The 72089-nt window shown below is 36.9% G+C and overlaps 5 protein-coding genes and 4 non-coding genes across 9 annotated transcripts in view; 3 read left to right on the top strand and 6 right to left on the bottom strand.

The window, feature by feature from the left end:
• Positions 1–19948, top strand: part of LOC114359082 (peptide transporter family 1) — a 22613-nt gene extending 2665 nt beyond the window's left edge. Inside the window, exons 2-14 of the mRNA XM_028313332.1 lie at positions 386–467; positions 2405–2546; positions 4426–4512; positions 4955–5229; positions 6120–6202; positions 7765–7938; positions 8684–8809; positions 11294–11416; positions 11902–12221; positions 15303–15513; positions 16275–16361; positions 17629–17778; positions 19752–19948. Coding sequence (XP_028169133.1) covers positions 386–467; positions 2405–2546; positions 4426–4512; positions 4955–5229; positions 6120–6202; positions 7765–7938; positions 8684–8809; positions 11294–11416; positions 11902–12221; positions 15303–15513; positions 16275–16361; positions 17629–17778; positions 19752–19928 — 2037 coding nt within the window. The 3' untranslated portion in view covers positions 19929–19948. The remainder of the gene's footprint in view (positions 1–385; positions 468–2404; positions 2547–4425; positions 4513–4954; positions 5230–6119; positions 6203–7764; positions 7939–8683; positions 8810–11293; positions 11417–11901; positions 12222–15302; positions 15514–16274; positions 16362–17628; positions 17779–19751) is intronic.
• A 2673-nt stretch (positions 19949–22621) lies between these two features.
• Positions 22622–24155, top strand: LOC114359075 (uncharacterized). The gene is made up of 2 exons (XM_028313324.1): positions 22622–23328; positions 23887–24155. The coding sequence occupies exon 1, from the start codon at positions 22886–22888 to the stop codon at positions 23273–23275; it is 390 nt and encodes a 129-aa protein (XP_028169125.1). The 5' UTR covers positions 22622–22885; the 3' UTR covers positions 23276–23328; positions 23887–24155.
• Positions 24156–44848: 20693 nt separating this feature from the next.
• On the bottom strand, positions 44849–47616 carry LOC114359077 (carboxypeptidase B-like). The gene is made up of 6 exons (XM_028313327.1): positions 47485–47616; positions 47154–47363; positions 46817–46925; positions 46378–46500; positions 45891–46079; positions 44849–45468 (listed from the first exon to the last, which is right to left on the bottom strand). The coding sequence occupies exons 1-6, from the start codon at positions 47562–47564 to the stop codon at positions 44866–44868; spliced, it is 1314 nt and encodes a 437-aa protein (XP_028169128.1). The 5' UTR covers positions 47565–47616; the 3' UTR covers positions 44849–44865.
• Positions 47617–48455: 839 nt separating this feature from the next.
• Positions 48456–53254, bottom strand: LOC114359076 (carboxypeptidase B-like). The gene is made up of 6 exons (XM_028313325.1): positions 53152–53254; positions 50709–50918; positions 50363–50471; positions 49867–49989; positions 49370–49558; positions 48456–49084 (listed from the first exon to the last, which is right to left on the bottom strand). The coding sequence occupies exons 1-6, from the start codon at positions 53229–53231 to the stop codon at positions 48479–48481; spliced, it is 1317 nt and encodes a 438-aa protein (XP_028169126.1). The 5' UTR covers positions 53232–53254; the 3' UTR covers positions 48456–48478.
• Positions 53255–54722: 1468 nt separating this feature from the next.
• Positions 54723–56816, bottom strand: LOC114359074 (carboxypeptidase B-like). Its single transcript, XM_028313323.1, has 6 exons — positions 56702–56816; positions 56232–56441; positions 55892–56003; positions 55679–55801; positions 55405–55593; positions 54723–55325 (listed from the first exon to the last, which is right to left on the bottom strand). Exons 1-6 carry the CDS (start codon positions 56779–56781, stop codon positions 54723–54725), a joined length of 1317 nt encoding a protein of 438 aa, XP_028169124.1. The 5' UTR covers positions 56782–56816.
• Positions 56817–66293: 9477 nt separating this feature from the next.
• On the bottom strand, positions 66294–66365 carry TRNAE-UUC (transfer RNA glutamic acid (anticodon UUC)). The gene has a single exon. It is a non-coding gene; the product is annotated as a tRNA-Glu (tRNA).
• A 1097-nt stretch (positions 66366–67462) lies between these two features.
• On the bottom strand, positions 67463–67534 carry TRNAE-UUC (transfer RNA glutamic acid (anticodon UUC)). The gene has a single exon. It is a non-coding gene; the product is annotated as a tRNA-Glu (tRNA).
• Positions 67535–69394: 1860 nt separating this feature from the next.
• TRNAE-UUC (transfer RNA glutamic acid (anticodon UUC)) lies at positions 69395–69466 on the bottom strand. Its single transcript has one exon. It is a non-coding gene; the product is annotated as a tRNA-Glu (tRNA).
• Positions 69467–70646: 1180 nt separating this feature from the next.
• TRNAE-UUC (transfer RNA glutamic acid (anticodon UUC)) lies at positions 70647–70718 on the top strand. Its single transcript has one exon. It is a non-coding gene; the product is annotated as a tRNA-Glu (tRNA).
• Positions 70719–72089: the final 1371 nt, after the last annotated feature.

Raw genomic sequence — 72089 nt, 5'->3', positions numbered from 1 at the left:
TCTTACGGACTTATTACAGATTTCCAATTAACTTTTCGCGATAGCTGACAGTTCATTAAAGTTTCAATTAGCCTTCAGTATAAAGCTCAATAGCACTCTTATCAACCCGGAAAGGGCTTAATACAGTGTCGCCTTTCGCCGCGAGGCGGGGTGTTTACGTTACGGTGCGGATACTAAAACGCGGTCTCCAGCGCGTGTTTTGCCCTACACAATCAACATTCAACAAAATTTCCTACAAAAAATATTGAATGTTGACAAGTTTTTGTTGATTGTGTAGGGAAAAACACGTGTTCATTTAAAGAACACTGACCGGCTCGAATTGAAACGGTTACGATCCGTTTCCGGGTCGCTAAGTGTAAGTCCTTTAATCAGGCCTTTGTTTCAGCGCAAGGATCGGTTCCCGACTATAGTGGCCTTCATAATATTGGCGGAGTTTTGTGAAAGGTTCTCGTACTCGGGCATGCGAGGTAAGTTGTCGGAAAACAGATGAAAGTTTCCAACTTGTAAAGTGTAATGAACCGTTTATGTAGTTAGTTACAAAGAAAGGTTTCACACTGCGTAAAAATGGTTAAAGTTTGAAAATGGAAAGCGTTTTTCATGATGGGAAAACAAGACGTTTCACATTGGGCGCCACGTCAATTAGTAGTTATCTCTGTAGAATAACGTAACTTTTTTTCATTAGTTGAATGTAAAATTAAAAAAATTATAATAAAAATAAACTTAGTTATTTAATTTTTTTAGCGTTAAGAGTCGCTGGCCGTAACAGCGTATTACACTTGAAAATTTCGACGGGTTCATCCAGTGTCTAAGTAGCTCAGTTGGAAGAGCAGTCGCCCGGCAAGCGGAAGGTCGTGGGTTCAATTCCCGCCTTAGGCAGTTCGATTTTTTCAAGTTATTTATAAATTTCAAAAAAAAAAAAATAAACTTTTTAAAAACAAGCTTTTATTCTGAATCTCGAAAGTTTGTATCGCGCATGGAATTTATTCCTCTTTTTCTCTGTTTGCGCTACAAGCTTTCGAGATTCAGAATAAAAGCTTGTTTTTAAAAAGTTTATTTTTATTATAATTTTATTTTACACTTTTTAGTTATATCTTAATCTCAGGACCCTGGACATTATCTTACACTAAAGTGCTCGAAAAGACAAATCCAACGAACCCAAATTCGATGAGTTTCCGCCGTTTTGTTTAGGAGTTCCTATGGCCACCTCCCGACTCCATCATCAGACCAGCTCAATGGTACCATAATATTGCATTGTCATCGTACTTACATAAGTATACCAAATTTCAGCTCAATCGGTTGAGGAGAACTGGTCTTAAATTCAGTTGCAAGATTTGTCCCACACATACTAACAAGTGAAGTCAATATAAAGCTTGTAATAATAATAAATAATAGTAAAGGTTCAGAATAATTCAGAAATTTTAACAAAATTTTGAGCGTGCGCGTTTCATAAGCCGTATCTACAACATTTTTTAAAGCCACTGATAAACTTTAGAATCAAATTAAGTACCTTGTGTGTAATCATGCAAAATGAACTGGAACGTTATATCAAAAATGTAACACAAAGGTACATATTCCCATAGCACAGGGTTGCTTTCACATTGCGTTCACCCTTATCTTTCGGAGCGGGTGGTTATTTTTTCGCCACACCGACTTAATCAAGGAAAACAACAGCGAATTCTTTGAAGCTATACCGTTTTGGAAAAATAATATCGTTGTCCGGGTTATTCATGTGTATTTTGTATTCGAGTCTTTTTATACACCATACAAAGTAAACAATTTTAAAGCGATCGTATGTGGAGCAACACAATTTAGGAGCTCTATCGCTAGAAGCCATCTCCTTTAGATGGTTCTGTTTTATAAATGTAGTTGCAATAGAATTTTATTTCTTGGTACGTTATTTAAGGAGTCTTGCTTCGTAAGTTTGAGATGTTTTTGCTTAACTGCAGATCAGGAGGAAATGTTTCTGATTTGGCATAAGGTTTGCACTAGCAGCTATAAGTACATCATAATAAAAGTTTGCATTATCAGCCAAGTTTTGGCTCTCGTTTCACTAAAATTGACTCTACTTCAGAAGCAGTACCTACTGTTAAACACAATAATTTTCATTCTTCGTTATTTTAGTTAAACATTCATCTTATTTGGTTTTGTCAGTCTCTATAATATTGTGTCCACACCTTGACAAAACAGCATTTTGCTCGTAGTACAAAAATACAAATGTAGTTTTGGGACCATAGAGGCGATTGCTAAACTACTCACTACTATGACTATTGCAATCTTAAGGTATCCAAACGGAGATGACTGGTATTCCAAATGCAGACCTTATGTTTGCGTCCATAGAGTCGATACTCTACTTTTAACATTGCCAATTTTCGAGTGAGCTATAGTTTTTATAATTAATTTTCAGCTTTCCTCACACTGTACCTGCGCAGCAAGCTCGGTTACACAGACGATGGAGCTACAGAAACGTATCATATTTTCAGCACATTAGTGTACGTTTTTCCTTTCGTGGGTGGGATTGTGGCCGACAACTATTTGGGAAAATACAGGTAGATACCTCTTTGAATTATGAGAATGTTTTATTAACTTACACGGGTTGGTTAAAAAAAAGGGTTAGTAGTTGTTTCATATCAAATTCGTTCGCACGAGTGTGCGTATTATTATTAAAAGGGGACGTTAGCACGTTCGTGCGAAACGACTACTAACCCAAAAAAAAAAACAGTTTTAACCCTAATATTTGGTGGTGGGTTTGTCGTTGCTACCATATTTTGAAGTTAATTAGCTGTTATAGTGTGCCATTTTATGTATTTTTATAAGCATCCAAAGTAAAAATAAGAAGAATGTCCCAAAAATAGAACGTCACACTGACAATAATTGAGGTAGTTGGACCTAAGAGACATCGAACAAGCCTAATTTATGTCCTTAGAAAAGTTTCATGAGTTTTGAGAAAGTTAGATTGTCTTTTTTAAAAATGGACTTTAATAGACTTGTTTGATACGTCTAAGGCCCAGAACAGACGGTGGAACGCAACTGCAACTTTCTGATGATTTTGATGAATGAAATTGAAACTGAAAGTTTCAAACTGGTCGCGTCATGTGTGGTCTCTCAACGGACGCTATGGCAGAAACTTAGATGCAACTCAAAAGTAACTAGCAGTTGCAGTTTCGTTGCAGTTGCGTTTCACCGTCTGTTCTGGGCCTTAGGCTTACCTACTCAGGTACATGTTAGTGTGACGTGCTAATTTTGGACATCCTGTATAGTCTGTTAATTTGTCTTTCCATTATCTACTATGTTTTGAAACTATACAACTTGCAACTGAAATATTGGACACTGAGTTATAACTCCGTTGGATATAACAAAAAATATTCGCTTCTGAAAAATGCTATATTTCTTCCTTACTAACACCGATAGCAATCACGTGGATTTATGACTGTACATTTTTACGCAACAATATTTGACTATTCTAACAAACTGCTATGTGCCTAACGAATACCACTTTTGTTTTGTTATTATAAAGTTTGTTTACATTTCAAATGTTTCATCTAATGGATAAGTTGTTTGGTCTCAGTTGTACAAAGTTTGAAACTATTATGAGTCAAAGTTTTCAAGGTTAATTACTAGTCCTCAGAACATTCTAGAACCTTTTGGAACTTTTGCCATATTAAGGTTTCCAAAGTTCCAACGTGGGAATAAACTACAGGAGTAGGTAATAACATTTTAGGCTGGGTTTCACAATCTTACTTTAACATTGATAAACGTCAAAAATCTGTCTAAACTCCATACAAAAAACGCCGGTTATCGTTATAGTTACGGTCAAAGTAAGGTGATGCAACTCAGCCTTACTGTTAGAGTTTTCATTTAGGTTATACCAGGCCTGTTCATTTCCGCGAGTTTACATCGAAAACAAAACACGCACGATGGCCCACCTACAGGATACTATTCGACAAGGCCTCACATACGAGCGAACATTGACTCACGCACGCGTATTCTTGTGTATGATGGAAGAAAATAAAGAAAATGGTGTACTGAATACTAAATAAATAATAATAAAAACACAGAATGTACTTTTTTAAGTTGCCTCAAGACACTGAGAGGTAAATAAGTAGTTAATATTATTCATGATAATTCATGCTAAATCATGTACTTCCTCCGCCATTTTCCGCAGTTTGGCACCTCACGTCACATCGTTTTACCGAAGTCAGCCCTATAGCTTCGGCGCAGTGCCGATCACTGACGTTTGTTAACAAAATGGTGCTTGACTCTTGAGACAGGCTAAATTACACCATATTGTTAGTGACATTGAGCATAATATTTTTTAATTACCTTCGCGAAGTAAAACTTCTGTACGTAGTACTTATTATTATTCTGTGGTTATACCTACCTATACGATGTGTGATTTAGCCGGTAACTCTACCATATTGGTTTCAGGACAATTTTATACATGATGTTTGTGTACGCGGCAGGCAATGCCCTTGTTGCTATCACCGCTATACCCCAGCTGGGACTGCCTGCAAGGTAAGAACTATTTATTTTAATAAATCTTTCAGATTTATTTTTTCATTGTTACTAGGCGATGCCTCCGTAATCGTCTGTCGTAACCAACTTTAGCTAGGTTCGAATCCCGTATAGGAAATTCATATCGATTGATTTATTTGGGTAAATGTTCCCGGTTTGGTTAGGTCATTACATTTAGTGGAATTATATAGTATATATTAAGTTGCTAGTTCGACAGCATATCAAGATGCTATCGCCCGCATTCACAAACAATGCTTGCTTAAGTGAAGCAGCAAATCGAACGCGCAGCGTTGAATAGAGCTCTGTGATTGGTTCGTGTGTCACCTTGTTCGTCCATGCGTGAGACCTCATAGTAATGTTTGTGTATACGCCCGTATGGAACCTTTGAAAGTCATGATTTAGGTGACGTACCACTACTAATAAGACTTCTATCTTCTTTCAGACTGTGCACCCTGCTAGGTCTTTTCATGATCACAGTTGGCACTGGGGGCATAAAACCCTGCGTCACTGCCTTCGGAGGTGACCAGTTCAAACTGCCAGAACAAGAGAACCACCTGGCCTTGTACTTCAGTATATTATACTTTAATTTGTGTATGGGCAGCTTGATAGCGAAGACAATATCACCTATATTGAGGTCTGAAGTTCACTGCTTTGGGGAGAAAGACTGTTATTCCTTGGCGTTTGGTGCTCCGGGGCTGATCGTTCTGGTGTCTGTTGGTAAGATTTATTTTTATACTCCAACAATCTTTTTTGGTAAACGGATTTGATCGGACATCTTAGGCTGAGTTGCACCATCTTACTTTAACCACAGAATAATAATAAGTACTACGTACAGAAGTTTTACTTCGCGAAGGTATTTAAAAAAATGTATGCTCAATGTCATTAACAATATGGTGTAATTTAGCCTGTCTCAAGAGTCAAGCACCATTTTGTTGACAAACGTCAGTGATCGGCACTGCGCCGAAGCTATAGGGCTGACTTCGGTAAAATGATGTGACGTGAGGTGCCAAACTGCGGAAAATGGCGGAGGAAATACATGATTTAGCATGAATTATCATGAATAATGTTAACTACTTATTTACCTCTCAGTGTCTTGAGGCAACTTAAAAAAGTACATTCTGTGTTTTTATTATTATTTAGGCAGTTAAATACTGCACAGTATTTAGTACACCATTTTCTTTATTTTCTTCCATCATACACAAGAATACGCGTGCGTGAGTCAATGTTCGCTCGTATGTGAGGGAGGCCTTGTCGAATAGTATCCTGTAGGTGGGCCATCGTGCGTGTTTTGTTTTCGATGTAAACTCGCGGAGATGAACAGGCCTGCTTTAACTTTGACAAACATCAAAAATCTGTCAAACTATGTTTGTACAACAAGACCGTTTGTTACGGTCAAAGTTAAGATTGTGCAACTCAGCCTTAGTTGTAATAAAATTCTGTAATGATTTAGGTAATGATGCAATTTTTTTAAGCTTACTTTTTTTAAGTTTTTGTAAAATACAAGAAATTTTCAGTTTAAAATTAGTAAGTAACTGAAGTAAAAAATACGAGGAAAACTTTTCACGTAGCATTTCAATTGGAAAATGTACGTTTGCTCTCGCTTACAGTAATTTTCGTGAGTGCCAAAAGTCGATACGTGCTGAAAAAGCCTGAGGGAAACGTCGTATTGGATTTTACGAGCTGTGTAGCCGTAAGTTATTTTCATAATATTTGCGTTTAGATTGCTCTCACACTATGTCAAGTTTATTTTAGACACAGGATAGCTTGCAAAAGCAAAGAGTGCAGATTATGTAGAGGGTTGTAGAATAGGTAGCAAGGTGTAAACGTGTTTGTTTCAATGACTGTTAAATTCGATGTCGACGTTGTCATGTAATCGATTCGCTCGATTTGATTTATTTCTTGATTATAAAGGGAAGACATCTCCAGAGATGTAGAAGAATTGGAAGCCAATAAAACTGATAAACTCGTATTATAATACTAAAATTTACATCAATACCGGCTTAATTATTATACTATACTCGACATTAGCAGAAATGAATAAGTTAGAGATTGGGTTGCCATCACCAAAAAAAGAGGATTAATCTAACAATACAGTGTGAGTCACGTTAAAGTGTACATATGAAAATAGATGAAACTAAACCTATTTTTATCGACAAAAAAGAGGTCAAAAAATTTTTGAGATATTTTTTTAATTTTTTATCGAAATTTTTTTCTTCCAATTACTTATTGTAAAGAAAACGTAATAACTTTTAAACTAAGCGGTATATCCTGATAAAATAAAAACAGTAATAATGCTTAATAACAGGCAATACTAAAAAATTACATAAAATACACAAAAAAGGCCCACAAATAATAAAAAATGATACTTTTTGAAAAACATCTGCTTAAAAATTCGTGTTTTTTTTGGTATTTGATAAATTTCTCCAAAAAATGCCCCTATAACCGGTGGTTTTTATTACTTTGTATTATTTTCTATCGTATCACCTTCGTAAAACCAAAAATCGCTTGTCTCTATCCCTATCACAACGTTTGCAATGATTGTTTGAACTAAGCCTCTCTGGGCGCGCCATTCAACGCTTCGTTAACAACGAAACTGAAAATGGCTCTAGATTTGTAATTTTCATAAAGATTTTGAAGTAAAATAAGCATTTAAGTTAAAATTAAAATTGTCTCTACCTGTAGCGGAGAATAATCTTGTGGCAGGCCTTTGTTCAAACGATCATAGCAAATGTGATAGGGATAGAGACATGCGATTTTTGGTTTTACAAAGATAATACGATAGATAATAATACAAAGTAATAAAAACCACCTGTTATAGTGGCATTTTTTTGAGAAATTTATCAAATAACCAAAAAAATACGAATTTTTAAGCAGATTTTTTTCAAAAAGTCACATTTTTTATTATTTGTTGGCATTTTCTGGGTATTTTATGTATTTTTTCAGTATTGCCTGTTATTTAGCATTATTACCGTTTTTATTTTATTAGGATATACCGCTTAGTTTAAAAGTTATTGAGTTTTCTTTACAATAAGTAATTGGAAGAAAAAAAAATTCTATAAAAAATTAAAAAAAAATCTCAAAAAATTTTTGACCATTTTTTTGTCGATAAAAATAGGTCTAGTTTTTATCTATTTTCATATGTACACTTTAACGTGACTCACACTGTATAACTATCTTTCTTTTCTTTTTTTCTTTCTGTAATAAACGTATCTTTTCTTTCTTTCTAATCGAACGCTTAGTTATTCGTTTCAGCTCGGTATCAGGAACACTCTGATCGGAAGCAGCAAGAGAGAGAAGGGTAGTCATTGGTTAGACACCACAGAGCACAAGTATGACACGCGGTTCATCAAGGACATCAAGAAGACGTTGTCTATTCTCACGCTGTTCTCGGTGTTGCCAGTGTTCTGGGCTTTGTTGGATCAAATGGTGAGTTATTAAAGGTAACTAATTTTAACCAATGACAGTCCAAGCGGATCAAGCTAATCTGCAAGCTGAAGTGGCAATGGACAGGGCGCATAGTACGCAGAACTGACTGCCGATGGGACAGCAAGGTGGAGTGGAGGTTAGTAGTAGTTTCGCACGAAATTTGTTCGCACGAATGTGCGTAACGTCCTGTTTTAATTAAAATATTTTTTTAGAAGTCGGTTCGCACGGATGTATTAAAATCTCGTGCGAATCGATTCTACCGAGAACTAGTAGTATGAGATTACTAGTTCTCGAAGGAGTCGATTCGCACGCGATTTACTTTTAATAAATCCGGGCGAAACCCTTACTAAAATTTTTTTTTATTGAAAGTGGGACGTTACGCACATTCGTGCGAACAAATTTCGTGCGAAACTACTACTAACCCGGAGTGGAGCCCACGTACCGGAAAATTCAGCGTTAGACATCCACCCACAAGGTGGACTGACGACCTCATAAAGGTAGAGGAAGGCGCGGGACTCAGACCGCTACTAACCGTACGATGTGGAAGTCATTGGGGGAGGCCTATGTTTATGGCCTATTGTCCTGTGGCTGAAATGATGATGATGGATGACAGTCGACTGCTGTATTTAAGGTAATTTGTGCAAGTAAAATGTGATATTTCAGATTTTATAACCTTTAGGTAAATATAAATGCTAACGGCCACCACGTTTATAGTTCCACAGGTAGTAAAAAGCTGTTATTCTAGGGCTCGCGGTGGACGCTGCAGGCTGCCAAGATGGACGGCCGCCTCGGGTACATAACGATCAAGCCAGACCAGATGCAAGTGCTCAACCCTATAGGCATACTGATACTCATCCCTTTGGCGCAAAAGGTAAGAACTAAGAAGTGACAGTTATACAGTTGTATAGATATTAGATAACAACGGACCTGCGGTAATCCGAGAAACGGTGCGGTGTTGGATTATCGGTTTTGTCGGACTATAAGACCACCTAAAATCGGGAATTATTTTACAAACTTGCGGGCGGCCGCCCGCGACTTCGTACGCGTGGATCCCGTTTTACCCCTTCATCTATCTTACGCGGCCTAGATTTTTTTATACAAATGTTTTTCCCGCTAACTCCCGTTCCCGTGGGAATTTTGCAATATCATGTTGTAACTAAGCTTTAAGTTTACTAAGGTACCTGCATGCCAAATTTCAAGCGTCTAACTTAAGCGGTTTAAATTTTTCATACAAAAGGATTTTCCCGCTAATTCCCGTTCCCGTGGGAATTCCTAAGTATACTATAACCTGCCCAGGAGTATGAAGAATAATTGTACTAAGTTTTGTTAAAATCCGTCAAGTAGTTTTTGTTTCTATAAGGAACATACAGACAGACAGACAAAAATTTTACTGATTGCATTTTTGGCATCAGTATCGATCACTAATCACTCCCTGATAGTTATTTTGAAAATATATTTCATGTACAGAATTGACCTCTCTACAGATTTATTATAAGTACCTATAGATTACAAAAAATACATAATATCGGATTACAGGGGGCGCCGGATTAGCCAGTCCACTGTAACTTTCAGTTATTTGGACGACATACATAATCTCATGCAATTCGAAGTTACGAGTCATTATCATTTCAGCCACCGTTGTTTGAATTCTACATCGCCCGGTTGGTAGTGGTCTGCATTCAGCGCCTTTATGAGGTCGTCGGTCCACCTAAGTGCTGGTGCTAAGTTAGGTTGTGGCGTTTGTTTCGACCAAATGACGTCCACTGCTAGACCAATGATTCACACAACGAGCGGTCCTGCGCTGTCCGCAACCAGGTGCTTTTAGCTTCCTACTTGTGTGTATAGATATTACCTATAATTTCTCTGGTACATAATGAAGTGTCGATTTCACAGCAGTTAAATTACACAGAACAATATTCTGGTAAAATAGGTTAAACAATAGTCATTGACTGTTTCAATACGAGTAGGTACCTATTAGAAGTTACAATATTATATTATCGTGTTAGATAGAATAAGAGCACGATTAACGAATAAATAAAGGCCCTTATGATATACTCGTAATATCAGCCTACATTTCCTCATTCGCGAACGTTAACCGTCATAATATATTAATTTGGTCAATACTAGAAGCAATCAATCAGCCTGTAATAACGACTTATTGATGTTAATATATGAGTAATACTCTGTTACTAACATTGCACGGGAAGCTCACAGGAGGAGAGTGGGGATTTATTTAAACTTTAATGCCAAAATAAATTTGTACATAAGGCGAACTTAATTACTTAATTTACGAGTATTTTTAATGATGGCAACTAACGAGTAATTATTTTCAAAATAACTTGAAAAAAAAAATCGAACTGTAATTGTTATTAGTAAGCGGATTAATGGTATAGTTTATGACAAAGGGACTCTTCGTGAAAACCAAGCCTATTTTCCTATAGACAATCTTAATCATTATTTCGGACTTACGTCAAGAAATTATTTCCGTATTTTCGACTCTACTTCACTCACTCATTATCACAACCCATAGAGAGAGAACGAGACAGATAAAATCCAAATCACCGATATTGGTTGTATAGGCTCTGGAATTCACGTGTACCACATAGAACAATAGGTAATCCTGCGTTTGTTATTTCAGTACGTTGTGCTGTAAGCTGCTTAGAGGGTTACGTACGGCCATTCCTCGTGAAAAAACAAATCCTCTATGATATGGCGATTGCTTATTTAAAATAAAATAAAAAGTTATATAATTATTCATTTTACTACTGAAGATTAGCCGGGATTATTCATTAGATTGCATGTTTTTATTATTATCTGTACGATGGCTCTATATTTTTCTTTAAAAATACCACTTCATTTTTTTTGTGATAAAAGTATATGTCTATTTAAATAAATAATGAAGATGGTAATTTAGATAGTTGTACTATATTCATTATTCTTCTATTGTCAAATTCAGTTCGTGATAAATCTTAGTCATACACTATTGAATTTTTGCTCAAAAATCCCTCCCGTTGATGTTTCTGACCAGTCAAGTTTCCACGAGGGTTTCCCACCGTGTTTTTATTCTACTACGCAAACATTGTATCTATTACACATCACGTTTTTCTTCCGACGATAGGCAAAAAAGCTTTTACCAACAATCTGTAACTATTTTCACTTTCATATTAACGTTACAAATCGAGAATTGATACATTTTTGAATAAAATATGGGTTTAAAAATTCGAGGATTTATATGACGCGTTTGTGACCGCGACGCGAACAAAAAGTGTAATTAATATGAAAGAATTATGAGCTTTGTAGGCAATTAATTTCAGAACGTCGATTTATTGTTTATGTATTTTGTTTATTGTTGCAGTATATTTATCCGTACTTAGAAAAAAGAAATATCCTGAAGAATCCCCTCCATAAGTTGACACTGGGCGGAGTGTTGGCTGGCTTGGCATTTATTGCCTCTGGTGTAGTTGAAATATATCTTAGGGTAAGTACGTGTTAAAATATTCATGACAAGTCTAGACTCTATACCATATGTTTTGCTCTGTAATAAATTAGCATCCCCTAGAGGTACATAAACTTAGAATGGTGTTATATCTATGAAAATTCAGTTAGCCTAGGCGCAGACCACCGACTTTTAGTTGGCCGATAGTTGGGTCGGGCTGTAAATGACTATGGAGATGTATGAAAGTGCGCACATTACACCGATTTGATATTGGCCGATTCTTCATACAAATTAGAATCGGTGGTCTGCGCCAAGGCTTACAATAACTTTTGAAGTATGTATTTATTTGCAGTAAGAATAAAATACACTAAAGCTGAGTTGCACCACCTTATTTTAACCGCAACAATAACCGGTGCTTTTAATTTTTGTCGTTTGTTAATGTAAGATGGTGAAAATAGACAATTTTGGGTCAAATATGATTTCCCTAGTAATTTCCAAAATTATCAATTAAATTATTTTCCTTGCAGACCACTTACCCCCACCTTCCCCACCAAGGCTACTCCCAACTACGGATCTTGAACGGCAACAATTGTTCAGTCTCCCTTCACAGCGTCCCATACAATATTACATACACTCTACCCCCGCTATCTCAATTCACAAAACGGGACATCAAAATAAACAACACAGAATACATTAGCATAGAACTGGGAGGTAGTTGCATAGAGCCTAAGAAGGAGATGTTCCTTCTAGAAGAGAATAAAGCTGTATCGTTCTTTTTGGATGGAAACTCTGTGCACAGATTTGAGGACAACGTTGATAAAAGTAGATCCGGACTGCCTGTGGTTCGGTAAGTTGATTTAGCTAAGTTTTCTTTACCTGTGAGTTTCATTGTTCTTGTATTATACTTTTCAGTGAAAATTAGTATTGTAGATTTTGAATGTAAGTTATTTGGAGAACTGATTAGAACTATGTTTGTTAAGGCCATTGACTTTAATAATACGTAGGCGGTAGGTTGTGTAGTTATTCATACAAATAATGAAACATACTGATCTTCTTATAACATAGTTTTCTAGGTATCCAATGCTCAAATGTTTTGTTTATTATAAAACGTATTTCATAGAAAATTGGTTTACAGAATTTCTTTAGTATTAAGTATTTGCGTAGAAATTGAAACTTTCTCTATCATTAAAAAAATAACCAGGTCTTCGCGATTTAATCAACTTTAACAAACAGTCGACAGAGTTTGTGAAATTCAAAGAACACTTTCAAGTCTTTTCGAGTCAATTGTATAACAAGTGTGTACATAATCTACGGAGGCTCGAAACTTACTCTAAATGCTAAACGATTAAATTATTTTCTTATTAAAAAAAAATCCTGGTGTAAAAAAGTTCCAAGCACATTCGAAGAAATCGACCTTATTTTCAGCCTTATAGGGCCGCCACGGCCCCATTCCGACAATGTGGAACTTAACGAGTCAGTGGGGCTATGTAAACTTATTTTATTATATGGATAACTTACTAAATACATAATAAAACCCCAGTCAAACAACCCTAGTAAATTATCTCTCGCAAATATCTCAATCAGCATCACCTAGAAACGGATGAGGGTAAATATAGGGTAGAATTTGGAGTTACTTAATTGATTGTTATAGAAACTTTCTATGTGCATAGGTGAGATTAATCTAACGAGAATTAGAGCACTTTCACATTAGGGCGTTAGTAGCGCGACAGCAGCGCGGCAGCGGCGTTTTTATAATGTGAAGGCATGCATCCGCTGTCACATAGTATGAAATTTTCGGTAGCGCGTCTGTCGCGCGTTTGTCGCGCTGCTAAATCGCCTTAAATGTGAAAGCGCTCTTAAGGTACTAAACCAAGTTCAACTGGACGAATTAAAATCCGTAACAGATTCAAATTACTTAGTTACCTAATGAGTTATGTTATAGCTACTTCGTTACGTGAAGCAATTACTTATAACTCAAACGGTTACGAAACCATTTAACCGACAGACAAAACGACCGCATTTAGTTTCACTCCCGTATTCACAAACATTACTATGTGGTCTCACAGTGCGCATGGACGCACAGGGTGACACTGACACTGTGCGTTCGATTTGCAGCTTCACATAAGCAAGTATCGTTTATGAATACGGGTGTTAGATTTACAGTTTTTTGACTATTCCCACCTCTCGTTCCCACCACTGCAACTCCTGTGTAGCCAGGATCACAGCTTGACCGCCATAAAAACCCAGCAAATGAAGGTCAAGTTTGTCCCGGGGGAAAGTTAAACTGTCATTGGATCCGCAACGAAATTAATCAGAAGAACATAGCAGGAGTTCGAAATTAAAAATTCCTGTTTACCTGTAGTAGTTTTACTCTCTTAGCCTGTAGCAACTCTCGTAAAGTCGCAAAGATATCGACTGGAATTAAACTGTTAAGCTGATCTGAGCTTCCAAACCTTGACTGCCACTGTCCATCAGCCTTCGTTGGTGCGATGGGGCGGAAAACGCCGCCGTACCAAAAAGGCGCTGCTCGACCGATCGGATTTGGTTTAATCCTCTTCGACAAAATTCTACCCATGTATTCCGTTAGGAATTTGCACAATTTTCTGCTCTAATTTTCTTTTTGGAATTGTCACGGAACACGATTATATTGCTGAAAATTCCTTTAAGTATTCATTTGAAAGAAAGAGAAAAAAGACATTTATTTGGTACCAAAAAATTCAACATATTTAATGCATATTGAAAATTTACTGTAATATGTGATTATTAAAATGATAGCCCTTTAATGAAGATTTATCCGATAATAGTGATGAAGCCACAAAAGTGTATTCAAATGGAAATCTATCTATTATATAAAAGAAAGTCGTGTTAGTTACTCCACTTATAACTCAAGAACGGCTGAACTGATTTAGCTGAAAATTGTCAGGGAGGTAGTTTAGAGCCAGGAGAAGGACATAGGATACTTTTTATCCCGTTATTTATTGCCATTAAGGCGGAACAAAGTTCGCCGGGTCAGCTAGTATATATATAAAAGAAAGTCGTGTTAGTTACTTCGCTTATAACTCAAGGACGGCTGAACCGATTTAGCTGAAAATTGTCAGGGAGGTAGTTTAGAGCCAGGAGAAGGACATAGGATACTTTTTATCCCGTTCGAAATTAAAAAAAAAGTCTGCTTATTTATTGCCATTAAGGCGGAACAAAGTTCGCCGGGTCAGCTAGTAAATAATACATACGAGTGTAAAAGTTACCTAGGTACCTTATAAAAAACTGTTTTGGTTGTAAAAGAAATTAAGATTAGTAATTGAATGAAAAAGTCCTGATTAATTTTTCAATTCCAAATTGAAGCAGCGTAATTTAATTACATCACAATTCCAACTCTACCAACAATATGGTAATTTTCTGCCAAAATATTTATTAGAATTTGCTTCCAATTCCAAGAAATAAATTTCCTTGAAGTGAAAAACACTTGACAAACAAATTACTGTAGTTATTACGACTGGGTTCTAGGTTATATCTTAAGTCCTTTGTCTATTATACGAGTACTATTTTTCTTCGCAGAAAAGGCTAGATGACTAAATTTCAATTATTTGTCCGTCAGACAGATAATTAGAAAATATTGGTCTCATATTTTTTATTTTCATTCATAATTAAACAATTTACAGTGCTACATCGATATGAAATGGCGCGTTAAGTCACTATTGAGTAAGAATTTTTACTCAAAAGTGACGTCACGCGACATTTCAACTCAATATAATACTGTAATTATTCGATTATGGAAAAAAATCAAAAATATGAGTGTAATATTTTATAATTATCTGTCTAACGGACTAAATAGAATTTCGATTTCATTGCCCAGTCATCATCCCTATTATGTTATTTTTTGCAATGTGGGCTATCGTATTATTATTATTTTCATAATACTTTTCTGCAGGTTTCTCCTAACAAGCCGGGTCCTACAAAACGTGACGCTGATCAAAGGGAATATGGTAGAGTCCCACATTAGTGGGAGAGTGTCCTCACAAATGGAGGTTTTCTCGGGAAAATATGACTTATTCGCGGGCAACGACTTCGTGGACAGTGGGATTGAAATGCTCAGCGGTGGGGTATACACCATATTGGTCGATAAGGGGCGGAGTCAATACGTGAGTGGTTTATTTAGAAGTTGATTATTGATTGGCGCGAGTTGACTTGTTATTCAGAGAGTGTAGCCAATTTTCAGTGAAAAATATTACGTGGTATATTAGTGGATATTGGAACTTGTGAGTGATGTATGCAAACATATTAGGTAACGAATATTCATATAGCTCAGGGGTATTCGTGACAGTTTTAATTTTGAAATCGATTCACAATCACAAAGCGAAGTAATTTTAAAGGTACGAAAAAGCGTCACAGTCAAAGATTTTGGAATTACAACTGTCATCCTAACTTTGTGCATAGCCTGCTGTGTGTGTGTTTATTTGGGATCGCGCTGTAAAAGGCCTGAAAAATACAGTGGACTTAGACAAAAAGGCAACATATTGGCTAGCTTGAAATAACTGACATGTCAGGAAATTCATATCTTTGAATCTCAATTTAATACGTGTACTGTTCAATGTTCATATTACCTATTAATATTTATTGTGAGATTATCATGATAACAATAAAGTCGTAAAGCCACTGCCACCTGCCGACTTGGCATAAATAAATTGTGAAAATGATATTATTATGTGGCAGTATGAGACTGAGAGATGATTTAGGACCTTTTCGTAGCTGCTACGATTTGTGTAGATCGCGTAGCTGCTACGATGTGTGTAGATCTCGTAGCAAGACTTCGTCGTAGTAACTACGAATTATTCGTTCGTTTTTGTATGCTGAATAGTTATAAATATAGGAAAATAAAAGAATAATTTAAACTTTGTTACAGAAATCATCATTTTTAGTGCTGACCGAAGCAAACTCAATATCTATGGCCTTTCTGTTGCCACAATTCCTGATCATGTCTACAGCTGAGGTAAGAACAATAATCGGCTACATTATTGTCGCAAAATCGTATCTATTACTTCTATTTAAGATTCTATATTGAGCAGCTTGATGTGTTGTCTGATGTCTGGGGTAAAACCTATGTTAAAACAGTAGTAGGGATTTATATTAACGTCGAGTAAAATACTTTTTGAAAGCCAACCTACTGAATTTCAATGAATTATACATATATGTCAACGTGAAATTATGAACTCTGTCAGTTTATATTATAACGCGTTAGATTGTAAACTAACAGTGGGTTAGGTTAGGTTAGATTGTAATTTAACTACGTCAGATTGTAATCTGACGGAATTCACAATTTTACGGTGACATATATAAACCATTTTTTTTAATTTAACTAGATTATTAGTAATTTGTATTGCACAAATTATTAATAGTCCCCTCGTGGTAAGCTAAATATGCTTGTGTTACGAGTGGGCTCACCACAATAGTCGAGCGGCGTTGGAATTTCCGCGTTCCTCGGATCTCGAGTTGGCCCGTCCGATCCCTTCACCGTTCGGCTATCGTGGCTTCTCTTGTTAATATTAAAATTTATGCTCTTTAAATTGGGACATGCATGCATAATAGCATTCCTTGCTCTATTTTGGTTAATTTAGTCCCAAGATAGTTTAGGTTTCCTCCGGGACCACCCAACCTTGACTGATTGGGTCTGATTGGCGGTCAAACGGTCGATAGGGTTTAGAAAACGGCCCTCAAAACTTCGTAATGAGATGCTATTAAACAACTTTCAGTGAAAGTAACTATGAAATAGCGAAATAAATTGTAGCTTTCCAAACGAATTAATTTATTTACCTCCAAAAATAACCGACGCGAAAGTAAACTCTGTTAGTTTGTTTATTGTTTATTTTTAGCGGTTTGGGAAAATCGCTGTATATTTTTTAGGGTAGACTATGATTTGTAGTAAAATACTAATTCGGATGAGGGAAAATTTGGCGAAGGAAAGGCTACCATTTGTCGCAAAAATACTTACTAGAATGAGGGTGAAATAGGACATCAGAAATTGTATGGAGAGTCTTCCATCATGTGTTGAATTCTTTGTATTGGTCAATGAAATATTTTTCAAAATATTTTTTCTGTGTTCATGAGCCTACTCCATATTACGTCCCAAGAAATAGCTGTGTCACATAGTTTCAATACATTTCTTTTACTCTAAAAAAGTCATAAATTAAACTTATAACTAACATATTCAATGTATCGCTGTTGGTTTCTATAAATAAATAAATAAATTAATATTTTAGGTGTTGTTCGCGGTAACGGGCAATGAATTCGCGTTCAAAGAGGCACCAGACAGCATGAAAGCAGTGATGTCAGCTGTATGGATGCTGACCAACGCCGTCGGCAACGTCATCATCATCGGCGTCACAAGGATGCTGGCTGGTTACCGACAGGTAATGTGACCAACAGAAGTAGTTCGTAGTTTGCGTTCCAAGAGGCACCAGACAGCATGAAGGCAGTGATGTCAGCTGTATGGATGCTGACCAACGCAGTCGGGAACGTCATCATCATCGCCGTCACAAGGATGCTGGCTGGCTACCGACAGGTTTGTGACTGGCAGAAGTAGCATTAGGTTAAAGAGGCTTTTGGTATCATAAGGTGGTGATGTCAGCGGTGTGGATGCTTTTTTTTTATGTGACAGGAGGCAAACGAGCAGACGGATCACCTGTTTTTAAGTGATTACCGTCGCCCATAGACACCCGCAGACCCAGGGGCGTTACAGGTGCGTTGCCGGCCTTTAAGGTGAAGATACGCTCTCCTCTTGAAAGCTTGCAAGTCGTATCCGTCCGGAAACACCGCAGACGACAGTCCATTCCACAGTTTGGTTGTACGGGGCAGGAAGTTTCTAGAGAAACGTACTGTTGTGGACTGCCAACCATCTAAGTGATCGCGGTCGGCAACATGATCATCATCGCCGTCACCTGACTGACAGAGGCATATGTAGTTCGTAGTTTGCGTTCAAAGAGGCTCCTGACAGCATAATGTGGTGATTTACAGCATTGTGATTGCTGACCAAGTGATGATCATCTTCCTATTAATGTACCAAATTTAACCTTGCCCATCAATGGTTAAGATTTTTAGCTGCCAATAGTAGATCTTTGCTATAGGCTGGAGGTGGGAATAGTGCCGTAACCTAACGTTTAAAACATGAAAATTACTATGTTACTACATAAGCAACTTTGTTCAGTTCAGTATTCTGAAAATCTTGTTTTATACTTTTTCAGCGTCGTTTTTTGTCGTAGTTGGGTTTTAGTTTTTTTTACTTTTTATTATTTGTACTATATTGGTGTTAAAGTGTATTTGTGGCTTATAATATTAATAAAAGTTAAATTGATGAAATAATGAGTAGGTAGTAAAGAAGCTATGAACGAAAAGATGTGAATTATAACAATCAGCCCATGAATACAGGTAAAGTCACAAGCAAATGCTACTAATATATACATATATATATTCAAAATGTACAAGTAAAACGCTTTCAAATGATGATATTTTTTTTACTCTGTATGCTTTGTCCGCTAAAGGGCGCCACATTAGATTTTGTGAAACCCCTTATAACCTATAATCAGCGGACAATTATTATTATGACGCTTCTAATGTCATTTGTCGAATTCTGATAAATAGTTTAGAAGTTACGAGGGAACAGATGAACATACATACATACATACAGTCCTATCAACTTAAGCTGAGAATTGCATTTGTGTGAGTGATCGCCACAAAAGTACAGTTAGTAAAACACATACAAATAAAATTAATGTTTTATTAAAAGGAAGTCCATAAAACACAATGTGACCAACTGTCCAATTCTCGACCTCATAATGACTGAATCTTATAACTCTTCTACTCCGCTCATTGCATCTTCATCTTCACTCTCGTCTGATGACTCATCAGAGTCAGAGCCTGTGTTAATAATTATTCAATTTGCATAAAATGTCTTTCACTTGGATGCTTAATGGTTTTCGTACAGGAAATTCACTTACAATAGGAGCCATTTCACTAATATTTCGAACACAATGACATAAAATTACACGTCTATCTGCTACCAGTACCGGGGGTGAAGTGAAGTATGTGAGCGGCAGGGAAGTGACGCGTGGCGGACGCGCCGCGCCTCAGGCCGCTTGCTATAAACTAGTAGGTATAAACCGGTTTAATCCATGCGCGGGACGCGCCGCGCCTCAAGCCGAATGCCACTCTACACTATCGGTGTGCACTCACACAAATGCAATTCTCAGCTTAAGTTGAGAGAACTGTAACATAGCCTGTCAAAATTATAACCCTCCTTTTGCTTTGCCGTAGTCGGGTAAAAATAGGTAAGTACCGTAAACGTTTCACGCTAGCGTTTTTTATATCTCTCAAACTTCTCTTCCAGGACAGCCAATTCTTCTTCTACACGGGGCTGATGTTCGTATCGATATCGGTCTTCCACTGGATGTCTCGAGGGTACAAGTTCAGGCACGAAGACGAGCCTGCAAGGAAGGAACGTAGGAGTAACAGTGAGATTCTGTATCTGCAGGTCAAGCAAGCTGAAGACTGTTTAGATCATTAGTATTAATGAAACTGGACATTTATGGTTAAACTGATCAGTTAACCTCAAAAATCTAAAAACTTTTTTTAACCCTAGTTAGGGATAAAATCCCAGTTGGGAAGCTCTTGGCATGTGTCTCACCTGATAGTAAGTGATGATCAGGCCGAAGGTGGAAGCGAGCTTCACCCGGAATCCTCAACCATAGAGGAACTGGCTATCTTACCTCTAATTGACTAAATTAAATTTTAAGTTAAGATTTCAGACATGCGGTCAGCTTTTTAATGTACGCCAGTTCAATTGATCATGAATGTCCAACTTAAGTGTAGGTTGTGTCTCTACTACACGTTGTTTGTAAATAAGTAAGTTAAATGCTTTATCGGATATAATGTAATCTTACTAGGCTTGGCTAGGTAAAAAAATGTTTCGAACACTTGTACGGAAAAATTTAATATGTATAACTTTCTATGCAATTTAAAAAGGGTGTCATACTTGCTATCGAACGTTGAAGTATCTATTGTCTAGATATCGACAACTATGCATCAACGGGTCGCTACATCTACGGTACTCCATATTAAAAGTCATGAAATCAACGGGTCGCTACATCTACGGTACTCCATATTAAAAGTCATGAAATCAATCGGTTGTTTAATCAGTGTCATGACATCAAAAGTCGCGGTGGGTAAATAACGAACTTCTCATGGTGGGGAAGTAATATTTTCCTACCAAATTTTGTACTAAAAGGTAAAGTATTAAGAAAAAACATTTTTTTAATCATACATAATTGTGTATTTAAATAATGAAATAAAGTAATTAATTAGTACATGTTTAAAGTGTTACAGATATATTAAAGATGATCCCATATTGCTGTCAACGGAACGGGGCAACAACGACTAGGCGCTGCGGAGACATTTGAGTACATACGCGTGCGTGTGTGTGACGAAGTCTGTTTAACGGTGAGGCAATGCCACCCTCTCACTACGGGAGGGTTAAACATGGTCCTTCGAGCCGGATGCTAGTGAGGAAGTACTAGCGTCCGAAGGAGTGGACTCCTCCTCCACGAGCAGTGGACTGCTGCTGTGGGGCACCCCAGAGGTCCGCAGGAGGACTTCAGACGGCGCTGAGCGTAGCCAGCGTACGTTAGGATCGGTGCCATCGGAGGACGGAGGAGGGTCCTCGGGCAGCCCTCAGAGGCTGCAACGGGAGTACCCCACGTTCAACTCAGAGGCCCAGAAGAGGACCTCAGACGGCGCTTGCTGCTCGGCGCGCGTCAGGATCCAGTAACGTGGGAGGACAGAGGGGAGTTCTGCAGCCCTGTCCTTGCGAGCAAATTCNCGGCGCTTGACTTGCTGCTCGGCGCGAGTCAGGATCCAGTAACGTGGGAGGACAGAGGGGAGTTCTGCAGCCCTACCACAGAGGCTGCAGCTGGAGGAGGAAGACGGTCACGTCAGATGTCGTGAGGACCTCAGACAGCGCAACAAGTCGGCGCGTCAGGTTTGGTGACCAGAGGACGGAGGAACGCCCTCAGAGCAGCCCTCCTGCCAGAGGGAGAAGGAGGTTCGTCATCTCTAAGTAGTGATAACGGCTAGGAGTGCTCAGGGTGAGGGAATTCCACCCTCTCACTACGGGAGGGTTAAGCAATTATTTTCATTCCTTTTACTATTTTATGTAAAGTCAGCATTATTGATATTTTCTATATCTAAAGTTCGATAGTAAACATGCTTACATTTGATGACAATTATTTTTTTGGCACCATCATCATCACTCATCAGAAGAGTCATCGAACCGTTTAGATAACCATAAAAATGATCCAAATCCTGAAGCAATTCATAGAATGAGTCATCCATGTACTTACATGTACCTAGTAAACCCTAATCTCCTATACATCTATACATAATGGAGCGACATAGCAGTAGGCTTCCTTTGAAGTAAATAATCCCAACTAATCCCAACTATATCCTAACTAATATTATAAATGCGAAAGTAACTCTGTCTGTCTGTCTGTCTGTCTGTCTGTCTGTCTGTCTGTCTGTCTGTCTGTCTGTCTGTTGCTTTCCCGCTTAAACCTCGCAACCGATTTTGATGAAATTTGGCATAGAGATAGTTTGAGTCCCGGGAAAGAACATAGGATAGTTTTTATCCCGGTTTTTGAAACAGGGACGCGCGCGATAAAGTTTTTCTGTGACAGACAAAATTCCACGCGGGCGAAGCCGCGGGCGGAAAGCTAGTCTATTATAAGTCGCGAAAAACCCTTTCATCTTTTCAGCAGTGAAAAAAAATGTGGGTACCCCAAGAGGAGGTTAAAATGTGCCAGCCATAAATACACAAATATGTCTTAGTCCGCTGACATACCTTGGTATTTTCGTCAAAGCACGCAATCATGTTATTTTTTTTAATTAGGTAGATTCCACAATATATCTGGGAATTACACAAATATTTTTTCAATTGTGTAATCTATAAAGGAATCTTACCATTGTTTGTAAGTTCTTTATGGGAACAATAAATTATTGAGTAGCTAATTGAGTGAAACTTAGGCACAAAATAATTCAGAAAAACATCCATAGAATAGCTGTCTGAGTCATAATATTATTAATAGCACCAAGTCCATTAAAAATGTCCCTACTGCTTACATTTCTACTATGTATACCTACCGCTACACGATTTCACAACGTGGTGTAAACAGCGTCCATATAAATAGTCAACGCTAGAAAATCGATTCAGTATAATTCAGCTCTTCAAGGGTTAACCGTCTACAGAACAAAGTCTTCAATAGTAACGGTCAACGTCCAGTACTAAGTATTAAAAAATAGTAACAGTCTACGTCCAGTACTAAGTATTGAAATTAAGTATGAGGGGTCATTTCGAAAGGCACTGCTTCGAGTTTGGTTGTGGTGAAGGGCCGGGACCTCACCGAAAAATGCACGGACCGTGTCACGGTCCTGGACATCACGGGCCCCCTGGATTTGGACCTTGGGGTCACCATGGACATCATGGACATCATGGACATCATGGACACCATGGGCATCACGGTCACCACGGTCACGGACCATGGGGTCGGAAGCATCACGGACACGGAGGACCTTTCAGCCACCACGGGCACGGACCTTTCGGCCATCACGGACCGTTCCCCTGGTCTCATCACGGATTTGGACCGAAACCCCCACATCACGGTCACGGCCATCACGGCCCAGGCCCACACGGTCCCCACGACAAATTCGAGCGTCACGGTCTTTTCAACTTCATGTGGTCAAAACCTGGAAAAGACTGCAGTGACAGATGCACCCGTGGAAGGAACCCTCCCAGCCCTGCAGAGGAAACCAGACCTTGCTGCTCAAAGGATAAGAACCAACCTGAAGCTACGATATTTGTGAGAAAGATTGTGTTGGACAAAGAACCGAGATGTTATTCTGTTTGAAGTGATGACGTATGTATTTAACGCTTTATGTATTTTATCTCTTGTTTACTCGCATTTATTTATCTTATCTTGCACCATTCATGCGAAATCGATAGGGTTAGATAATTATTTTGTTTATCAGTTCTTGGATAACAAAGTATGTTTTTTTTTATGCTAACTAGATCATTATAAAGAGTAGTATTTGTTAGATATTCATTCATCATATTAAGAGAATGAGATGTGTACTTTATTCTTATTAAACTTTAGTGTACTCTTGACTGCACATTAAGAACAGTTGCATTGCAAAAGTCGCTCATATTTCGCATGAAATAAGGGCGATATCTTGTTCAACATGTTATTGATGTGTTGAGGATTAGGATATTGATTTAAAAAATTATGAATTAGGATTAAAATAGCAATAATCGAATAAAATACAAAAACAAATATAAAATGTTATTATAGTTGCTTAGTTTTATGATAAAATAGTGGTAGGAAATGTATTCGTATTTATCTAGGAATTTTCATACATTTTTTATCTTTTCTTTTTATTATCTTGCACCCATTTATAATACTTCTCCTCATTTTTAGTGACAGAATCACTTTGAATCAGTATAATTTATCGAGGTTTAAAACCAAATAAAAAGGAAATATACACGCATCAGGATACGAAGAATCATAGTTCTTGGCCATAGCCAAGGCCATGGGGCTAATGGAGAAGAATTTGAAGAATAAAGAAGAACCAGTCACAAGGATAGATATTAGAAGATGTATCTACAAATAAAGGATGCAAAGGATAAAAGTGAAGAAAATGGAGTTCATTGAGCATTTAACCAGTAAATAAATAAAATTAAAAATTATTTGATTGTTTCATTTTCAATAATGCTCGTATAATATAGTTATAAGTAGGCAGGCGATAAGACATAAAATAAACGGTAGGAAAAACTAAATAAAAATATTCTTATAAGTATAACAAAGTCAATCAATAACTGACACCTTTAGTCACATTGAAAAACATTTCAAGTACATAATAGTGTAGGCAGGCGATAACACTTAAATAAATATAAACTAACGATAGGAAAAAGTAAGTTGTTTTTTTCATAAATGACAACATTGTTCCTTAAACAACAACACAGTTAAAACACCTATGCACACTAATAGGAAATATTTCAAGTAGAAAATAGTCCTTTTGATCAAACTATACTCGTATTGATCGTTAAATACAAACAATGGACCGTAATTTGACAGCACTCAAAACCTAGCAATTGCTTCAAGGTTGTTATTGTTTGATAACCTGTAGACAAATCACAGGCTTGAATCATAATTCTCAAGTGTCATTTCCTCAGATCATAGAAGGGAATAGATGTGAAACGGGGGCGTGGCGCGTGTCTCCGCGATATGCCCAGAAACGAACATCGCCCGCGACGCCAGGTTAGTCGCGATTCAGTCGTACTGAGGAAATGTTCTCCGATATTGTTGGATAATGCGTCGTAACGTGCAATAACATAAGTGAAACGAAGAACTACAGGAACAATGAAGTCATTTACCACATGTAAGTATTGCAAATCCATTGGTATTTTGCTTATAAATAAAAAAAACTAAACATTTTTACGAACGAATTCAGTGCCGTGACATTTACTGCGATATCGAAATTAGTGGTGATAAAAATTCAAACACGTTGTACATTGACGATTTAGTTAGCAACCACTTTATGTCATGCGTAACTACTGCGCAATGTATTTTATTTCTTCCGATATCCACTGACGCGTGAAAATACACAGTACGGCCGCATGTGCCGGTCGTAACATAGTGATAACGTATAATAATAAAAAGGTTTTCATACAAGCATTTTTTAAACCAATTTCGAGCCTTGCCCCCAGGATTTAAAGTATCGATATCTTATCGACTCCATTTTATCTTTCTTCTCTCTAATTGCTTTTTTCAAAGTGTGCGTCACGTCACGCGGCCATTGATTGGCCATAAGGCACGCCTTCTGGCCAATCACAGCACTTTTAAGCCGGTTGCACATGTTGTCGTAGACTCTCAGTCGCTTTGTTTTTACACAGTTGAATGTGTGTGTGGGAGCTGTGGTGGGGGAAATGTGGGGACACTGGTTCTCGTTGTAGTTACGCGCGACTTCATATCTATTCTCTTTCTATGATCTGAGGTCATTTCAAAGTGTAGGCCTTAATGTAAGAATATTTCGTCAAGTTGAAAATAACGGTAGACACAAAAATCTCTGATAGTAAAAAAACACTAAATGGTCTTTAATATTTCCTAGATACAAAACGATTCATAAAACCAAATATTATTTAGAAATGCCTATTAATTACCTAATAAAATGTAACTTGACCGCAAAAAAGAATTAGTTAGAAATTCTTCATAAAAGTACCTGACCTACATAGCTTTATGAAACAAGACGTACAAAAAAACTATGCAATTTTATTTATTTTACATAAGTACACGTACTTTTGTAGATATTGAAGAATTTCTAACCGACCCTTTTTCTTTGCTGCTCAGTGTTTACGTCTCTGAAGTTAGCTTAACTGAAAATGTATGCTTTAAAATTATCCCTGTTTTACTTTTTTTCTACCTAGCTAATTCACAATACACTATACTAATTTTGTCCCTTTCGTACCTTTTTCGACACTTAAGTGTCAACGCCATCTAATCACAGTATACTCCAGGACCATTCCAACTGCACTCTAAACGCATCAAGTGCAAACATTAATTGCAGTTACTGCACTAACTGCGATCCCAGATCATTAGTTCAAGTTTCGCATAATGGACCCCGAAAATTATACACGAGCTGTGAATTAACATGCAACTTCCCAAATGGGATGTATGAAAGGCATTTATGAAAATAATTACGTAAAATAATGGATAAAGAATCAATATTGACGACGAAACGAATAGAAAATGCTATGAAGGAAATGACAGGAAAGTATTGACGATGTTTTACTTTATTTAAAGTTCCGTGCCGTGTCACAAAATATTTTACCAATTTTTAATAGTAAAAACAAAAAATAATAATATGATGACATTAATTTGTCAAGAACAATAACATTGGTGGCGTTGAAATAAACGGCTGGCGCCCCCTAGATGTAAAAAAATATTATTCACACCACCGCGGTTAGGAATTTATATTCCTACGGAAATTACTGTAAGGCGCTCGGCTTATATTTTTGATTTGATTAGATGAATAATACAATAGAAACAACAGTGTATGTACAGTCACGGTACACACGTTTTACACGGATTTCAGCAAGGCGTTCGACAAGGTGGACCATCAAATCCTTGTTAACAAGCTTTATCACTTTGGTATCACAGGAAACTTGCTGAACTGGTGTGCATCTTACCTCGTCGGCAGGTTGTCGAGAGTTGTGATCGACGGATTCGCATCTGATAAGTTTTTGGCATCATCAGGAGTGCCCCAGGGTTCCCACTTAGGTCCCTTATTTTTTAACATTTTCATCAATGACGTTCACTCATGCTTTCATAACTCACAAATACATTTATATGCTGACGATCTCAAAATTACAGTTCGCTTGGAGAACGTTAATGACTGGCGCCTCCTCCAGGATGACCTGAATCGCTTCGCGCGGTGGTGTAATATTAATAAAATAAAATTAAATGCTGATAAATGCAACTTCGTACATTTTTCGCGTAATAAGAATCAATATTTTAATTCTTATAATATAGACAACCAAGTGATACGAGAAGTTGATGTCATTCGAGACCTTGGAGTCTACATTGATAATAAACTGCGTTTTCACGTGCATATCGATAAAATAGTCACAAGAGGCTTTAGGTTGCTGGGTTTCATACTTAGAAACTGTCGGGATTTCAGAAAGGCATCTAGCAAAATTGCTGTTTTCAACTCACTGGTTCGGTCGGGATTAGAGTATGGTAGTGTCGTTTGGACTCCTTTTTATGAAATACATAAACGCAGAGTTGAATCAATACAAAAGAGATTTCTTTGGCATTTGTCATATCAACATAAATTAGCTAAACAGCTCCCAAGCTACAATACACGCCTAAATTATTTTAAACTGAATAGCTTGGAAGACCGCAGGAAAATATTGGATTGTCTATTCCTATATAAAATAATTAATGGTTACATAGATTGTCCTGATCTCGTTAAACAGATTAAATTCAATGTTCCCTTCAAACTAGCTCGGTTGTCCAGGTATCTGCCGTTTAAAGCAAATGGTTTTAGGACAAATCTGGGTCATTTCTCCTCTATCAACAGGATTCAGTCACAATTTAGCAACCTGTCACGTTCATCCGGGGCCAGCGTTGATATGTCATCTTCGCTACGTAAATTCAAAAAACAAATTTCTGAATTGTATACTCCGACGGTTAGCTAATAATTTATTGTTTTGCGTTTTGCATTCTGTCACTTTGGCAACGTTATTGTTATCCAACATTCGGTGCATGTCGTGGCAACCTTTAATTAAGGCAACACCTTAGCTTAATTTATTTATAAGGAAACTGTGAATGTATGGTGTATGTTTTGTTGGTTGTCCTTAAATAAATAAATAAATAAATAAATAAATAAATAAATAAATGAAAAGGTTCGTCAGTTTTCAAATTGATTCCTTCAACGAATCGCGAGCACATATTACCTTTTGAAACTATGTTACAGAATAATCTCGAGTTAGAGAAAATAATCTTTAACTGTTCGTCAGTAAAGTTCAAAATTATTCAGATCAAAGTTGTTTGACGATTTATCTTGTCAAGAAGATTATTATGATTGATAAACTAAAACCTTCTTGTTGGTTCAAACTGCCATTATTATTTCTTTTAAATAAAAAAAATATTGTCAATTGGTCAATGTCATCATTGCATTGCACTGATTGCACTGATGAGATAGAAAAATAAACAAGCAAAACCTTATTCGTTAGCAAACGTCGTCATATTTATTTAAATGTTAGCAGCACTGTTTCTTGCACTGTTATGTTGGCAGGTTTGACTCTCACAGTACCTAGTGCAAGCGAAAACCGACACTAAGGTGACGAACCTTTTCATTCCGCGACTGTACACACGAAAAGTATAACTACAGAACACATGCATAAAACTCACTGACAGCCGCAGCAGAACAGGCGAGGTCTTCCTGATGAACGCCTTTGAGAAGGCTTTCCTTCAACGCCGATACTATCTGATAAAATTAGCCCTGTTTCGCGTCTTCGGCTTCCAATAGTAATTTACATTACACATTACCACACACTAAAACAATGCACTATTAGTAAAACAATACACTCGCGGTACATCTCCAAAAGCGGGAAACGAAAAAACAAAAAAAAACGATGGCACTAAGCGCGGCGCGGGAGATGTCTTCAATCCCAATTCCCGTGGAATACTAATTTCAAATCGATGTAAATGTCAATAAAAATCTGGCTTTGTTTGTCTTTTCACTCACACACGTGCATTCATAAAGTAGATGGAAGAAAAAAAAGGTAGTTTTTCATATCTACCCGCAGACATAATAATAAAATTTGACGATGTTGAAAGACGTATTCATTGAGCGCGAAAGTTGAAAATAGAACACAAAACAAATGAAGACTCGTCTTCTTATTATGAATTACTGCGTTTTATTTTTAAATTTTGATGAACGAAAATAATTATTAGTAGATATTTATGAATTAACGTTAGATTTCGCGCAGACTACAGATATTTTTTATGGGCCGATAGTTTGGTCGGCTTTCATTCATTTTGTATGAGTAATCAGTTCAAACAAAATTGTAATTTCATACTGATTAACAGTTCGATTAAACTATAGTAATAAAGGTTACTAAACCTTTGTCACCTGTCACCCGCTTTGCAATGGAGGGAAGTCGAACCTTAACTTCGAACACCTCCTTCTTCTGATTAAATATCGTTGTGGGTCTAATGGCAGTTTAACTTTTCCTTCACTGTTTGGGTTTTTATTGACGGTCAAGCTGTAGATCCTGGCTACTCACGAGTTGCAGCGGTGGGAACGAGAGGTGGGAATAGTTACGTTTTATAGTTTACAAAGACTATTACAAAAGTCTTTCAAAGACTTTTCAAAGGTATTTCCCTGCATTTCGCACCCTTCTGTCTTCTATATTATATTCTACTTGTGTTGTTGTTGTTTAATATTATGTCCTGTGTCAATAAACTTTTTCTATCTATCTTCTAAGTTAAAATCAATAGGAAACCCGTTAAATGTTGGAAGCCATTATCAAAGCGGGCCATTTACGTGAACAGGCGACACACCACACGTAGGCACTCGGCTATCAGCCTGCACTGAAGAGCTTGCCTAAGCTTTGAATACGAAATCCAGTGCTAAATTCACTTGGGGACGGCTTAGAACGTTTTCGGGCCTTTAGTCCGACCATTTACGGGGAATCGGGAAATAAAGGTGCTTCTTGGTGTATAAAGGATATTGGAGACGTGTAAACGTTGCGGCCATTATCTAATTGCAGTTTAATTCTGTTCATTTAGGGAGTGTTTCTTCAAATCTATTCACAATATTTCAAACATTAATAATTAAGAGATGCTGTTAGCTTTTGCCCGTCGGTTTATCACAGATCGTTACAAACTATAAGTAGTCTATGTGTTATTCTGATGTATAAACAATAATATTGTAAAGTTACATCAAAATCCATTCGGTAGTTTTTGTGTTAAAGAGCAATAAACATACATCCTCCTCACAAACTTTTGCATTTACTTATTTAAAGGTTAAAGAAGAATCCTCTGAATCCAATTAATTCTATTCACTAACTTCTGATTCCATTGTTCAAATAAGTACAAAACTTTTTCCTTTTGGAATCACACCAAAAATCTCATGCACAATCTAACAGTTGATCAGTTTTGCTGTTACAGGAATAGTGCAGCATTTAGCTTGTAGATTAATCCGTCCAGTTCCGTCTGGATTTTGCCAATCAATACAGGGTTACAGTCGGAACGATGTCTGTAAGTCAGGCAACCAAATTACCAGTCAGCCTCATGCACGACCACTCCTTTAGCCTGTATTGCCTATTCCACACTGCTGCCACGATCAGAGATCAAAATAGACGTAGAATACAGTAACGCCCGTATTCACAATTACTATGAGGTCTCACAGTGCACGTGGACGCACAGGGTGACACATGACCCAATTATAAAGCTCTATTCAACGCTGTGGCGTTCGATTTGCTGCTTCACTTAAGCAAGCATCGTTTGTGAATACGGGCGTAAATCCAGTCCAAAAATATACGTGTATGTATGAATTTGGGTTTGAAGAGTCCTAGATCCGTTTCTTTGAAAACTTTGAGTAGTATCTTTTGCCCGGTACTCCTCTGATCAGCTGAGCTGACTGTGCAGCGGAATGGAGCAGACCGTAGCCCGCTACGGTGGGTCGGGTGTCCTGATCTACCAGGCCCACGAGAAGAAAACCTCTATAAAACAATTGGAGGAAAGGATTGGGGGGGGGTCTCTTCGGATCCGAAGAGAATGAACTAATGTCCAAGCTATGTTTTATTGGGGTTTAGTGAGCAGGCGGGGAGAATCCCACATAACTCACTGACCATTCCCATCGACAATAGGTATGCACAATTCACACGCACAAAGCATTTTACGACGTTAAAAAAAGGTAGGTTGAAGACAATGGATTAAGAAGTATTCATCGTTGATTCGGTCTATGTCAAGGCTGCTCAACCTTTTGAAGAGTCCGATTCAGTCGTTAACGATGGGCCACTTGCATTTCTGACAGCTAACTTCATAGAGGTCATAAAGTTCGAATCGGGCTGGATTGGAAACAAAACAAGGCAATGATTGGAATAAAAAAGACATCGGCTATTGTACCGTATGCAGAGGTTTCTGTATTTGTGTATTTTATGTACTCACGCTTTGTAATGGATAGTACTGCGCTAATTGGCGGTTTGTAGTCACCACTCGCGTGTCGGTTGGTGCTGGTAAGCCAGATACCTACAAAACATTTAATGAGCGCTGAAAAATTCCAGGTCTCTTTGTTGTTCACTAATGATGGACTTTTGTACATTGGGACTGTTTGTCGCCGATTTAGGGTTTACAATTGGACTGGAGTCTTTTTTCGTTCCATCATTTTAAGGTTAAAATTGACTTATATTAAAACACTCAATTCTTGAAAATTTCGACGGGTTCATCCAGTATCTAAGTAACTCAGTTGGAAGAGCAGTCGCCCGGCAAGCGGAAGGTCGTGGGTTCAATTCCCGCCTCAGTCAGTTCGGTTTCTTTTTACAAGTTATTTATAATTAAAACACTCAATTCTATTAAGTACACTATGTGTAGTATTAGTTTACAACCCTAAAAATGGCCGCTACATCATACACATGCACCACTATTACAGTCACAATCAGTGATTGTCAGAAATATTCTTCAACAGAATTCATCCGTGTCACCAGTGACAAATCATCACTAAAATTATTGAAGAATCCCTACAGAATCCCGTGTGCTGTACTAGATCTCTATTTTTTTTTATACAAGACAAGGCAGGTATTTGACCGCAATCGCACCTGGTGTTAAGTGAGATGCAGTCTAGGATGGTACATATCTGTAATCCTCTTTAAATACATCAGCTATGACATCCAAGGGCAGAATCTTGATTTCAAACTTCATTTAGAGGCTCTAGTACCCTAGGAATATTCCATCCTTTCACATCTAGATCAACCTGTTTAGTAACCATTTTAACCTGTGCATTTTGTGTCACTGTTTAAATACCTACAGATATAAAGAGGATTACGCTTGTCCCTAATTTAATGTTCAAATAACACCGTTCCTCTGTTACACATAATCCCTTGGATTTGAGCATCAATCTGATTTTATGACAAGTCCCTCCTCAAATTCAGTTGAACACTTCAAAATTATTGAAATTTACAAATCCTTTGCGGTCTGTTTAAGGTGAGAGGATTCGCGGTAAAATAGAGAGTTTGACTTTACCTGGTGGTGGCAAAATTAATGCCAACAATGAGCTTTAGTGAGATAAAATAAGGTTCAAACAAATGAAAAAATATTTATCTATGTACCAGTTTATAAAGGGTTATATTTTATAGAATAATTGTCCATTGACGTTTACTTACGGCAAATATTCTTGTTCGAGCATTCGCACTGTCGATGTCGCAGGAACATTATATCTAACAAAATCCTATAAAAGACATCTTTACTTAATAATAAATCTGTAGAGAGGTCAATTCTGTACATGAAATATACATATATTCAAAATAACTATCAGGGGGTGATTAGTGATCGATACTGATGCCAAAAATGCAATCAGTAAAATTTTTGTCTGTCTGTCTGTATGTTCCTTATAGAAACAAAAACTACTCGACGGATTTTAACAAAACTTGGTACAATTATTCTTCATACTCCTGGGCAGGTTATAGTATACTTAGGAATTCCCACGGGAACAGGAATTAGCGGGAAAATCCTTTTGTATGAAAAATCTAAACCGCTTAAGTTAGGCGCTTGTGACATGCAGGTACCTTAGTTAACTTAAAGCTTAGTTAACAGGATATTGCAAAATTCCCACGGGAACGGGAATTAGCGGCAAAAAACATTTGTATGAAAAAATCTAAACCGCGTAATATAGATGAAGGGGGTAAAACGGGATCCACGCGTACTAAGTCGCGGGCGGCCGCTAGTTAAATAATAAAATACATTCATACGCACATACTACTACATTACAAAATTAGAAAAAGACCGCACAATGTACAGCAAGAACTTGTTTGAACGTTTCAAACTCCAACAACCAGAACTCAATACCTACTTAGTCCTTCAGGAAAACACTTATATGTATATTATGATCCTTAACATTTGTCACATACCTAGTTCAGACAGGACGACAAAACCAAAAACCTCAATTCAGTAAACGTATCTCACTTGGTCTAGGCCCGTGAGTCGGCCGTCAATAGTACGGAAGAAATTTTCTTCAAGATGTTATAAAACTTTAAAAATAAATAATAGTAGGTAACTAAAGTTTCGCGTTTAAAAAAGGACGCAGATGTAACAAGAGAAAAGCCGTGTCAAATTATAAATCGATGCCTGGAAGATGTGGCAACCACAAGCGGATTGGGTATCACCCAATAAAAATGGTATGAGAAAAAAATTATAGGGCTCGAATTAAATCTACATTAACCGAGCAAAAATCATTGGGAGAAATAAATCTGCCCGAGGATTTAAAAAACTTCATGGGAGAACCATTTTTGATTCCAACAGACCTTCCTTCAGATGATATAAAAGTTCTTATTTTTGGTATACCTAACAAAAAATGTCAAATAAAGCCTGGCAAAGAGGCTCACCGAGGCGTCTGGTGATCAAAAAGCTGGCAGTTATTTTGGACAACGAATAAGCCTGGCCATACAACGTGATAATGTTGCCAGCCTTTTGGGTACTATTCCCGAATGCGGCGCTGGGGTTGATGTAATGATTTATTTTGTAAATAGATATTTATTATCTATAAGTAATTTTAAGTTTAATTTTTAAGTAATTTTAAGTTTTTTGTAATTAAATCTATACTTATAATAAATCTGTAGAGAGGTCAATTCTGTACATGAAATATATTTTCAAAATAACTATCAGGGGGTGATTAGTGATCGATACTGATGCCAAAAATGCAATCAGTAAAATTTTTGTCTGTCTGTCTGTCTGTATGTTCCTTATAGAAACAAAAACCACTTGACGGATTTTAACGAAACTTGGTACAATTATTTTTCATACTCCTGGGCAGGTTATAGGATACTTAGGAATTCCCACGGGAACGGGCATTAGCGGGAAAATCCTTTTGTATGAAAAATCTAAACCGCTTAAGTTAGACGCTTGAAATTTGGCATGTAGGTACCTTATTAAACTTAGAGCTTAGTTACAACAAGGAATTCCCGAAATTCTCACGGAAACGGGAACAAGAGGGAAAATCCTTTTGTATGAAAAATCTAAACCGCTTAAGTTAGACGCTTGAAATTTAGCAAGCAGGTACCTTAGTAAACTTAAAGCTTAGTTATAACAGGATATTGCAAAATTCCTACGGGAACGGGAGTTAGCGGGAAAAAACATTTGTATGAAAAAATCTAAGCCACTTAAGATAGACGCTTGAAATTTGGCATGCAGGTACCTTAGTAAACTTAAAGCTTAGTTACAACAGGATATTGCGAAATTCCAACGGGGACGGGAGTTAGCAGGAAAAAACATTAAAATGAAAAAATCTAAACCGCGTAAGATAGATGAAGGGGGTAAAACGGGTTCCACGCGTACGAAGTCGCGGGCGGCCGCTAGTGTATTATAAAATTGTTTGTTGCCTATGTTAATTAGAAAAAATTGGTCCAATACTTTCATAACCTTTTTTGCATATTTCTTTTACTTGGATCATGGATGGAACATTTCAAAGTTGCCCGAAATTATTTATGCAACTGTATTCCATACATGGTACAGTTGGAACGGGTAACGACCAGAGAATAGTAGGTACCCCTTGTGTACGAAATTTTATCCCGATAAACACAAGAATATGGTATACCTATTTTCTAACAGAGTTGAAGCGTTATGGACAGTCACTTTGCAATGATGAGTCTTTTGTTCCTCAAGTGGTAATGACAGATTTTAAGATCGCCGTTATCCCGGTACGTTCTGTATTTCCAAGAACTTATCATAATACCTGTCTTTTTCATTTGGGTCAGAATATATGACGCCGTGTTCAACAATTCGGATTGCAAAACCAGTTCTTTTATTTGGATCATGGATGGAACATTTCAAAGTTGCCCGAAATTAATTATTCATGCAACTGTACCTATTCGGTACATGGTACAATTATTGGAATGGGAAACAACCAGAGAATAGTGCCCCATGTGTACGCACTTTTATCACGAAAAATACAAGAATGTTATACCTATTTTCTAATAGAGCTGAAGCGTTATGGACAGTCACTTTGCAATGATCATCCTCCTCAAGTGGTAACGACAGATTTTGAAATCGCCGTTATCAACTCGTTAACCGAGCCAAAATCATTGGGGGAAATAAGTCTGCCCGAGGATTTAAAAAACTTCACGGGTAACCATTTTTAATTCCAAACACAGACCATCCTTCAGAAGATATAAAATTACTTATTTTTGGTACAACAAAAAATATCAAACTTTCGCATGATTCTTATTTGGATCATGGATGGAACATTTCAAAGAAATTATTCATGCAACTATAATAATACTACATACAGTTGGAACGGGTAACAATCAGAGAATAATAGGTACCCCTTGTGTACGAAATTTTATCCCGATAAACACAAGAATGGTATACCTATTTTCTAACAGAGCTGAAGCGTTATGGACAGTCACTTTGCAATGATCATCCTCCTCAAGTGAAAACGACAGATTTTGAAATCGCCGTTATCAACTCGTTAACCGAGCCAAAATCATTGGGGGAAATAAGTCTGCCCGAGGATTTAAAAAACTTCACCGGTAACCATTTTTAATTCCAAACACAGACCATCCTTCAGAAGATATAAAATTACTTATTTTTGGTACAACAAAAAATATCAAACTTTCGCATGATTCTTATTTGGATCATGGATGGAACATTTCAAAGAAATTATTCATGCAACTATAATAATACTACATACAGTTGGAACGGGTAACAATCAGAGAATAATAGGTACCCCTTGTGTACGAAATTTTATCCCGATAAACACAAGAATGGTATACCTATTTTCTAACAGAGCTGAAGCGTTATGGACAGTCACTTTGCAATGATGAGTCTTTTGTTCCTCAAGTGGTAATGACAGATTTTAAGATCGCCGTTATCCCGGTACGTTCGTATTTCCAAGAAATTATTATAAAACCTGTCTTTTTCATTTGGGTCAGAATATATGACGCCATGTTCAACAGTTCGGTTTGCAAAACCTGTTCTTTTGTTTGGATCATGGATGGAACATTTCAAAGAAATTATTCATGCAACTATAATACATGGTACAGTTGGAACGGGAAACAACCAGAGAATAGTACCCCTTGTGTACGCACTTGTAGGTGTACTTATCGTCGATGTCGCCATACACTTTTATCACGAAAAAAAAAAGACTGCTAAACTTATTTTCTAACAGAGCTGAAGCGTTATGGACAGTCACTTTGCAATGATGAGTCTTTTGTTCCTCAAGTGGTAATGACAGATTTTAAGATCGCCGTTATCCCGGTACGTTCTGTATTTCCAAGAACTTATCATAATACCTGTCTTTTTCATTTGGGTCAGAATATATGACGCCGTGTTCAACAGTTCGGATTGCAAAACCAGTTCTTTTATTTGGATCATGGATGGAACATTTCAAAGTTGCCCGAAATTAATTACTCATGCAACTGTAGTTACTCGATACATGGTACAGTTGGAATGGGAAACAACCAGAGAATAGTGCCCCATATGTACGCACTTTATCACGAAAAATATGAACAGTCATTTTGCAATGATGAGTCTTTTGGTCCTCAAGTGGTAACGATAGATTTTGAAATCGCCGTTATCAACTTGTTAACCAAGTCAAAATCATTGGGGGAAATAAGTCTGCCCGAGGATGTAAAAAAACTTCACGGGTGAACCATTTTTAGTTCCAAACACAGACCATCCTTCAGAAGATATAAAAGTTCTTATTTTTGGTACAACAAAAAATATCAAACTTTTGCATGATTCTTATTTGGATCATGGATGGAACATTTCAAAGAAATTATTCATTCAAGCAACTATAATACTACATACAGTTGGAACGGGTAACAATCAGAGAATTGTAGGTACCCCTTGTGTACGAAATTTTATCCCGATAAACACAAGAATGTTATACCGATTTTCTATCAGAGCTGAAGCGTTATGGACAGTCACTTTGCAATGATGAGTCTTTTGTTCCTCAAGTGGTAATGACAGATTTTAAGATCGCCGTTATCCCGGTACGTTCTGTATTTCCAAGAACTTATCATAATACCTGTCTTTTTCATTTGGGTCAGAATATATGACGCCGTGTTCAACAATTCGGATTGCAAAACCAGTTCTTTTATTTGGATCATGGATGGAACATTTCAAAATTGCCCGAAATTAATTATTCATGCAGCTGTAGTTACTCGATACATGGTACAGTTGGAATGGGAAACAACCAGAGAATAGTGCCCCATGTGTACGCACTTTTATCACGAAACACACTAGAATGTTATACTTATTTTCTAACAGAGCTGAAGCGTTTTGGACAGTCACTTTGCAATGATGAGTCTTTTGCTCCTCAAGTGGTAACGACAGATTCTGAAATCGCCGTTATCAACTCGTTAACCGAGCCAAAATCATTGGGGGAAATAAGTCTGCCCGAGGATGTAAAAAACTTCACGGGATAATCATTTTTAATTCCAAACACAGACCATCCTTCAGAAGATATAAAAGTTCTTATTTTTGGTACAACAAAAAATATCAAACTTTTGCATGATTCTTATTTGGATCATGGATGGAACATTTCAAAGAAATTATTCATTCATGCAACTATAATACTACATACAGTTGGAACGGGTAACAATCAGAGAATTGTAGGTACCCCTTGTGTACGAAATTTTATCCCGATAAACACAAGAATGTTATACCGATTTTCTAACAGAGCTGAAGCGTTATGGACAGTCACTTTGCAATGATGAGTCTTTTGTTCCTCAAGTGGTAACGACAGATTTTAAGATCGCCGTTATCCCGGTACGTTCGTATTTCCAAGAACTTATCATAATACCTGTCTTTTTCATTTGGGTCAGAATATATGACGCCATGTTCAACAGTTCGGTTTGCAAAACCAGTTCTTTTATTTGTATCATGGATGGAACATTTCAAAGTTGCCCGAAATTAATTATTATTCATGCAACTGTAGTTACTCGATATATGGTACAGTTGGAACGGGAAACAACCAAAGAATAGTATCCCTTGTGTACGCACTTTTATCACGAAAAAAACAAGAATGCTACACTTATTTTCTAACAGAGCTGAAGCGTTATGGACAGTCACTTTGCAATGATGAGTCTTTTGCTTCATAAGTGGTTACGACAGATTTTGAACACCGTTATCAACTCGTTAACCGAGCCAAAATCATTGGGGGAAATAAGTCTGCCCGAAGATGTAAAAAACTTCACGGGTGAACCATTTTTAGTTCCAAACACAGACCATCCTTCAGAAGATATAAAAGTTCTTATTTTTGGTACAACAAAAAATATCAAACTTTTGCATGATTCTTATTTGGATCGTGGATGGAACATTTCAAAGAAATTATTCATTCATGCAACTATAATACTACATACAGTTGGAACGGGTAACAATCAGAGAATTGTAGGTACCCCTTGTGTACGAAATTTTATCCCGATAAACACAAGAATGTTATACCGATTTTCTAACAGAGCTGAAGCGTTATGGACAGTCACTTTGCAATGATGAGTCTTTTGCTCTTCAAGTGGTAATGACAGATTTTAAGATCGCCGTTATCCCGATACGTTCTGTATTTCCAAGAACTTATCATAATACCTGTCTTTTACATTTGGGTCAGAATATATGACGCCATGTTCAACAGTTCGGATTGCAAAACCAGTTCTTTTATTTGGATCATGGATGGAACATTTCAAAGTTGCCCGAAATTAATTACTCATGCAACTGTAGTTACTCGATACATGGTACAGTTGGAATGGGAAACAACTAGAGAATAGTGCCCCATGTGTACGCACTTTATCACGAAAAATATGAACAGTCATTTTGCAATGATGAGTCTTTTGGTCCTCAAGTGGTAACGATAGATTTTGAAATCGCCGTTATCAACTTGTTAACCAAGTCAAAATCATTGGGGGAAATAAGTCTGCCCGAGGATGTAAAAAAACTTCACGGGTGAACCATTTTTAGTTCCAAACACCGACCATCCTTCAGAAGATATAAAAGTTCTTATTTTTGGTACAACAAAAAATATCAAACTTTTGCATGATTCTTATTTGGATCATGGATGGAACATTTCAAAGAAATTATTCATTCATGCAACTATAATACTACATACAGTTGGAACGGGTAACAATCAGAGAATTGTAGGTACCCCTTGTGTACGAAATTATATCCCGATAAACACAAGAATGTTATACCGATTTTCTAACAGAGCTGAAGCGTTATGGACAGTCACTTTGCAATGATGAGTCTTTTGTTCCTCAAGTGGTAATGACAGATTTTAAGATCGCCGTTATCCCGGTACGTTCTGTATTTCCAAGAACTTATCATAATACCTGTCTATTTCATTTGGGTCAGAATATATGACGCCATGTTCAACAGTTCGGATTGCAAAACCAATTATTTTATTTGGATCATGGATGGAACATTTCAAAGTTGCCCGAAATAATTCATGCAACTGTACCTATTCGATACATGGTACAGTTGGAACAGGTAACGACCAGAGAATAGTACCCCTTGTGTACGCACTTTTATCACGATAAACACAAGAATGTTATACCTATTTTCTAACAGAGCTGAAGCGTTATGGACAGTAATTTTGCAATGATGAGTCTTTTGCTCTTCAAGTGGTAATGACAGATTTTGAGATCGCCGTTATCCCGGTACGTTCAGTATTTCCAAGAACTTATCATAATACCTGTCTTTTTCATTTGGGTCAGAATATATGACGCCATGTCTCTTTCTTTCTTTGCGTAGGCTATATCTCCTTAATTATTAACGTAATTAATTTAAACTACATACTACTACCGCACATCACATGTACATACAATTGTATGATTAGCGTGTACCAAATTGGAACATCCTATAAAGGCGGGCGCAAGCGCAGATGCGTGTGGCGGACGACTGGACGGGGCTTTGTGTACTATCTACGCACACAACGACAATGCGTACCCAACCGGTCTGCGATCGCGATCGAACGTCGAGTCTTTCGTCATCGTAGTGCGCACTCGCTAAAATAATATTTGGTATAACTGAAAGTGTTGTGAATGCTTATACTAAAACGTTTGTTTTTATTTGTATAGAGAACAATAGTGTCTAGACAAACCTAAAAAGGATTTAGGACGCTATTTGGATCAAATATGTAATTGCTCAATAATGAATAATAAATAAAAATAATAAAATAAATGTTCAACAGTTCAGACTGCAAAATCAGTAGTATCAGGTATCTCACAGATGATGAAAATCTAAACCGTCATCAAATTATTAATACTAAATATTAGCCACCGCTACACGCTTGTCAGCATAACCTCTCATTAATATTATTATATCCCAAAGCAAAGCTTAACATCGAAAAGGACTCCGTTACATCCACACTCGTAAGGAGATTAACAAGTGTAACTATTAACTCCGAAACCGTTTGCTATGATATACGAGCAGTTGGATTACCATTACCATTATTGAGGCCCTCACCCACGGCGACTTTTTGTAGCGATTCAGTTGCGATTCTGTAGCGCATTTGCACCGATACAGTCGCAATGCGGTCGCTAGAAGTATGCCTCGCCCGGCCCACATAAACACGATTCTATCGTGATGCAAACGCGATACTGTCGCGCTTCTGTCGCAAAACAGGCTCTGGATTGGAACCCCCAAGGAAAACGCAAACGTGGCGTGGTCGCCCCAAACAACCTTGGCGGCGCACTGTAGCTGACGAGGTGAAGAAAATCGGCAAGACTTGGAGCAAGATCAAACGTGATGCTCAAGACCGAGCGCGATGAAAGACTGTCATGGACGCCCTCTGTCCCATCTAGGGGACATAGGACATTAAGTGAAGTAAGCCAAAAAATTACTTGCTGCCGCGTCACCCTCCCTCCGTTCTCTCCCCAATGTCGACCTACCGATACAGTCACAAATTCACAATGCTGTAACGCGTTAGCGCGTTGGCATCACTTCTGTAGCGCGTTGCAAATGCGACGCCGTGGACGGGAGGCCTAATAGTTTGCGGGAAATTGATTAAGTTTTGTGGGTGAAGTTGTAGCCATTTTAATTGGTGATTTCGTGAAGATTTCAGGGTTATACGGGTGTAAAATTTGGGAACTAGTTGGCTTTTACCTCCGGCAAGTACTAAGGTGTTAAGTTGACTTAACTTAAGACTATTTCTGTTCCAGTCTTGACAATTAGGTTCAATGTGTATGTGTCCTTTATCACCCTGCTGAAGTATTTACTATTCAGCCAAAGGCACATAATAAAGCGAATAGCTATTATTTTACTTCAACATGATAATTTGTAATGTTTTAACAAATCAACAATAAAAAAAATCTATGAAAAGAAACAAAACAAAATGTAAAAATTCCATGCATTTTTGGGAAGTAATACTCATGGGAAATAGTTTAAACCCTTGCTATAAAAGACGAACCTGAACTTAACACCCTATAATAATAATTATAGTGCAATGGAAAAAAAACAATAATTTTCAATTTGAAGTCGCAATCGAATGTTTCTAGTTAAATTAAAATCCATAACTTTAATTAATCTGATGTCACCATAAATAATCCGATCAGGATTTAATTAGGTATTTGTTGGCAAAGTTTACGTTTAGAGGCTGTTTGCAATTTATTATGCTAATGAATCTCGATGGTATAGGTGTTGAGGGTTAGTTATAAATTATACACACAGACGCGAAGGATGGCGAACGTCTTCGCGAAATGACAAACCTATCGGAAAAAGGTTGCGTTTAAATTTCGTGACAAGTAAACAATTCAATATTATCGTATTGAATTTTATTTTAGGCTACCTTTTAGGAAAACATATTAAATAAATTAAATAAATATCCTGGGACATTTTACACTGCGCTTCTAGTCCCAAACTAAGCAAAGCTTGTACTATTGGTACTTAAATATTTTTTTTTAAATACATACAATATTATTTATTTTATACATAGAAAACGTAGTCCAATACAAACAAATATGTTCATGCACACAAATATTTGTACAGTGCGGGAATCGAACGCGTTACCTCCGGAATAGTAGTCCGTTTCGAACCACTACACCAGACGGCCGACAATCATTTTCAATGTTATGTCATCCAACAGGACAATGAGGTATTAAACTTTAAATTCAAATTCAAATCATTATTATTTTGAATTTGTCTTAAACCTTCTTTAAAATTGTCAATAAAGTGTATTCAACAATTACGCAAACTTTTCAATCAATTTTACGATACAATCGTATTCCATGATTTGGAGTCTTTTAATAACCATTTTACATTTATTTAATATACTCTAACTTCAACATGCATAAAGTTGTTCATCGCTATTGTTTCGGGTATTTCAACTGTGAATTTAGGGGAATGGGAAGTTTAAACACTAAAATTTCCAGTCATGTCATGGCTCCATTAGTTGATTAATATTTCTCTGTCTGGTGTGAAATCGTTATTCGGTATTGCTATCGGGATTTACTTGTACTACTAATTGCTCGCCAGTCAATTTCCTTTCAACATTATGTATTTGCCAACATAATGACCATTCTTCAAAACCGTTACCTTACCCATCCAATTTCTCTTCAGCTAATCTTGACAAGTTCACCAAAATGCTGTCTATTTGCCACAGCCGTGTGTCCCCGTTAATAGCCTGTTTGCTCTCGTTATCTCGGGCGAGCACACGTAGAGTTACGAGCGTAAGTGTTGTTACGCCCTCGCGTAACTCTCATAGTAATGAGTGTTGCGAATCATGAGCTATTCCGTAAACATTGATTGTATTGATCTTTGGGGAGCAGGGAAAAACTGCGTGGGTAGGATGTGACGTGTTTATTATCTAGTAAGGAATAAAGGAGACCGAAAAGCTTTGATGCTGGTACTATGTGATTTCACTTGATTATGTCTAAAGTATACAAGATATCGAAAAACTGGTTGAATTTTCGGATAGATCCAGTTAATTCTGTAACATATTATTGATACCGTTTGAAAGAGCTTGTTTTAAGCACTTTCGGAATTAGTAAACAGCCAATGCCTTTGGTACACAAAGGCAATACAAAACAATGCAAAGACAGAAATAGCATGGAATCCATTCCGAGCCTTAGAACTAATTTATGAAGTTTGATTTAAAATCAAAATTAAATCCAAAACTGTGATAAGTTTAAACAAAAACTTAGCTTTTAACCAATTACAAAACAAAATCTGTGCAAGAGTCCTTATAACGAGTTTTTAACCGACTTCAAAAAAGGAGGAGTTTATATGTTCGACTGTATGTATGTTTTTTTTTTTCTATGTATGTTCACCGATTACTCCATCAATTGTGGACCGATTTTCAAAATTCTTTTTTTGTTCGATAGGGTACACTTCTGAGGTGGTCCCATTGTCACCAAGTCAGGATCTGATGATGGGATCCTAGGGAAATCGACTGCAACCCTCAAATTTTATAGGCACGTATATCGTTTTTCAAACATTTTCTTAAGTTATTCAAGTATTTGCTCATGGAAATCATCATCTCAAATTCATGAGCTGATGATAGAAAGTAAAACTCCTTAATGCTTAGGAGTTGGAGGTAATTCAATTTAATTTTATAGATAAGTATAGTTTCTAAAGTTATTCAAGTGTTTGCATCAGATAGCCATCATCTCATCACAATGAACTGGTCATGGTAGGTACAACTCCTTTACGCTTAGGAGTTGGAGGATAATTCTTTAAATATTATAGGTACAAATAGCCTAACAGTTGTATTCTTTCATGTTTTTAAGGTGGGCTGACGGTTTAAGGTCTTTTTAGGTTGCCGATATGGTAACCTGTATTTTGTAGGGAATATTATTTTACACTTGACATTAAGAATATACTGCCTACCTTCAGTGGTAACACCAAGGTAATAATTAGTTAACTAAAAAGCAAGAAATAAGTTAATTTTTATAAAAAAAAATAAAACCGACTCCAAAAAACATACACTAAAAAGTAGAAAAATAATCACTAATTACTTATTTATTAGGACGAATTAATATTTATGTATACCATGATTGATACTTTTGGAGTCGGTGCCAAGATTATGAAACGTGTGAAGTTTGCCTGCACCGACTCCAAAAGTATCAATCATGGTATACATAAATATTAATTCGTCCTAATAAATAAGTAATTAGTGATTATTTTTCTACTTTTTAGTGTATGTTTTTTGGAGTCGGTTTTATTTTTTTTTATAAAAATTATTGAAAGTCCGCGTTGGCTTCGAAAAGGGCAACATAGGCCTTAGAGAATTAAAATGTAGGCGTATCCTTTTAGACTTTTCTTAGCATTTTTACAGCAAGTGCGAACCTACTATTGTTTAGGGCAAATGGTCATATCCACTCAGTAAATACTTCCTCTCCAGCCTTGAAGAGTCCCAGAGGAAATCAAGCAGCCAGTTTCAGCGCCGTGACGTCAGTAACGTTTTGTGTAGGCAGGAATGTATGATGTACCAAGTGAAAAATCTAAGAAGATAAGTACCTACACTTCAAAAAAAATATGTATTTCCTATCTGCAGGTTCTATTAATGTGGTTTTAGTAGTAGCTGAAGTTTCTTTTCAATATTTAATGGGCTGTATTTCTACAACAACGTTATTAGAAGTGATGTAAAGGCAAAGTATGCAGTCACTAATATTTATAACAAAAAAATTCCACACATGAGACGCGATGGTTGTGAGCAAAGTAAATAAACATACAATATTCAAAATAAATTTAATTGTCTCTCTTCATACTCAACATGTCGCGGACGAATCTGGCTCCAGCCTTAATGCCTTCGAAAGTCTCAAATCCAGCTTGCTCAATAAACGCGGGATCAACTAGAAAACCCACTACAGTAGTATGTCCATCGAATGCTGGCAATTCATAAGTGTAAGACAAAGGAATTCCTGCCCCAGCTTGGGCGTAATCACTGGACCCACCAGATGCGGTGTATCTTAAAACGTGAACGATATTTCCTACTTGATAATTAGGTTTGGAAGGCCACTTAACTCTGTCGATAGCTTGAGCCATGTTAACACCGACGACGTTAAGAGCGAGAGCATTGGGAGGGAGCTGACCAGTTCCGAAGCCAAATAAGACCATGCTGCCGAAGCTGTGGATGTCGATAAACAGCTCGATGCGGTCAGCGTGCTCTTCAAGGATGCGTCTGATGTTGTCAGTCTCAGGTTCGGAGAAGGGTCCAGCGCCGTGGAAGGTGTCAAAGCACCAGCTATTACTGGAAGCTGTGCCCCACCACGCGTCAAAGTTCCTGTTCAAGTCGACTCCCATGCAGAAGGAGCTGATGCCCTCGCGGCGGTTTTTACGCCAGAAACGATCCTGGAAAGTAATATTCGATCAAAATAAAAAAAATCTTTTTCTATAAGAATCAGGTATTTCAATTCTTTGTGAATTTTATTTACTGAAAAAATAATATAGGTAAAAATAATATGTAAAGTTTATTTATCCAATAGATCATACTAAAGGACTCCTGAATCCTACGCCTACGGTACTTAATAAATGTGATGATGGTGATGGTGAAAACAGGTGCAGCTAAAAGAATTAAATGCGTCATCCAAATAAGCTCCAAATATATGTTTGGAATACAAACATTTTTGCTTAGTTTAGGTATACTACCTTAATTAACATAATTATTGTTACTAACCAAATAATTTCATAGTCCCATTTAAGTTTCTTGTATTTAGGCTAAGTTTTTATTCAATTTTATCTTATCTTAAAATTAGGAAAATTTTAAAACTTACGCTATCGTGACTGTGTTCGTATCCATCAGGGTTGGCAATGGGCAGAATGATCCAGTCCAGGTCATTGACCAGGTCAGAGTCAGTGACGTCGATGACCAGTTTCTCAATGGCATAAAGTGTTGCTGGTAGGGTGACCCACTCACGGGCGTGGAGTAGGGACATCAGGAAAATTACTGGCTTTCTTCTGTCCTGAAAGACAAGTTTTAAAAATTAAATTTCTATTTTCATCCACCCAATCATTATAAGTTACTCGTAGTTCTATATTTTGGCGACTACGTGGTATTCTGATATCTTGTATTTCGCCAGTAGCCAATTTGCCATAAGATGAATTTTGCCACTTATGACAGATTCAGTTGAAGAAATGTTAAAGTATGGATTTGAACTTCGGTTGTCCTAAATTCCAAAACATTAACTAAAGTCGCACGTACTTTTTATCGAATAGCCGATAACTTATCATGATTGAATGCCCTTTCAATTTATAAGTTACCTCAAAGTTGGTGGTGGAAATTTTCAGGTACTTCATGTCACGGCCCAATAAGCTACTTCCAGCAGATTCTACTTTCACCAGATTGGGGTAGGCATTGCCCAATCTGACGAGGTAGTCGTCGACCTGAAAAAGTTAAATAAGTTTTAATTATTAAAGATGACGGATTAGCAAGCTGAAGTGGCAATGGGCCTAAGGCACATAGTACGCAGAACTGACGGTTGATGGGGCAGTAAGACTCTGGAGTGGAGGCCATGTACCGGAAAGCATAACGTGAGATGTGTCTACCCACAAGGTAAACCGACGACCTTATAAAGCAGGTGAAGCACAAAGCAGGAAGGTGCTGAATGCAGGCTGTCACTAACCGGTCAATATGGAAATAATTGATGAAGGTGTCTGAAATTCAAAATAGAAGTAGATTGGGAAACAAGAAGAAACTTACCACTTGGTATCTGTGAATTTCATCGTATGGTAAAGCCAATCTGGAACTGGACCTGTTGCTACGCTTTGACGCAGCATTAGCCAGTAACTTGTCTTCCAGTTCCAACTGCCTAAATAAAACAAATTAAATTTAACTTTCAGTGAAATGGTCAATGTCTCTATTGACAGAATATTCTTTTGATCACACGTTTTTCATTCTTACTTTCATTTAATATTTTTTTTAGTCTAGTTTCAGGGTTCCAGTTTTTTATATTGTTTAACCAAAGAACAATCATTGGTGAATACGACTCTTTCAAATGCATTCTTTCGGTAAATCAATTTTTAACTTTTATACTTACTCTCTTACGTTTGCTACTTTGATGTTGTAGTCCACATCCATAGATGCCAGGAGTTCCTCAAAATGAGACTTCAGCTCTTTGGAGACGAGGATCTGACCTGGTTTTTCAGTGTGTCCGTAGACAAACACTTGGATAGGGATCTGGTTTTCCAGTTCATGGATGAATTTAGTCTGCTCAGCATTCTTCACGAAGACTTCGTAAAGAGAGTGTCTGAAAGATTGTGGATGTTAGAAAATCTGAAGCATGTGTTTTATAAGTTGAGAGAACATGTTAAGCCCTTGGTCACTCTTTACTTTAGTAACTTTTGAATACAAAATGTTAATTTATTAACCCTTCGTATTGTTCATGTTTAGCACACACCACATAAAATATGACACAGAATAACAAAACACTCTTTAAAAGGTTGGCCATGTTGCTTAGGCCAAAATTAATATACCAAATGAGTATTAAGAGTGCTGTTTAAACCTTTTAATACTATTTTGATAACGGAAACCATCAATCTTCTTTATCCACAATTTGGTAATTTGTTGATAAATTATTACGAAATCATCTTTATGAAAAACCCATTGGAGAATTTAAAAATATACACATTAAACATGTCAATCAAAAAACCTAATCTAGATTAATATTATTCAAAGATAGGGAAAAATACAAGTCCAGCGCAAACGGATTTAGCGGTAAAATTTGATATTTTATTCAGTGCTGTATATTTACTCTACCTACTCAAGCTAATGTTTAATGTTTGGTAAACATTTTTACAACAGGAACTGCAAAGATTTAAATAATCGAGTCTGTAGTAATCACAATGCCACGAATGTCGTAAGAGGCGACTTAGGGACTACACATCAAACAGAGAACGGGCAGCAGCGCTCTAAGAAAAACATCAATTTTTTTAACTGCTATCTCCAACCCGCCTGCCAAGCGTGGGGATTACGGCAAAACCCTCCACTATAGTAGAGTCAAAAAAGTCAAAATTTCTTTATTTGTTTAGACTAATAAATAGTTCTTACAAATCGTCATTTTGCTCTTAAGGAGCCTCTACATGTCTCATAATCTTTTTACGGACTTTTTACAGAGGATGCTCATAGTCCAGCAGTGGACTGTAAAGGGCTGTTGATGATGATGATAATGATGTAGTAATCAAGTAAAATGACCAAAATCAAATAACAAATCCCAATATTTGCTGTATTGGAAATAATTGGTTTTTCTAAATTTTAGTCATTGATGTAAAATATTATGAAGTTGCAATTCGGAAACAGTGGAGGGAAGCCAAATGAGTGGGTAAGTAAATTAAAAACACAATTTATGCAATCTAAAAATTCAATTTATTTATCGTCTTTCCTCATACTCAACATGTCACGAACAAACCTGGCTCCAGACTTAATGCCTTCAAAAGTCTCGAATCCAGCTTGTTCTATAAAATCAGGATCAACAAAGAAACCAAATAAACCGGTATCTCCATTGAAAGCTGGTAACTCAAAAGTATATGATAGAGGAATTCCTGCTTCGACGTGAGCATAATCACAGGATCCACCCGATGCTCGATATCCTAAAACATGGAAGATATTTCCAACGACATAGTTAGGTTTGGAGGGCCACTTCACCCTGTCGATAGCTTGGGCCATGTTAACACCTACGACAGCAAGACTGAGTGCATTGGGGGAAAGTTCGCCAATCCCGTAGCCGAATAAGACCATGCTGCCAAAACTGTGGATGTCGATGAATAACTCAATGCGATCAGCGTGCTCGTCAAGAATGCGTTTGATGTTTTGAGTCTCTGGCTCGGAGAAGGGTCCAGTGCCGTGGTATTCGTCTGAGCAGATATTGCTGCTGGAAGCTGTTCCCCACCAGACGTCGAAGTTTCTGTTCAAGTCAACACCCATGCACAAGATGCCGATGCCCTCGCGGCGGTTTTTACGCCAGAAACGATCCTGGAAATAATCGATCGAAATATATTAAATCTTTTTCTTTGAGAATCAGGTACTTCAATTCCTTGTTAATTGTATTTGCTAAGAAAACATTTTAATAATTATAAGATTTTAAGTTTTTTTATTGACTAGACTAACGGAGTCCTGAATCCTACGCCTACGGTATTTTAAGAAGGTAAGGAAAATAGGCGCAGCTAAAAGGAACAAATGCGTTATTTAAATAAGCTCCAAATTGATTCCAAATATCTCATCTTTTTGGAATACAATTAGTAAAATTTGAAAACTTACACTATCATGACTGTGTTCATATCCATCAGGGTTTGCAATGGGCAAAATGATCCAGTCCATGTCATTGATCAGATCTGAGTCAGTAACGTCGATGACCAGCTTCTCAATGGCATATAGTGTTGCTGGGAGGGTGACCCACTCACGGGCGTGGAGTAGTGACATCAGGAAAATTACTGGCTTTCTTCTGTCCTGCAAGATAAGTTTTAAAAATTTGGATCTTCATCAATTTGTATTTTCATCAACCTCATCATTATAAGTTACTTCTTTATTTTGACTACTTTGTGGTATTATATCTTTAATTTCGCCACTGGCCTATTAAAATTTGTAATAAGATGAATTATCATGCCACATTTTAATCAGTTGAAAAAAATTAAGTACGTAATTAAACTTCGGTTGTCTGAAATTTAATCATTAACTAAAGTCGCACGTCCTTCTTTCAATTAGACGATAAACTTATCATGATTGATTGATATTTAAGCCCTTTTAATACAAGTTACCTCAAAGTTGGTGGTGGAAATTTTCAGGTACTTCATGTCGCGGCCCAATAAGCTACTTCCGGCAGATTCAACTTTCACCAGATTGGGGTAGGCATTGCCCAATCTGACGAGGTACTCGTCGACCTGAAAAAGTTAAACAATTTTAAATTATTAAAGATGACGGATTAGCAAGCCGAAGTGGCAATGGGCCTAAGGCACATAGTACGCAGAACTGACGGTTGATGGGGCAGTAAGATTCTGGGGTCCACCCCAACGAAAGCGCAACGTGAGATGTGTCCATCCACTCGCAAGGTGGACTGACGACCTCATAAAGCAGGCGAAGCATAAAGGAAGGAAATGAAGGTGCTGAATGTAGGCTGCCACCAACCGGTAAATATGGAATCATTAAGAAAGTTCTATGTTCAGAAGTGGGCGATTTGTGACTGAATGATTAAGATAACAAAAGATGCACTCGTTCATAATTAAAGGAATATTTGGAAATAATGAAGAAACTTACGACTTGGTATCTGTGAATTTCATCATACGGCAAAGCCAGTCTAGAGCTGGTTCTGTTGCTACGCTTGGACGCAGCATTAGCCTGTAACGTGTCTTCCAGTTCCAACTGCCTAAATAAAACAAATAAAATTTAACTTTCAGTGAAATGGTCAATGTCTCTATTAATTAACACAATATTCCTTTGATCACACGTTTAAGGGCATTCTTACTTTCATTTGTTTTTTTTTAAGTCAAGTTTAGTTTCTGGATTCCAGTTTTTTATGTTGTTTAACCAAAGAACAATAATTGGTAAATACGACTCTTTCAAATGCAATCTTTCGGTAAATCTATTTAACTTTTACACTTACTCTCTTATGTTTGCAACTTTCATGCTGTACTCCACATCCATAGATGCCAGGAGTTTCTCAAAATATGACTTCAGCTCTTTGGAGACGAGGATTTGACCTGGTTTTTCAGTGTGTCCGTAGACAAACACCTGGATAGGGAGCTGGTTTTCCAGTTCATGGACGAATTTAGTCTGCTCAGCATTCTTCACGAAGACTTCATAAAGGGTGTGTCTGAAAGATGGTGACTGGTAAAAAGTCTGAGAGGGCATGTTAAGCCTTTTAGTACGAGAGCCCACGACCAAAACCATGTCTCATAGCAATACGGCTAAAACCCTATAAAATCGTTAGATTGTATGATTCTGAACCCGACTAGGTGTGTAGTAATGGTCGAAAGTGTAGCAACTGCGTGGGAGGCCATTTCTGCTGTTTCAAAAAAAAAGACAGTCGGTATTATAGCATTACGTCTGATAGTGGAAATGTACATAGATTTTATAATTGTATTACGAAAAAGTTTGTTTTCAGACATTTTGCGCGTAGCATTTAGCCTGAGCGCATTTTTGAAAATGTCAACAAATTTAGCCGACCTGTATCATAGCAATACGAATTTTTTTTTTTCAACTTTTCGTATTGCTGCCATGATTACCAAAAACCTGTTTTCAGACACTTTAAGTGTAGCATTCAACTTCATCCCAGTTTCCTTTTGTGCGATTTATTTCAGACCTTCAACTTCAATGTTACGGTTTCGGGTAAATTCTTTGTTAATTATCATCTAATAAATTCAGGGTCGCAACGTATTCATTGGTTTGTAACAGAAAATTCAGGATGCCTCAATACGATTTTTTAAATGATTATCTGAGTATCGAAAAGTTGTCTGATAGAGAAGGTGCTACACTTAATTTGTCTGATATAAATTTTTTGCACATGTGGACAACTTATTTTATCATGCATGTCCAACAATTTTCAGACATCTTGCTATGATATCGATCGGTAAAATTTGTTAACATTTTCAAAACGGTCTCAAAAAATGCGTTCACATTTTCAACCGACTTCAAAAAAGGAGGAGGTTCTCAATTCGACCCGTATGTTTTTTTTTTTTTTTCTATGTTTGTTACGCGATAACTCCGCCAATTATGAACCGATTTGAACAAATCTTTTTTCGGCGTATAGGTAATACCTCAAGGGTGGTCCCATTTAAATTTAATAATAAAAAAAAACACCCCCAAGGGTGGAAAATTGGGGATGAACTTTTTTATACGCAATATCTCCGCCGATTATGAACCAATTTTTTTTGGTCTCAGTGTACTGCCTACCTTCAGTGGTAACATCAAGGTAATAATTAGTTAACTAAAAAGCAAGAAATAAGTAAAATTTTATAAAAAAAAATAAAACCGACTCCAAAAAACCTACACTAAAACGTAGAAAAATAATTACTAATTACCTACTTATTTATTAGGACGAATTATTAATATTTATGTAGGTATACCATGATTGATACTTCTGGAGTCGGTGCCAAGATTATGAAACATGTAAAGTTTGCCTGCACTGTTTTGTTCGCATTAAATAACCAACATTTACTAATAAAAAATATTTTCAGACGTATTGCTATGAGACATTTTATGTGTCTCATTTTTAATTTTTTTAAGTGATTTTACGGGTTTGCGCTACACCACTAATGTCTGAAAAATATGTTTCCGGTATCTCAGAACTATCATTCAACTACAGTCTGCAAATCAGACATATTGCTATGATGCAGTTCGGTCTAAATGCTTTGACAATTTTGAAAATTCGGTCAGATCAAACGCTACGCGGAAAATGTCTGATATTGGTATTTTCGAGTTCAGGATAATCGTATCTATCGATTTGATGCGGTTTTGCTATGAGACAAAAATTTTGGTAGTGGGCTCTCGTACTATTTGGTCACTCTTAACAGATGCCTTTGTTATTCACTTTTATTTCAATACTAGCGTCCGCCCGCGACTTCATACGCGTGGATCCCGTTTTACCCCGTTCATCTATCTTACGCGGTTTAGATTTTTTTATACAAATGTTTTTTCCTCTTACTCCCGTTCCCGTGGGAATTTTGCAATACCCTGTTGTAACTAAGCTTTAAGTTTTTAAGGTACCTGCATGCCAATATTAAAGCGACTAACGTAAGCGGTTTAGATTTTTCATACAAAAAGATTTTTCCACCTGTTCCCGTTCCCGTGGGAATTCCTAAGTATACTAAACCTGCCCAGGAGTACCTACGCAGAATAAATGTACCAAATTTGTTAAAATCCGTCTAGTAGTTTTTGTTTCTATAAGGAACATACAGACAGACAAAAATTTTACTAATTGAATTTTTGGCATCAGTATTGATCACAAAATCACCCCCTAAAAGTTGTTTTGAAAATATATTTCATGTACAGAATTGATCTCTGTACAGATTTTTTATGAGTATCGATAAAATATGAACTATTTTTACCCTTCATATTGTTCATGTTTAGCACACACCACATAAAATATAGCACAGAATAACAAAGCACTCTTTAAAAGGTTGGCCATGTTGCTTATGCCAAAATTAATATACCAAATGAGTACTTAGACTGCTGTTTAAACCTTTTAATGCTGCTTTGATAACGGAAACCATTAATCTTCTTTATCTACAACTAGCTTTCCGCCCGCGGCTTCGCCGGCGTGGTTTGTTATTACAATTCTGATTCTTTTTTGTTATACCACGTTTTATAGTGACTGACGTTTCATGTCAAGTCACACGGGAATGCCGTCGAACGGGACAAAAAGTATCCTTTGTTTTTCTCCTGGCTCTAAACTACCTCCCTGACAATTTTCAGCTAAATCAGTTCAGTCGTTCTTGAGTTATATGTGGAGTAACTAACACGACTTTCTTTTATATGATAGATAGATATAGATTTGGTAATTTGTTGATAAATTATTGCGAACTTAAAAATATATGCATACCTATTTGTTCGTTCGTTCGATTTAGGCCAAATTACTTCCACCGTGGGCCAAAGGCCTCCCCCAAGGGTTTTTACAATGAACTGTCCTGCGCTGCCCTCATCCAGGCTATCCTTTACCAGATCGTTGGTTCACCTTAGTTGGAAGCCTGCCCACGCTACGTCTTCCAGCCCTCATAAGAAGGCTCAAGGTCACCCAAAAGGCGATGAAGCGGGCTATGTTCGGAGTTTCCCTGCGTGATCGAATCAGGAATGAGGAGATCTGCAGGAGAACCAAAGTAACTGACCTATTTGTTATGAAACATTAAATGTGTCAATCAAACGACATAATTTGTACGTTAATATTAATAAATTTTCATCATCATCATCATCAACAGCCCTATACAGTCCACTGCTGGACTATGAGCTTCCTCCACTATAATAGAGGGTTTTGCCATAATCTCCACGCTTGGCAGGCGGATCGCAGTTTATAAGAATGATGTTACCCGTTCTCTCTTTGATGGGTAGTCCCTAAGTCGCCTCTCACGACACCCGCAGGAAGAGTAGGGGTTGGTGACAAATTTATTTTACTCTGCCATCACCACACGGCATTAATAAATTTTAATGATAGGGAAAAATGCGCCACCAAAGTCCAGTATAAACGGATTGACGCGTTGATTTTGAAGAAATTGATTTTTTTAATCAATACTGTATGGTTTATTGTTTACTCTACCTAGTCAAGGTATAATTGCTAATTTTCGATAAATAGTTGCAACAAAAACTGCAAATATTGCAAAAAAAGTTGTTTGAAGTAAAATGGCCAAAATCAAACAAGAAATTACTATGGAAAATATTATGACTTTCGCCCGTTTTCCATATTCAATCCTTGTTCAAATCCAGAATTTAATGTCAAACTGAATTCAGTTTTAAAATAAATATCCACAATATTGTATTTTTTTTAACCAATAACATTTTGCCAGTTAGCGAACGGATTTGGATTAGGATTTAATATAGAAAACCAACATTAGTTGCAATTCCAAAACTGTGAAGGGAAACCAAATGGGTAGGTTAAAAATATAAAAATGCAATTTTAAAATTCAATTTATTTTGCGTCTTTCCTCATACTTAACATGTCACGAACAAACCTAGCTCCAGACTTAATGCCTTCAAAAGTCTCGAATCCAGCTTGTTCTATAAAATCAGGATCAACAAAGAAACCAAATAAACCGGTATCTCCATTGAAAGCTGGTAACTCAAAAGTATATGATAGAGGAATTCCTGCTTCGACGTGAGCATAATCACAGGATCCACCCGATGCTCGATATCCTAAAACATGGAAGATATTTCCAACGACATAGTTAGGTTTGGAGGGCCACTTCACCCTGTCGATAGCTTGGGCCATGTTAACACCTACGACAGCAAGACTGAGTGCATTGGGGGAAAGTTCGCCAATCCCGTAGCCGAATAAGACCATGCTGCCGAAACTGTGGATGTCGATGAAAAGTTCAATGCGATCAGCGTGCTCGTCAAGAATTCGTTTGATGTTCTGAGTCTCTGGTTCGGAGAAGGGTCCAGTGCCGTGGTATTCGTCTGAGCAGAGATTGCTGCTGGAAGCTGTTCCCCACCAGACGTCGAAGTTTCTGTTCAAGTCGACCCCCATGCATAGGTTGATACCATCGCGACGGTTTTTGCGCCAGAAACGGTCCTGGAAATAAAGAACAGAAAAGTTTCAGCATAAAACAGCTTCATATGAAATCTAGATATCTTCCTACAAAAATATTTACATCATCGTGACTGTGTTCATATCCATCAGGGTTTGCAATAGGCATAATAATCCAGTCCATGTCATTGATCAGATCTGAGTCAGTGACGTCAATAACCAGCTTCTCAATTGCATAAAGTGTTGCTGGTAGGGTGACCCACTCCCGGGCATGGAGTAGTGACATTAGGAAAATTACTGGCTTTCTTCTGTCCTGCAAGATTAAGAATTTATTTCATGAAGTCTGTATTAGCAACTTGATTATACTTTACTTCTTCTTGTCCATTTAATTAAATTACCTCAAAGTTGGTGGTGGAGATTTTCAGGTACTTAACATCGCGGCCTAGTAAACTGCTTCCAGCAGATTCAACTTTCACCAGATTGGGGTAAGCATTGCCCAGTCTGACGAGGTAGTCGTCAACCTAAAAAGGTGCATAATTTTAAAGCTTTTAATCATACTTCACTTAAATAGGGTAACATTAGAAAAATAATAAATAAGAATAACGTCATACCACTTGGTATCTATGAATCACATCATACGACAGAGCCTCCATCCTAGAACTGGACCTGTTTCTGCTTTTGGACGCAGCATTTGCCATTAACCTGTCTTCCAGCTCCAGTTGTCTGAAAAGTATTAATATAAAAGAAATCTTAACATCAAGAGCATCTTCCACTTCACTATTGGACCCAAGGTTAAAAATATACGTAATTTATTTTAAGTCAGTGCTGTCGATAATTTTATTGCTACTTATCGTGACGAATTTCGAGAAAGTTTAGGATATTTTTTCTGTAGTGGTTAAGTTTATTTAATGGTAAATCAGTAAAAGATTTATTTGATCAATATTTACTTACTCTCTAATGTTGTGAGATTTGATGCTATATTCTACATCCATAGATGATAATAATTCTTCAAAATGCGCCTTTCGCTCTTTGGAGACGAGGATCTGCCCTGGTCGTTCGGTGTGTCCATGGACAAACACCTGGATAGGGAAGTAGCTTTCAAGTTCATGGAGAAATTTAGTCTGCTCAGCATTCTTCACGATGACTTCGTAAAGGGAGTGTCTGTAAGAATGAACAATGAACATAACATAATTTATTTAAATATCTCAGTAATTTATTACTTATATCCTGTAGCAGTGTTGTACATATCAGACTTTAAGATCATTATGCATTTGACAAGACTCAATCGGACCAACTGATTAACTTTCGGTTTTTTAATATTTGTATTTTTTATACCGGATTTTCCAAAAATTTGAATACATAGCAATCCATTGTCGTACCTATATCAGCTTAACTTAAAATATGTAAAACATTGTATTTACCCTTCATATTGTTCATGTTTTGCACACACCACATAAAAAGTTGCACAAAACAACAACACACTCTCTAAAAGTTTGACCATGTTGCTTTGCCCGAAATGAATATGACAAATGAGTTTAAAGACAGCTGTTTAATCTTATAATACGTACTGTTTTAGATAATCGAAGTTATCAATCTTATTAGTCTACAATTGGGGAGGTAATTAATTGTTGAGATTTGTATCACGAAAAAATCCATATGAAAAACCCGGTGGAAACTTCAAATAAAGTTGCCTACCTAGATTAAAATCAGTTACAAGTAAAACAAACTTAGATAACGTACATTTTATTGATATCACACACTTCAAACTAAAGCCTGGTCCGTGAGCACTGAGCACGTAGTCGCGTTCGCGACTGTGCGACGGGTGCAGTGAGTGTGCGAGCGCGACAGCAACATAATTACGCGCGAGCGATAGGGATGGGTAGCTTGGGGTCATTGGACGGGATTCTACGTGCTCACGGACCAGACTTTAGCAAAAATCACCTCATTATCATTAAGAATCAGAATATTTAATCTCTACTGCAGGAGCACGAGTCTCTTCAATGAACCAGAGGCATATATTATGGAGGATTTGGCTTACACTTCACACACGATGGCCAAACGGGTTAGGGTGGCCTGATTTTTATTATTATGTCCTTTTTTTGTTTTACAACATACACAGGAAGTAAGGAAGTTAATAAATTGCCTGATTTTGTGTTCCCAGACCTCAAAGTAAAGATATCAATATTTATGTAAAAACTTAAAATGGCTACTGCGACACAAACTATGTTTAGTGCAGAAGCCGCTAATCATAAGAATATTCTGTATTAAGATTTATTGGCATTAAACATTTTATTATTAACTAGCGGCCGCCCGCGACTTCGTACGCGTGGATCCCGTTTTATCCCCTTCGTCTATCTCTTACGCGGTTTAGATTTTTTCATACAAATGTTTTTTCCCGCTAACTCCCGTTCCCGTGGGAATTCCTAAGTATACTATAACCTGCCCAGGAGTATGAAGAATAATTGTACCAAGTTTCGTTAAAATCCGTCAAGTAGTTTTTGTTTCTATAAAGAACATACAGAATTACAGATAGATAGACAGACAGACAGGCAAAAGTTTTACTGATTGCATTTTTGGCATCAGTATCGTTCACTAATCACCCCCTGATAGTTATTTTGAAAATGTATTTCATGTACAGAATTGACCTCTCTATAGATTTATTATAAGTATAGATTTATTTATTTAAATTCTTATCTAAGATAGCACATTTATCAACCCGGACCATTCAAGAGGACAGACAGGACAGAGATCCATTAAATATAGACCCCTTTGAGATAACAATAATACAGTAGGATCTGCACACCTAGCTGATAGGCATTATCTCTAGGACTATTGATGCTAACCCTAGGTGTTAGGTCTGCTGCATTACGTGAATGGTATTGGTATTGTTATGTTGTGGATTACTAGTGGCAATAAGTAGAGTTCAAAATGATATTTAGGCGATTATCACACTGCACCGCGCTCCGCGTGGCGACATAATATAACGAATCCCGCGCGCAAACGCGTTTTCAGTGTGTTGTGCCGCGCGTGTTTTCTATACAAACTGAGGTATTTGCATATAATGATTAAATCTGTCGTCCCGCGTACCGCAGCGGAGCGCGGTGCAGTGTTATAATCGCCTTAACACTGCTTTGAGCATGAAATTGACTTAGTAAAAATACATCAGTAATTTTACACACAATACTTTAAATGGTGCAACCCTCGCATGGAAGGTTCTAAGTTTGATTCCCAGAACGATCACGGCACGAAAATATCAACAACAAAAAAAACACGTAAAATGTATATGCCGTCGGGTATATCAAAACTTAATTAATTAATAAGTAATATGGAAAATTATAATACTCTCATTAAAAATCAATAAAAAGATAAAGAACAAAAAATGCTAATTACAATCAATGCCATTGAATTAAGATTATTTGATGCACTTTGCAATAAAAAATATGCTCGAACTGTGGCTATAGAGAGTTCAATATCAACGTTAGATAGCTTTATTGATAGATTGCCCGGAGTCCTGCAAGCAGGACTTGAAGTACTTCCGGAAGGACGCAAAATTAAAAGATCACAGTTTCGTAAGTATACATTGTACAAAGTTCAAATTTACACGAAAAAATAGAGTGTTTCTCACTCTTTCACATAATAGTGCCCAAAATCGAAAAACGCGACGAACCGTTAGTCGGAGTCCGATGGCGCATGAGTATACACGGGGGCAGCGCGTTCGCGCTCGCGCGACACATTTTGACGCGTCGGCGGGCCTGGAGTCGGCAACATTTTGGCGATAATATTATAATGAATGTGAAGTATTCCAGCCTAATCAAACATTTATAATGTATTTCTTGTTTTTGTTTTTAATTTGTAGTGTATTTGTAAGTGATAGGTGTAATTTCTAAAACAAAGTAACGTACCAAAGTAATTAATTTAAAGTTCCTTATTATAGTTCCTATTAGTTAAGTTAAAAGAAGATAAACAAGTTTATAATCTATTGAGAAAAGTAAAAGACTAATTAAACGAAATGATTCTACGACATGACTTTTTATTTAATAAACACTAACCAAGTGTTTACTACTTCTGGTGAGGATGAGTTAAAATTTGAAGGTCACCGTACTGCTGGAAGGACCAGCAAGCAAACACCTACAAATTGCGTCCTGCGGGCAGGACTTGCGACGATCTTCTGGCAGGACGTTTAGAACAAAAAACCAGTCCTTCCAGAAGAGCTTCCAGCAGGACAAAGCACCGGGCAATCTATCATTATTGTTTGGCAATATTGCCAAAGTCTCTAGCGTAGACTATACCTACTGTTTGACTGTCTGAAATAATGAAGGAACTGAAATTCTCATGTCAAATAAATGATAATAAGTTGTAAAGAAAGCAGCTAGAAGTCGGTTAAAAATAGGATTAAAACAGATTGTACAAGAGAGTAAAATACATTATCCAAAGCAGGTCAACAGCTACAACTCGCGTAATAACTGAGAATTAATAGTCCTAACAATATATTAGGCGGATAGCACTCGTTTCATATCATAAATTACGACCTGTCAGCCAAATGAAGCGATTAGGCACCCGGGAATCCACGTTCCATAGTGCATAATGCATGCAACCAGTCTTGGTACTTGTAGCTTTAAGTTTCATTGGAGGCTTGGACACGAAGGCATAATAAAACTTCATAGTTTTAACAGATTTTAATAATGTTATTGTAAAATTACACATTTATTACAATGTCACAGTATTTAGCTTGATGAGCCGTCATCTGTAAAAAATCAACTACAAAAGACAGTCTTTGGTTGGTTTAAAAAATGGTCTATCTATTCAAAAAATCGCGAACGATTCTAGCTCCATCCTTAATAACTTCCCAAGTCTCATATCCAGCTTGTCTGATGAATGCCAATTCAACTAAATAACCAAGATTACCTGAACTTATGCCTCTGATTGCAGGAAGGTCGAATGTGTACGATAGAGGTATGCCTAAAGCTTGAGCGAAGTCACTAGCTACGCCTGATGCTGCGGTCGTAGCGTAGTAGATATTCCCAACAGAATAGTCAGGCTTCGTGTCCCATTTGACTCTATCAATGGCTTGAGCCATGTTAACACCGACAAGGTTAAGAGTCAAAGCATTCGGAGCTAGTTGACCGTTGCCAAATCCGAAGAGGACCATGCTGCCATGAGCATGAAGATCAATGAATAGCTCAATACGGTCGGAATAAGCCTCGAAGATTCCCCTGATATTTTGGGTCTCCGGTTCAGAGAAGGGTTCAGGTCCGTGGAAGACGTCACTACAGACGTTGTTGCTGGAAGCAGTTCCCCAGAAGATGTCAAAGTTTCTATTCAAGTCGACTCCTATGCAGGAGTTGTCAGGCGTCAAGCTGGTGCGACGGTTCTTACGCCAGAAACGGAACTGAAAGGGAAATACCCTTTTATGTAATTCACAACTGAAGCACAACTATTTGATATGGTAATAATAGTGACTGAGTTTCTAAGCACTGGCCCATTTATTGTCCTGAAGCAGTGGTAGGGTTAATACTGGGACGTGTACAAGTGCTTTTTTAAAGCCTATTTGCAGAAATAAATGAGTTTTTTTAATTTACGCGTAAGATCCTAGGTTAAAAAGTATCTAAGGTAAAAAGAAGCTATGAAATGAAGTAAGGGTATCTACCCTAAAAAAACATAACTTACGTCAGTATGAGTGAATTCAAATCCATCAGGGTTGGCGATAGGCAGGATGATCCAATCAATGTCATTGACGAGGTCACTCTCTGTGACGTTGAGGACTAGCTGGTCTATAGTGTACAGCGTTCCCGGCAGTCCGACCCAGTCTCGGGCGTGGAGCAGAGACATGACGAAGACCACGGGCTTTCTTCTGTCCTGATAATAAGACATGTTTTTTTCTTATTCAAAATTGAGTGGAAATTGTCGGAGAAGCCTAAGTTTTCCAAACCAGATCTGTTGCTTATACATACCTAATATTTTAATAATAATAAACAAAGAAGCATATAGCATTATTCACTATCTTGTCATTATTTCCGGAACAATGTTAATCTTAGATTACCTTGGTACAAATACTAGAATACCTGTCATGATATAATATTATCAATATAGATAATTCTGTCGGTGTGGTAATGAATACATAACTACTAACGCCCGTATTCACAAACGATGCTTGCTTAAGTGAAGCAGCAAATCGAACGCACAGCGTTGGCTAGAGCTCTGTGATTGGTTCGTGTGTCACCCTGTATGTCCACGCGCACTGTTAGACCTCATAGTAATGTTTGTGAATACGGGCGTAAGGCTGAAAAAATATTTCTGCCGACTATAAACCTCAAAATTGGTAGTGGAGATTTTTAAGTACTTGACATCACGACCTTCGAAGCTCTGCCCAGCAGATACAACGGTAACCAGCTCTGGGAAGGCATTTCCCAGACGGACGAGGTAGTCATCAACCTAGAAAAAATGAGTTCAATGAACAAGAGATCAACTCCAACAGAATTTTTTGAAATAATTACATTTATTAACTACCAAGACATGAAATATTTGAAATCTTAATAGCAATGTCACTGTTTGATATTCATCGGTTTGAAAATTCTTTCAGGGCATGGAATTTTTATTATTGAAAGGCATATTACATATTTCTTTAACATAATGTAAACAATCGAATTATAAAGATACTTCACTAGAAGAGTAAATAGATGATTGCTTAACATTTTACTGACCGCCTGTCTGTATCCATTAGAATTTAGATGACTTAATATTCAATACTTTGAGTGAGATGAGTCGCAAAGCAACTTACCACTTCGTATCTATGAATCTGATTGTACGATAAAGCTTCAACTCCAAGAGCAAATCTGTTGCTTTTATCATCTTTATGCTGGGCAAGGATCCTCTCTTCCATCTCTAATTGTCTGCAAGAAGTAACAAATATTTATTTAAATGTATCTATGAAGAAACCAATTCTTTCAAAGTAATGAGTCACAATATGACGTATGTTATTAAATAATAAAAATCTGCGTCTACTAATATAACTTTTGATAAATATCGGTTAGATAATTCTTCTTTAGATACAGATTGGTAAATGATTAGTTTTACTGCCTAATGCGGGTTGCAGACCAAGAGCTAAGCTAAGTTTAGCTTAGCTCGCATAGGTGACGCAGACTCCCATAGTGTTTGTATATTTTGCAAAACAGAGTCAGCTAAGCTAACTGACATAGCTTAGCTCTTGGTAGCTGCTACCCATACAATGCCTTCATAGTCTGTTCATGGTTTTGTATCTCATTAGCAACCTACTCTCTAATATTCTCCGCCAACACTCTATACTCCACGTCCCCAGACGCTAACAAATCTTCAAAACCCTTTTTCTGCTCTTTGGAAACCAGGACCTGTCCATTCCGACTGGTGTGAGCGTACACAAAGAAGTCAACAGGGATTTTGGTTTCGAGACCATTGACGAACTTTGCTTGATCTTCATTTTTCACAACAACCTCGTATAGTGCGTGGCTGGAAGTATTTTTAAAGAAAAATCGATCAGTTTCAAAGACACATACGGCTCTGTGCCAGATTTTCTATGAGGGAGACCTTTTTAAGTGGTGACTGAAGAAGCTGAAGATAATATACTTATCAAGAGATACTCACTTACAAAGAAAATTATTATTTTGGAAATGTCCGCGAAAATAAATGAACTGAAGAATAAAAACAAGCACTTTCCAAATGATATTACAAGGTCCCCATTAGAATGGTAACCATTATGCAATGTAACTAAATGAATATAGTATAAATAAATAAATTAAATAAACAATAATATATTAACCTTTAACATGCTTCTAGCTAGACGGAGACTAAAATGATGCCACAAATAAATTATCTTCAAAATTGATGGTTATCTAATGGTGCTTACCCATCATATACTTCATGTTTAGCACAAACCACCTAAAGGGCCACACAGAACACAAAAACGCTCTTGCAATGTCACCACGGCCAAATACAATGCCCTACACAATGTTCATTTAAGTATTAATCCATTTTAATACTGTAATAGCGATATCTTAATAAATCCGCTGAATTTATGACGATATGATTAAATGCCTGATAATTTTAAAATATTATGACAAATGATTTTTTTTTTTAATATAAAGTAGGTAACTTATAATAATGGATTAGCAACTTTTAGCTCCCCCAAGGTTTTCCACAATGAGCGGTCCTGCGCTACCCGCATCCAGGCTCTTCCTACGACCTTTATAACCAGATCGTCGGTCCACCTAGTAGGAGGCCTGCCCACGCTACGTCTTCCAGCCATCTTTCCTGCCCTTTTGTGGGAGGCCTTTGTCCAGCAGTGGACGTCATTTGGCTGAAACGAACGAACTTTTAGCTATGTCCGCGACTTCATACGTGTGTAAATAGTTTGAATAATATTTCCTGTTTTTGCAAAGTTTTTATTCCAGTCCAACACATTTTTTTTATCAATTCGAACCAGTACTTCTTGAGATTAGCGCATTTTACCAAACAAATAAACTGTGTGTAGATGTCATTGATTTCAATGATTTCTATTTTCAGTATTTGATGGTCGCGAGTCAGATTTAGTTAATTGAATTCCATAATAGACATAAAATTTCCATTCCAGTTATTCCACCATGTTATTTGGCTCCGATTTAATTATACCTAAAATATTCAAACCAAATTGGTAAAACCATTGCCTTTAAAACTTGAAGTTCGTGTATAATTAATAATAATAGTAGTATTGGACATTTTTTCCATACATTTTTACGAACGTATATTACCCAGAACCTTGGGACAGCAAGGTTCTGGGAAAACGCAGCGTGTGCCGTCCGTTGTCCACCCATAAGGTGGACCGACGACCTCATAAAGGTAGCAGAAAGGCGGCAGATGCAGGCCGCTACCAACCGGGCGATGTGGAAATCATTGGGGGAGACCTATGTTCCGCAGTGGAAGTCCTGCGGCTGAAATGATGATGATGATGATTTACCCATTGATAACATCTATTGAACCCGTGATATCTAAAGAAGCAACTATAATAGTCTAGAAACTACAACGCTAGATGGTAGTAATTCCAATAGACGTTTAGTGAATTACAAATAAAGATGGGCAGAAAGATAGTAATAAAGCGATAAAATACAAGTAGAAGTACCTACTCGTAGATAATAAAGAAGTAATGAACAATCCTATGAAGCCAAATAATTAATTGGTAAGAAACTCACTGACCCGAGCTAAGACAAAGAAAGGATGGCAAGCACCGGAGGGAAATGGGGTGAACCAGAAAAGTATACATACTTCTATTATAGCTCACGATAGTGCCATCTTTATTCTTGTAATTTTAATTCGGAATTACTCTGTCAGGAGGACTATTCCCAACTCTCGTTCCTACCACTGCAACTCCTGTGTAGCCAGGGTCTACAGCTTGAAATTTTAATTGAAGAACATAGGAGAAGTAGGAAATCAAGGTTCAAAGCGGATGACAGGTGACAAACAATCGCTCTAATTATAATGAATCACATTACTATAATTCCTTCCTTCGGTAATGACATTCTAAATCTCCTTAATCCTCCGTCATTCCTTCATTCCAAACACCATACGGTCAGTATCTGTCGACCAAATGGCCGCAGTGTCTTCTCAGCTATGATTTTTAAATCAGAACAGAATGACTGCTGCTCATTGCTGTTCTTTTGTAAGAACAAATACCTCTAGCACTAGACGTTTTGTCTTTAAACGTTTTGCTGTCAGGGTTGGTCCTAAGAGGTCTTGAGAGAACCAGCTCTTGAGAGTTAGTTCTTGAGACATTGATCTCTTAAGAACTTTTATTTCGCTAAAAATGGTAGTTAAGTGACCTCTTTCATCAGCTGCCCGTGGACCAGTAACAGAGTTAGCTCTTGGCACATCCGAAGTTCTACCTCGTTATTATAATGCTGAGAGCTGCTTCTATACTTTTTCGCTCAACACAAAATGAGTGCTTAAATGGCTTCTATTGAGCAAACAGAATATTTGTAAGTATTCCGAATGAGTTCGAAGATTGTGGGAATTAACATTATTACTTTACTTTGAATCGAATGAGTCGATTCCTTGTTGAAATTGAAATATCCTACAGACAAGATTTTATAATTTGTTCATTTGTTTTTTTTTTTCATTTTTAATGGATTGGATTATTCAAAGGCAATTTTTTTTTCTGTTACAATCATATCAGAAACGTAAATTTCAAAGTTCAATAATAATTACACTTAATCTGAATTTCTACACTAATAAATACCTTTATCTTTCATGATTAAAACTACATACCTACTTTAGGTATAAATATTAGTTAGTGTTCTTTTACACTGATATTTATATTTGCCCCCAGCGGAGTTCGAACTTGCTGCCGTATTGTTTTTATGCATAACAAGGCAGGTATTTAACCACAATCGCACCTGGTGTTAAGTGGGATGCAGTCTAGGATGGTACATATCTGCCCTGTAAGTGCCTATTCACTCTCACTTATTGAAATCTACCAAACCACAAACACCGTATCAGGTAGGAGGCCATAAAATTGTCGTAACAAAAAATATTTTTTCACCTCAAGTATCAAAATCATAGGTTGGCGTACACCACACAGCAAGCTTGCACTGGGACGCATTTGGCGTGACATGCACCAAACGTCCTTCAGGAATTAATTATAGCGACATAACTGTGTAATGTTATTGGACCCATGGATCAGTGGAAGTTTAACTATTACAATGAAGGCGGTTTGAATCAATTTGGGGACCAATACTTTAAATTACTGCCCATTAGTGCCCATAAGTTACTAACATAGGTAAACCTAAAGATAAAGACAAATAAGTAAACTTATGTAATTTACATTTTAATCTTGTACAGTTTGCGATCTCTACTGTACATTGCGTGCTAATTTTGCTCTAAAAATAAATAAATAATTGTGTACTTTGTACATAGACTTTATAAAATAAAACTAATAAATAATATTTAGTAAGTGGTAACCACTGGTTATGTAGGTATTTATATGTAGATACAAATAAAAACAAAAAGATATTCCCGTACCGGGAATCGAACCCGAGCCTCCTGGGTGAAAGCCAGGTATCCTAGCCACTAGACCATACGGGAGATGAGTGGCGCATCGAAATTTAATAACTTAAAACCAAAACCATTACAACCGTTCATGAAGATGAATGATGACTCTTTTTATGTTTTTTTGCACCATATTTTTTGTCAGAATCTGTTTTGGAACCATTTGTTAGATTTCTTTTTAAAGTTTTTTAGTAAAGTATCTTACTGTACCTAAGTTTTTGTAATAAAAAAAAACAACGAATTGTATTTAAATAGCAAAAAAGCATTTCTTTTTCTAATGCCTGAGACCATTCTAAATACCTACTAACAATAGGTATCGTAAAGACACAACAATAAATAAAAAAACACCTACTCACCCCTAAATCTCCTCTAAAAGGCATCGATCGAGCCGAATTTACCCCAAAAATGGGTTATAAATATAAATAATTCATAACTATAGTTTTTCATAACGAAGGCGGCCTATTCGACCCACCAGGGTCAGTTTACGAGGCTATAAAAATGCACTATACCTAAACAAACTCAGATAGTATGGTTTTATGAGGGTAGTTACTCCTGTCTATTGAGGAGGCGAAAAGGGATAAAGAAGGAATAATAAGTTTGATTGAGTTCATATTTTACAAATACCTAAGTTATTTCTTAACTCAATACAAAAAGTATGTACCTACTTACCTACTACTACTATTTTGATTAATCAAAGTCATCATCATCATCGCAGCCATAGGACGTCCACAGCTCAACACATAAGCCTCCCCCAATGTTGTGCCCAATGCTTTCCATGTAATTGCCCGGTTCGTAGCGGCCTGCGTCCAGCGCCTTCCCGCTACCTTTATGATGTCGTCAATCAAAGACATTTCTTTGTTTGTTTGTTTTTAAAGAATAAACAAAAAAATAAATAAAATATTAACAAAAAAAACTTAAAGTTTTGCTGTTATGGAGCAAAACTTTACATGTCTCATAATATTTTTGCCCTATCAGCTTACAAAAAAAATGTTTCATAATTTATTTATTTTTTTGTTTGTTGTCACTCAAGATTTTATCGCAAAAGCGATTATCTAAATTTTTGCGGATATTATTGTGTAAGTTGAGTTTCCTAAAAATGTAAACAAACTCTAATAAAAATTGATCTAAAAGGTTTCCCGTACCGGGAATCGAACCCGAGCCTCCTGGGTGAAAGCCAGGTATCCTAGCCACTAGACCATACGGGATTGTGAGACACAGTTGAACAAGACATGACTGCTGCAGCGAAGATTCTATTCAATACTTGTACAGTCTACTAATATTTTATTTTTTTAAATTGTCTACTATAACTGGATACGTTGAAATCAAATTAGTGACAAAGGTAGGATCTACCTATTCAAGTAAAGGGCATTTCATCATCATCATCATTTCAGCCATAGGACGTCCACTACTGAACATGGGCCTCCCCCAATGACTACTACAACGGCCGGTTGGTGGCGGCCTGTATCTAGCGCCTTCCCGCTACCTTTAAGGCGATTAGTGTCCTCAATCCGCGTGAAATGGTCATTTTGTAAAGCCTACTCCTCTTTTACTGCTGGACAGAAATAGTTGAAAAAAATATATGTTATACAACAGTTCAAGGACTACATTTGACACGTTTGAATTTTTCCTATGTCTCTTTGTTGTGTATTAAAAAAATAAATACGGGACATCGATTTTTTACTTCAATTCCCTACTCCTCCCAAACGGCTATGTTAATTTTAAAGATTTTTACACGAATAGATTAAGAATTCTTTAATCTTTAAATGACACGTTGCGTTTTTCAATCAAACATTACTTTCATTCATAAATTTTACTTTTGATAAATTCCGAACGTTTTGCTGTTGAGGGGGCCTTCGCGGGGTGCGGGCGGCAGTCGGCCGCTGGCCTTCAGACGGGGAGGTTGTGTCACTCGCTGCAAACTGACATTAGCGATCAAAATGAATTTTTTCTTTGGCTGAGTTGCACCACCTGACGTGACCTAACTTTGACCGTAGCGTAATTTTTGTTAAATATAAATACCTTACTATACGGTGCACTAGTTTAGAACATTTCGGGCGATCACTTGCGCCTGGTTTGAATGACATCGACATCAAGGTTCATCAATTCAAGTTTAAAATAATAGGCAGTAATGTATGAAGAAAGAGCTTCTATTCTGTACCTACCTATGCCCGTGTATTTTTGATCGGTGTCAAATCGGAGTTTTCGTGCGGGGTGCGCGGGTGTTGTGCGAAGCGTGAAGGTCAAACGCTCAAGGTCATTGAGGACTCTAATCGCCTTAAGAGCATATCACGGCATATCACGTGAAGTTAAAGTAAATAAAAAATATAAATGTGAAATTTTGTGAGGATGGATGTATACTTATTCACGTAAAACTACTAAAGAGATAATAAGTACTAGCTTTCTGCCCGCGGCTTCGCCCGCGTGGAATTTTGTCTGTCACAGAAAAACTTTATCGCGCGCGTCCCTGTTTCAAAAACCGGGATAAAAACTATCCTATGTCCATTCCCGGGACTCAAACTATGTCCCTGCCAAATTTCATCGAAATCGGTTGCGAGGTTTAAGCGGGAAAGCGTAACAGACAGACAGACAGACAGAGTTACTTTCGCATTTATAATATTAGTTGGGATTAGTTGGGATTACAGTTTTATTATTTCTACATCAAAATATCATATGGACTGGACATAACTGTTTATTTTAAAACGGACTGTATTAACAAATGACGAATACCTAGTTCGTGTAACAAAAGAAATTAATGAGTTGGTAGTTAGGTACTTAGCTTGACAATGCGCTCGTTAACTAGTAAATAATTTAACTACTATTATTATTGTAGGTACATATCAAGCTAAGCATTATGGTATGTTATGTAGTCGTAATAGGGTCCAATTTGCAAAAAAACTTTTGGCATTGTTGTTAATAAAGGTTTCACTATTGCTACAATGATAAATGCAGAAGCGTAGAAAATATAATATTTAAATTGATACAAAATTCTATAAAATATGTATTTTTTCAAACCATAACTAAAGGCAACACTAACATGCATTTCTTACGAAAATATCAAAAAATATTTCCCGTACCGGGAATCGAACCCGAGCCTCCTGGGTGAAAGCCAGGTATCCTAGCCACTAGACCATACGGGAGGTGACAAGAGAAACAAAAACGAAACGAGCTATCTTTTTAGTTTCTTTTTAATCATTTTTAGCACGAAAGTTACCCTGCCAAGTTAATCAAAAAAATTAAAACACAAATAAATCATTTTAAACGGGTGCATATTTAGGTACATAAAGTTTATTTTTAACTAGGAAAGCGAAACTAGTCGTAAAATAAGTAAATATACCTACACCAGATTTGATATTTTATGGTCACAAAAATTTTATAGTACATTTAGGGCTAATTTTTCAATCGAGATAACTTTCTGAAGAATAAGTTTGGCACATTGACAGTTTTAGTATGGGAAATATGTCAAAATGACACATTTATTCTTCAGATAAAAGTTATCCGACGATTGAAAAATCAGCCCTTAATCTAAACATTTAATCTTGTTTTTTATACTGATTTGTAGTTTTTGATTTAATCGAAAAAAAACCGTGATGATATTATTATGAGCCAGTGCACCCGCGTATTTGTATGCAACCAAACGCTCCATTAAATTTGTATTCTTTAGCGATGCAAAATAAAAAAACAGTTTCTAAACAGCCCTGTATAAAGTCAACAACCCCGTCTGGTGGGCTTCCACTGCTAAGAGGATAACCACCCAAAACTTCACTTTGCTATGAATAATAATTAATAACTCCAGTGTTTATTGTGGGCTGATAAATATACAATATTGCTAGAATAACAGAACCAGTCACTCAGAAAATTAAATAATGTAAAGAAAGAAAGGGAAAATGGTGGTGAAAGATTTTTAAATTGTTGTTTTTGTCGATAAACAAATAAAGAAACTTTACCCATTGATAGTAATATTAGTGTAGATAGGTATTAATTAATGCTTGCACATCCCTAACATTTAATTTTGTCTATTATAGGTCTTTATATTGTTTGTAAGATCGTTGTACTCTACCTATTAACAGAGCTATGTATACTGTTTTAAAAACGTATAGGATAAAAGGAAATCATATCAGTGTACGCTCAAAAAAAATCCCTTTAGAAAGAAAGAAGATTATTATTGCTAAAACTAAACAACAAATTGTAGATTTTTTTTTCTCTGTACATTATTATGTGTAATATAAAATGTAAATACATATAATAATTTTTCCTCACTTTCAAATGTCAAGAAGCAAAAAAAAGTTCGGAATTTTTAATTTCGGCTTATCTGTCATCTCCCGTATGGTCTAGTGGCTAGGATACCTGGCTTTCACCCAGGAGGCTCGGGTTCGATTCCCGGTACGGGAAATTTTTTTCTTTCCTTTTTTAAAAATCAATATCAGTCTAATCAGCACTGTCATTAATTTATTGTAAGTACATAAATACCATATTATTATAACATAATTATTTTTTTTGTTGATCAAGCAAAGCATGCGGACGACAGCTTAACCAAGTAAACACTTTCCACTTTATCATCACAGTAGTAATACGTGCTAGTTTGCAACAAAATGTAGTATTATAGGCGGAGTTGTTTGTACCAACTTACTTTAAGAGCGTTGTCACATTTTTCATGCAGAAATCGAGAATTTGGCAGATTTCGAAATGATTTTAGTCATATAATTTATTGTTATAGCTTCTTTTGACTTATATCATCGTAATTATCATACATTTTTACGGAATGTCTATTGACAAAATCTCGATCAAATTGGATTTTTGCCTACGAAAAAAGCGAATTTCGAAAGCCCGATTTCCAGGTAACTCGCGAAGGCACAACTTTGAACTAATATTACAACAAATTTATTTCTAAGTAAGAAGATAGAATGTATTCATTAGAATAAGCATACCCTGAAGAAGAAAGTGTATTGAGAAAATTTTGATGTTTAATTCATTAAAATGCATTTTTATCATGTCTAAGATAGTCAAAATTCGAGAAAATTACTGAAATTCTTTCAAACCCATCAACTTATTACTTTACTCAATTTAAAGATTAAAAACTTGTCGCGGGATTTACTAGTGTAAAAAATACATTAATTACGTAACTTGATTTTTCTAAAAGTCTGATCTGAGAAAAAATCAAATAGGTAAATTGTACATTATTTCTTTATTATTATGTATGACTAGCGGCCGCCCGCGACTTCGTACGCGTGGATCCCGTTTTACCCCCTTCATCTATCTTACGCGGTTTAGATTTTTTCATACAAATGTTTTTTCCCGCTAACTCCCGTTCCCGTGGGAATTTTGCAATATCCTGTTGTAACTAAGCTTTTAGTTTACTAAGGTAACTGCATGCCAAATTTCAAGCGTCTAACTTAAGCGGTTTAGATTTTTCATATAAAAGGATTTTCCCGCTAAATACCGTTCCCGTGGGAATTCTTAAGTATCCTATAACCTGCCCAGGAGTATGAAGAATAATTGTACCAAGTTTCGTTAAAATCCGTCGAGTAGTTTTTGTTTCTATAAGGAACATACAGACAGACAGACAGACAGACAGACAGACAGACAGACAAAAATTTTACTGATTGCATTTTTGGCATCAGTATCGATCACATATCACCCCCTGATAGTTATTTTGAAAATATATTTCATGTACAGAATTTACCTCTCTACAGATTTATTATAAGTATAGATAGATGTACTGTTGGTACGATACAACTACGGATTAAGATCGTTTAGTCGACG

This window comes from Ostrinia furnacalis, unplaced genomic scaffold, assembly GCF_004193835.3.
Source record: "Ostrinia furnacalis isolate ACB-3 unplaced genomic scaffold, ASM419383v2 OfSCF4231, whole genome shotgun sequence".
In the NCBI taxonomy this organism is placed as follows: Eukaryota; Metazoa; Arthropoda; class Insecta; order Lepidoptera; family Crambidae; genus Ostrinia; species Ostrinia furnacalis.
This window is presented reverse-complemented; position numbering and strand designations above follow the sequence as displayed.

What these genes read in the sequence shown, in the direction of transcription:
- LOC114359075 (XM_028313324.1), top strand. Translation starts at nt 22,886, where the DNA reads ATGGACATCATGGACATCATGGACATCATGGACACCATGGGCATCACG.
- LOC114359077 (XM_028313327.1), bottom strand. Translation starts at nt 47,564, where the DNA reads ATGGCCAACCTTTTAAAGAGTGTTTTGTTATTCTGTGTCATATTTTAT. An exon ending in AAATTCACAGATACCAAGTG is followed by an intron (nt 46,501 to 46,816) that starts GTAAGTTTCTTC and finishes TAACTTTTTCAG; the next exon opens with GTCGACGACTACCTCGTCAG. An exon ending in TTTCCACCACCAACTTTGAG is followed by an intron (nt 46,080 to 46,377) that starts GTAACTTATAAA and finishes CTTGTCTTTCAG; the next exon opens with GACAGAAGAAAGCCAGTAAT.
- LOC114359076 (XM_028313325.1), bottom strand. Translation starts at nt 53,231, where the DNA reads ATGGCCAACCTTTTAAAGAGTGCTTTGTTATTCTGTGCTATATTTTAT. An exon ending in AAATTCACAGATACCAAGTC is followed by an intron (nt 49,990 to 50,362) that starts GTAAGTTTCTTC and finishes TAACTTTTTCAG; the next exon opens with GTCGACGAGTACCTCGTCAG. An exon ending in ATGAACACAGTCATGATAGT is followed by an intron (nt 49,085 to 49,369) that starts GTAAGTTTTCAA and finishes GATTATTTCCAG; the next exon opens with GATCGTTTCTGGCGTAAAAA.
- LOC114359074 (XM_028313323.1), bottom strand. Translation starts at nt 56,781, where the DNA reads ATGGTCAAACTTTTAGAGAGTGTGTTGTTGTTTTGTGCAACTTTTTAT. An exon ending in AAACATGAACAATATGAAGG is followed by an intron (nt 56,442 to 56,701) that starts GTAAATACAATG and finishes TCATTCTTACAG; the next exon opens with ACACTCCCTTTACGAAGTCA. An exon ending in TCTCCACCACCAACTTTGAG is followed by an intron (nt 55,594 to 55,678) that starts GTAATTTAATTA and finishes TTAATCTTGCAG; the next exon opens with GACAGAAGAAAGCCAGTAAT.